The 72,089-nt window shown below is 36.7% G+C and overlaps 1 long non-coding RNA gene across 3 annotated transcripts; it reads right to left on the reverse strand.

Annotated features, from left to right (window-relative positions):
• Positions 1-17,819: 17,819 nt before the first annotated feature.
• On the reverse strand, positions 17,820-38,786 carry LOC131513533 (uncharacterized). Of its 3 annotated transcripts, XR_009262628.1 has the most exons (5): positions 38,736-38,786; positions 38,152-38,367; positions 33,660-33,716; positions 28,323-28,392; positions 26,512-26,610 (listed from the first exon to the last, which is right to left on the reverse strand). It is a non-coding gene; the product is annotated as an uncharacterized LOC131513533 (long non-coding RNA). The 3 variants fall into 3 exon arrangements; XR_009262629.1 differs by lacking the exons at positions 26,512-26,610; positions 28,323-28,392 and adding an exon at positions 17,820-17,999; XR_009262627.1 differs by lacking the exons at positions 26,512-26,610; positions 28,323-28,392 and adding an exon at positions 33,316-33,433.
• Positions 38,787-72,089: the final 33,303 nt, after the last annotated feature.

Genomic DNA, 72,089 nt, shown 5'->3' on the forward strand with positions numbered 1-72,089 from the left:
GGGAGAATTTATTTTGGTAATTCTACCCAGAGGGCTAAGGTTAAAGACTCAATTTATACTCAACAGGAAGAAAGCAGTGAATAAAGAAGGCAGAGTGACTTAGTTAGCAAGATATTTTTGTGGCATAAATACTCCATGCAAAATGGTCAAATTTGTTTGGAACCGCGACTGGAAAATACCAGCAGAAAACAGAACATTGGAAAAAATCATCCTGGTCCATTTTGCAGTTAAGAAAAGATAAACAGATCATCTTCAATATAGTATTCTAAGACATAAGCAAAATCTCTTGAGAACAAAGAAAATTGAACTCTCACCTAGGACAGATTGTAAAGAATCCATCAAAGAGTGTATGGTGATATTCTAGGTATGAAGATCAACAGGTTCAACATTATGGGGGTTGTAGAAGGTTCAGAAATGTGTTGGGAACAGGGAAAATTAAGATTTAGAAACATTTTATGGCATGCAATAAATGGTGATGATCTGGGAGATGAGTTCATGTGGTAAAGAGAGTGGACAGGGGATGAGGAGTTAATTCTATAGTGAGGAGACAGGGATGAAGGGTTGATTCCATAATGATTTCGTAGGAATGCCATGAAAAGAACTTTTGTAGACTAAATTAAGAAAGTTGGATGGAGAAGAATCAACAAATTTATCCAAAGTAGTAAAATGATCAAAATTTATATTATTGAACACTATAGCAACAAAGCAGAAAAAAGACTGGTGTTGGAAGAGAAAAAATTGCTGCCCTATATACAGGTCTATCTGGAGCTTATGCAAAAAATGAAAAATCATGGAGATATGTTAGAGAGAGAGATAAGTGATGGACATTTGAAGACTTTTTTTTTTAAAAGGACCAGAGAAGGAGAGAGGTGTGTGTATGGGGGGGGGGGGGGGAGGGTATTCTGAAATTATAGAACAAGTAGAGATTAAAGAAAGGGAAGTACAGAGTTGTGGTAAGTGGAAGAAGTATAATTATATAAGTCAGAAAAATCAGGATTAAATTAAAGTTATATCACAAAAGATTAACAAAGTTGTAATCCCAAGAATTTTGTCTCTGAAAAGAAGGAAGGAAGGAAGGAAGGAAGGAAGGAAGGAAGGAAGGAAGGAAGGAAAGAAGGAAGGAAGGAAGGAAAGAAGGAAGGAAGGAAGGTGGGGAGAGAGACAGAGAGAGAGGGAGAGAGAGGAAGGAGGGAGAGAGAGGAAGGAAGGAAGGGAGGAAGGAAGAAAAAGAAAGAAAGAAAGAAAGAAAGAAAGAAAGAAAGAAAGAAAGAAAGAAAGAAAGAAAGAAAGAAAGAAAGAAAGAAAGAAAGAGAAAGAAAGAAAGAAAAAGAAGGAAGGAAAGAAAGAAAGAGAAGGGAAGGAAGGAAGGAAGAAAAGAAGGAAGAAAGGAAGGAAGAAGTAAGGGGGGAAGGAAGGGAAGGAAGAAGAAGAAATGAATGATTAAACCACCACTGGAGAAATTTGGGAAATATAAAAATTTCTTTTTAGTCTTTTTATTTTATTTATTTATTTATTTATTTATTTATTTATTTATTTATTTATTTATTTATTTAAATCCAAGTTAGTTAACATATAGGGTAATAATGATTTCAGGAAAAGAATTTAGTGATTCATCACTTACATATAACACCCAGTGCTCATCCCAACAAGCATTAAGTTCTCCTTAATGCCCCTCACCCATTTAGCCCATCCCCCTACCCAACACCCCACAAGCAACCCCCTCAGTTCTCTGTATTTAAGAGTCTCTTATGGTTTGTCTCCCTCTCTATTTTTATGTTATTTTTACTTCCCTTCCATTATGCTCATCCGTTTTGTCTCTTAAAGTCCTCATATAAGTGAAATCATGTGATATTTCTTTCTCTGACTGACTTATTTCACTTAGCCTAATACACCCTAGTTCCATCCACGTTGTTGCAAATGGCAAGATTTCATTCTTTTTGATTGCCAAGTAATATTCCAATGTATATAACAAACATCTTCTTTATCCATTCATCAGTCAATGGACATTTGGCTATTGTTGATAGTGCTGCTATAAACATTGGGGTGCATGTGCCCCTTCGAATCTGAACTCCTGTACCCTTTGGATAAATGCCTAGTAGTGCGACATATTCCAGAGTGGCTGCACTAGTTTGCATTCCCAACAGCAGTGCAAAAGTGTTCTTCTTACTCCACATCCTTTCCAGCATCTGTCATTGTCTGAGTTGTTAATTTTAGCTGTTCTGACTGGTGTGAGGTGGTACCTCATTGTGGTTTTGATTTGTATTTCCCTGATGATGAGTGATGTTGAGCATCTTTTCATGTGTCTGTTAGACTGGATATCTTCTTTGGGGAAGAAAGTGTCTATTCATGTCTTTTGCCCGTTTCTTCACTGGATTATTTGTTTTGTGGGTGTTGAGTTTGATAAGTTCTTTATAGATTTTGGATACTAACCCTTTATCTGATATGTCATTTACAAATATCTTCTCCCATTCCATTGGTTGCCTTTTAGTTTTGCTGATTGTTTCCTTTGCTGTGTAGAAGCTTTTTATTTTGATGAGGTCCCAATAGTTCATTTTTGCTTTTGTCTCCCTTGCCTCCAGAGACACATCTAGTAAGAAGTTGCTGAGGTGAGGTCAAAGAGATTTTTGCCTGCTTTCTCCTCTAGAATTCTGATGGCTTCCTGTTTTACGTTTAGGTCTTTCATCCATTTTGAGTTTATTTTTGTGTATGGTGTAGGAAAATGGTCCAGGTTCATTCTTCTGCAGGTCGCTGTCCAGTTTTCCCAGCAGCACTTGCTGAAGAGACTGTCTTTATTCCATTGGATATTATTTCCTGCTTTGTCAAAGATTAGTTGACTGTATGATTGTGAGTCCATTTCTGGGTTCTTTATTCTGTTTCATTGATCTAAGAGTCTATTTTTGTGCCAGTACCATACTGTCTTGATGATTACAGCTTTGTAATACAGCTTGAAGTCTGGGATTGTGATGCCTCCTGCTTTGGTTTTCTTTTTCAAGATTGCTTTGGCTATTTGGGGTCCTTTCTGGTTCCATACAAATTTTAGGATTTTTTGTTCTAGCTCTGTGAAGAATGCTGGTGTTATTTTGGTACGGATTGCGCTGATTATGTAGACTGCTTTGGGTAGTATTGACATTTTAACAATATTTGTTGTTCCAGTCCAGGAGCATGGAATGCTTTTCCACTTTTTTGTGTCTTCTTCAATTTCTTTCATAAGCTTTCTATAGTTTTAAGTGTATAGTTTTTTCACCACTTTGGTTAGTTTTATTCCTAGGTATTTTATGGCTTTTCATGCAGTTGTAAATGGAATCAATTCCTTGATTTCTATATCTGTTGCTTCATTATTGGTGTATAGAAATGCAACTGATTTCTGTACATTGATTTTATATCCTGTGACTTTGCTGAATTCATGTGTCAGTTCTAGCACTTTTTTGGTGGGGTCTTTTGGGTTTTCCACTAAGGGTATCATGTCATCTGTGAAGAGTGAAAGTTTGACTTCCTTCTTGCTGATTGTATGCCTTTTATTTCTTTGTATGCTCTGATTGCTGAGGCTAGGACTTCCAGCACTATGTTGAAAGCTTGTTGTGTTCCTGACATTAGGGGGAAATCTCTCAGTTTTTCCCCATTAAGGATGATATTAGTGGTGGGTCTTTTGTATAAGGCCTTTATGACCTTGAGGTATGATCCTTCTATCCCTACTTTCTTGAGGGTTTTTATCAAGAAAGGATGCTGGATTTTGTCACTTTTGCTACATCTATTTAGAGGATCATGTGGTTCTAATCCTTTCTTTTATTAATGTGATGTATCACATTGATTGACTTGCAGATATTGAACCAGCTCTGCATCCCAGGAATAAAACCCACTTGATCGTGGTGAATAATTCTTTTAATGTATTGTTGGATTCTGTTGGCTAGTATCTTGTTGAGAATTTTTGCATCCATGTTCATCAGGGAAATTGGTCTGTAGTTTTCCTTTTAAGTGGGGTCTTTGTCTGGTTTTGGAATCAACATAATGCTGGCCTTGTAGAATGAGCTTGAAAGTTTTCCTCCATTTCTACTTTTTGGAACAGCTTTGAAAGAATATGTAACTGTTATTTAAATGTTTGCTAGAATTCCCCTGGAAAGCCTGGACTGTTTTTTGTTGCAAGCTTTTTGATTACTGATTCAATTTCTTTACTGGTTATGGGTCTGTTCAAATTTACTATTTCTTCCTGTTTCAGTTTTAATAGTTTATATGTTTCTAGGAATTGTCCATTTCTTCCAGATTGCCCAACTTGTTGGCATATAATTGCTCATAATATTCTTTTATTCTTGTTTGTATTTCTGCGGTGTTGGTTGTGATCTCTACTCTTTCATTTGTGGTTTCATTTATTTGGGTCCTTTCCTTTTCTTTTTGATCAATCTGGCAAGGGGCCTATCAGTTTTGTTAATTCTTTCAAAGAACCAGCTCCTTGTTTCATTGATCTGTTCTACTGTTTTGTTTTGTTTTATTTCGATATCATTGATTTCTACTCTAATCTTTATTATTTATTTATTAGTATTTCCCTTCTGCTGTTTGTGGGCTTTATTTCCAGCTCTTTCAGGTGAAAGGTTAGGTTGTGTATTTGAGACCTTTCTTCCTTCTTTATGAAGGCCTGGATTCCTATATACTTCCTGCTTATGACCACCTTTGCTGCATCCCAAAGGTTTTGGGCTGACATGTTTTCATTTTCACTGACTTCCATGTACTTTTTAATTTCTTCTTTAATTTCTTGGTTAGCCCATTCATTCTTTAGTAGGGTATTCTTTAATCTCCAAGTATTCATGGTCTTTCCAAATTTTTTCTTGTGTTTCATTTTGAGCCATAGCGTTGTGGTCTGAAAATATGCAAGGTATGATATAGATCAGTTTGTACTTGTTGAGAGTTTATTCGTGACTCAATATGTGATCAATTCTGGAGAATGTTCCATGTGCACTCGAGAAGAATGTGTATTCTGCTGCTTTAGGATGAAATGCTCTGAATGTATTCTTTTAAGTCCATCTGGTCCAGTGTGTCATTCGAAATCATTGTTTCCTTGTTGATTTTCTCTTTTGATGATCTGTCCATAGCTGTAAATGAGGTGTTGAAGTCCCCTACTATTATGCTATTATTATCAATGAGTTTCTTTATGTTTGTAATTAATCGATTTATATATTTGGGTGCCGCAACATTGGGGATATAAATATTTACAATTGTCAGATCTTCTTGATGGATAGGCCCTTTAATTATGAAATAATGCCCTTCTTCATCTCTTGTTAGTCTTTATTTTAAAATCTAGATTGTCTGATATAAGTATGTCTGCTCTGGATTTCTTTTGACGATCATTTGCATGATAGATGGTTCTCTGTCCTCTTACTTTCAATCTGAAGGTGACTTTAGGTCTAAAATGATTTTCTTGTAAGCAGCATATAGATGGGTCTTGTTTTCTTTCCATTCTTATATCTTATGTCTTTTTATTGGAGCATTAATTCCATTGATATTTAGAGTGAGTACTGAAAGATATGAATTTAGTGCAATTTTTGTGTTGCCTGTAGAAATGGTGTTTCTGGTGATGTTATCTGGTCATTTCTAGTCTTTTTTGCTTTTGGTCTTTTTTGTTTGGTTTAGTATTTTCTCCACAAAAAAAGTCCCTCTTAAAATTTCTTTCAGGGCTGGTTTAGTGGACAAGAACTCCTTTAGTTTTTGTTTGTTTGGGACACTTTATCTCTCCTATTTTGAACGACAGCCTTGCTAGATAAAGAATTCTTGGCTGTATATTTTTCTGATTCAGTATGTTGAATATGTCCTTCCACTCCTTTCTGGCCTGCCAAGTGTCTGTGGATAGGTATGCTGTGAACCTGTTCTTTTTTCCCTTATGGGTTAAGAAATTTTTTTCCCCTTGCTGCTTTCATAATTCATTCTTGTCTGTGTATTTTGTGAATTTGACTATGATATGCCTTGTTGATGGTCAGTTTTTGTTGAGTCTAATGGGAGTTCTGTGTGCTTTTTGGATTTTAATGTCTGTGTCCTTTCCCAGATTAGGAATATTTTCTGCTATAATTTGCTCATATAAACCTTCTACCCCTTTTTCTCTCTCTTCATCATGTGGGACTCCTATGATTCAGATGGTATTCCTCTTTAATTAGTCTTTGAATTCTCTAAGTCTTGTATCTGCTCTTTTGCCTTTGTTTCCCTTTTTTTTCTGCTTTATTATTCTCCATGATTTTATAGTCTATGTCCCTGATTCGCTGCTCTGCTTCTTCCATCCTTGCTGTCATGGAATCCATTGGAGATTGCATCTCAGTTATAGCATTTTTAATTTTGTCCTGATTAGATTTTACTTCTTTTATCTCCTCAGAAGGGATTCTATGCTTTTTCAACCCCAGCTAGTATTTTTTTTTTAACTTTTTTTAATGTTTATTTATTTTTGAGAGAGACAGAGACAGAGTGCGAGTGGGGGAGGGAAGAAAGAGAGGGAGACACAAAACCTGAAGCAGGCTCCAGCCTCTGATCTGTCAGCACAGAGCCCGATGCAGGGCTTGAACCCACAAACTGAGATCATGACCTGAGCTGAAGTTGGATGCTTAACCGCCTGAGCCACCCAGGTGCCCCCAGCTAGTATTCTTATTACCATGGTTCTAAATTATAGTTCAGTAGTTCAGACATCTTGCTTATATCTGTGTTGAATAAGCCTCTGTTTGTCATTTCTTCCTGTCCTTTTTGGGGGGTGAATTCCTTTATTTTGTCATTTTGGAGGAAGAAAAAATTATTAATAAAATAAAAAATTAAAATTAAAACAAAACAGACAATCAAATAAAGGAAGTTCAATTCTAGGTGTATTTGTTTAAAGGCCTACTTGTTTAAAGAAGCTTGATAAAATAGAGGAAAAAAGGGGAAAGAAAAGAAAAAATTTAAAATTAAAAATATTATATAATAGAATAAAATGAAAACAATTAAAAAGAGTAAAAAATTTAAAAACAAAATATAATGTAAAAGAAAGAAAACAAAAATAAAAGTTTGTCTTTCTGTGTCCAAGAAAGAGGAAATAAAGAAAATGCTTTAAGCAAAAACAGAAGCAAAGAAAACAAATAAATAAATGAACCAGCAAACAGAAAGAAACCTGAATGAAGTCACATCCAGTTTCCCCTAGAACTGAAACTATGGGGCCATCTATGGTCTATAAACTAAACAGGTGGAGGGACTTGTTGCTGGTCTTCTAGTGGGTGTGCTTGGAGAGTGCAGTTGGGCGGGGCATGATGTAATGGCTCCGTTCTCCATGAGATGGCACTGCTTTGCTCACTGGGGTGGATCAGTATGGCACACATGTGCGTGTGTGGGAGAGGTGGAAATGGCTTCACCTAGCTCCCTAGGTTCCTCTGACACAGGAACTTCAGGCTCTCACCCCCCCCAGGATCAAGTACCTTTCCTTTGTCTCAGGCCTCTGTCTACTCCCTACCTTACCCAGTCAGTGTCCAAGCTGTCTGACTTCCAAGTACACCTCTCTCCAGAGTTTTATCTCAGATGGAGTTATGCTTCAAAACCCCACACTTCAGACACCCCTGAAGCTTGGACCCCCACTCTCTGGGGGAGGGTCTTGCTGAGCAATGGCCAGGTGCAGGCTTGCCCCAAAAAACGTTTGTGCAATCCTACAGCAGCAGAGGTTCAGAGATTATGGCAAATCTCAACACCATGCTAGCACAGGTTTCATTGCACTATGGGGTCTTTGTTTCAATACCAGCAAATGGGGCTGGTCTCTTGGGTCTGCTGGGACCTCTGCCTGTGGGGGGTGCATATGGCCTCATTTTAATAAAACATACTCCTTAAAAATATAAGCTTAGTACTAAAATGAATTAATCATGGTTCCATAGGAATTTACATTCTCTTTCTCCCAGAACTCATACCCCAAACAGTCTCTAATACCACTAGGAGTGTTTTATGTTATTTGAATTGACAGTTCACTTGAAGAAAATTCCTAGGATCTATTCTTACTTGCTTTGGAAAATGAAACACAGTGTGGATCTTTTGAAATAGATCCCAAATAGGGGTAATCATGTCCTCAGTTCTACTACAGACCTGGATGCTGGAGACATTTTGTGTGTTTGTGCCATCTGGCTTAATTCAGGTAGATTCTGAATTTTAATTTGGCTCCAGTAACATTTAACATGATTTAAGATATACTAATGACGTTCTGACACTATATTTCTTTTTTAAAAAAATGTTCACTATAATCATATATCATGAGGCATAATAGAAAATTACTAACAAATAAGCATTTAACGGACATGTATTTGTTATTTATGTCATTATGGCTATTTACCAATAAGTTTATTCCCAATATACTGACTTTTAAAACTGCTTAATTCTTTCCATTCCCTACTCCCAACTAATCCATGGTTTTATAACTTGAGAACCATAACTATTTCATTGACCTACTTTAAAAGAACTCCTCTCTTTTTTCATTTCATATCACTTTTTCTTTAAATCACTTGTTACTATCTATAAATCTGAGCAGAAAGAACCCCTTAATATTTGTTTCCAATATGTTTTCACATTGTTTTTGCTCAATATGCTTGATAAATTGTTGATAAATTATTTATTTATTTTAATTTTAATTTTATTTATTTATTTAATGTTTTTATTTTATTTTTGAGAGAAAGAGTGTGAACAAGGAGGGGCAGAGAAAGAGGGAGACACAGAATATTAAGCAGCCTCCAGTCTCTGAGCTGTCAATACAGAGCCCAACATGGAGCTCAAACTCATAGAGTGTGAGATCATGATCTGACCTGAAGTCGGACACTTAACCAACTGAGCCACCCAGGCGCCCCATCTTTTTTTTTTTATTGGAGAGAGAGAGAACATGACCAGGGGAGAGGGACAGAGGGAAAGAGAGACAGAATTCCAAGCAGGCTCCATGCTCATTGCAGAGTCTGACATGGAACTTGATCCCACGACCCTGGGATCATGACCTGAGCTGAAGTCAAGAGTTGTATGCTTAACCAACTGACCCACCCAGGCACCCTGGTAAATAATTTTAAATGATTTTGTAGCAACTACACACTAAATGTCAACAGAGCTAAAATGCAGTAATTATTAAAGACAAGTTGAATCCAAGCTCTTTCATTACTGATATGGAGTTGCAAGGACACTACAGTAAAGTATTTTTTATTATAATTATATTTAACAAGGACAAGAGACAAAGTCATAGCAACATATCCCGTTCCAAACTTTTTACCATTTAAATCAGGAAAAAATATTTCTTGATCAGCAACACTGCCTAATTGAGAAGTATTGTAATGGGCCAATGCCTGGGGATATTTGATACAAAAACAGATTCCAAGGACTGAGAATTAAACTGAGAAATGCAACACGGTACTTTGGTGATTAATGATCATTTCCTTATTGTTATAGAGCAAATTATTCCTAGCAAATGGGCATTTGCTGAGCGAAGGGGGTGACATGAACTTTCTCGCTATTTTTCCAGCAAGAGATGGAGAGTCTTCAATCTACTGCACCTAGAGATTCAGACACTTGCCGTAGCATGTGCCGAGCATGCTTTGTGGAGGTAGACTCAAACTTGTTTAAGAAACTTAAAAGGGCATTTGTAACATCCAGAGAATTATGCTTTATGAAGCAATAGATTCGCCTGAGTCAAACACTTGATAGGAAGAACAGCAGAGCCATCAAGTAAACAGGTTTGGGGCTCGATAACAATGGTTCAGTTTCAGGACCCATTCCTTACTAGTTGTTTGACCTTGAACAAAATGTCCAACCCCTCAAGCTCTCATTTTCCTCACCTGTTCATGGGGCATTGACTCCTACCACATTAGGTGATAGAGAAAGTGAAGTGAAATAATATAAATAAAACTCTTATAGTACGTAGCACACAGCAAGTGCCTCCAAATGCCAGCCTCTATTTTTTCTACATGTTTTAAATATTTAAACAATGAGCAATGCAACATATTTTTTATCCTTACAAAACAAACTTACTTGCATTAGTTGAGAATCCCCTCACCTCCAAATCACAATATAAACAATGAAAATAAGAAATGTCTATTAGTGCTAATGATGTTAACTATTTCCTGATTTTTTTTAAATGAAAAGCATCTTGAAGACATGACATGAATCTAATAAGGACTCAGTTTTGCAGACATTTATTTTTGTTCCTGTTCTAGAACAGGACTAATAGAGACAAGCAAAATAATATTCCCAATTAAGTTAATTGTACTTAATCATTTAAGGTGCATCATAATCATTTAAGGTTAATCATAAGGTGCATAAATTTATCTCTGCACTGCATGCGTCATGGGAGATACTCACTGGAAATTACATATTTCTCATTCAAAATTAAGAAACTTGGGAGCAAAATACATCTGAGGTTTGCCTAGACACATTTTGCTTTGATTTGATTTACATAGAACAAGCCTGGCAAGAATAAGGCCAAAGGACTCTGTTAATGCAATAATTTCTAACAGTCAATAGGACCATTTTGAAATATTTCATTATCCTTATAAATTGGAAGGAGATGTGTGGGCCCTTCATGGAAATGCTGATGGCAGTGAGCTCACATCTTCATCGACCCATTGAACTTCATTCACAGTTTGGACTGCAAGGAACCACACTCTACTGTCAGTCTGGGTATCTTGGTTTCCATTTAGATTGGCATATTTATGCTATTTTTTAATGTTTGTTTATTTATTTATTTATTTATTTATTTATTTATTTATTTATTTTGAGAGAGGGTGTGAGTGAGGAAAGGGCAGAGACAGAGAAAGAGAGAGAGAGAGAGAGAGAGAGAATCCCAAGCAGGATCCACACCGTCAGCATGGAGGCTGATGCAGGGCTTGAACCTACGAACCGTGGAATCATGACCTGAATTGAAATCAAGAATTAGGCACTTAACTGACTGAGCCACCCAGGTGTCCTGGCACATTGTATTCTAGAGAGGCATAGCATGCTTTCTCTGGAATTTGATATTTCACCTGTTTGGTATTTTAAGCTTTTCCATAATGTAGTTTAGAGTACCATCTGTATCACAGAATAGTGTACGAATCTTGAGATAAATGTTTGCAGGGTTTTTCAAGAGGGTGAAAATAAAGTGAAATTATATAAATAAACCTCTCATAGCGATTGGCATATAGGAAGTCCCCCCCCCATGACAGTCACTATTATTTTAAGATATTTTGATTATTTAAATGGCAAACAATGCAACATATGTTATTCTTGCCAAACAAACAATCTCATATTTCATTGACACAAAGAATTCAGGTATAATCAATTTCAAAGATGCAGAAAAGGGGAACATTATAGGGAATTAAATTGACCATTACCTTTTTCTTAGGTATATTTGATGAAGAAATATGGGATTTTGTGTTTGGTTTGTTTCTTTTTGTTTGTTTGTTTGTTTCATTAGCTATACCCATAGTAAGGAATTCCATTAAATTCTTTTTAATGTTTACTCATTTTTGAGAGAGAGAGAGAGAGAGAGAGAGTGCACGTAGGGGCAGAGAGAGAGGGAGACACAGAATCTGAAGCAGGCACCAGCCTCCAAACTGCTGGCATAGAGCCCGAAGAGGGGCTTGAACCCGAGAACCATGAGATCATGACCTGAGCTGAAGTCAGATGCCTAACCAACTGAGCCACCCAGGAGTCCCCAGGGATTCCATTTTTGATAAGCCCCTGCCACACTGAAGTGTAATCCTCCATAAGATGAGATCAATTCAGAAAGGAAAAGCTTATGAACAGATGCAACATTTTTTGACTGAATTTACAAACCATTTTTTCTATACAATAATTTTTGTCAATAAATCACTATTTATTGAGTGCCTACAGCATGTTTGCTAGCAATATATTTAATTCCAATTCAGCTATACGCTGCTGGGGTATATACTAAGCAAAAGGAAATATTAATTAGGTTTGGGAGACACATTTTGGTCTTTCCCAGAATTCTTTAGATTCTTCCCATGTGAGCTGGACAAGGCATATTTTCTATAAGACAAATGTGTTGGCTCATTTGTGGCCCAAGTTTGATGAATCATTAACTTCCCTCCAGCTTTTATGTTGGTCTTTTCCAAAAGGAATAATTTATTATAAATGTGAATAATTCATTCCTAATTAACGTCATTAAATTACTAACATTTTAAGCAGAATTTAATAGATGCTTGAACTGGCATTTTAAAAAGTTCACTATTAGTTGATTTTAAGTTAATGAACTCTACTAAAGTAGTATAATGTTGCTGATTCAATTTAAATATTTATTAGTGATTAATACTCAGAAGGACTTGCCTAACTTCTCAGTTGCGTGACGTTGAACATGTTGTTTAGCCTTGGAAACCTCATATTTCTCTTAAAGCTTGTAAAAATAATAGTATTCCTAAAATGGTAATTTTGAGTATTAAACTAACAAAAATAATGTAAAGTGCCAAAATATATACTCAATATATTATTTGATCATGGCTAAAAAGTATCTTTACCTTAGTTCTTTAAAAAAAAGTTTTCAGGGGCACCTGGGTGGCTCAATTGGTTAAGCATCTTGCTCTTGATTTTGACTCAGGTCATGATCTCATGGTTGTGACATCTCACGGTCGGGCTCTGCACTGGGCCTGGAACCTGTTTAAGATTTTCTCTCTCCCTCTCCCTCCATCCATCCCCTGCACATGCATGTGCTCTCTCTTTCTAAAAAAAAATCCTTTAAAAATCTTTCAAGTAATTCTCTGAGATAAATCTTACACTGTTGCAAAAACAAGAAACGAATAAATATAGAAACACAAGGTGGGGAGGGAGGGTTCCCTTCAATCACCTCCATGCTCCTTATTACTGCCTAGGCTAAGGGGTAAGAGGTAGGGGGGGTGGAAATAGAGTTCCATCATGAGCTACATCGTGTTTGAAGTGAGTTCCCCTGCACATTCTTCACCTATTGAAAAGAAAATCTAAACAATAATGGTAAAAATAGATCACAATTTGGATTCTAATTACTATAGTGAAAAGAATATTGACATCAATGATTCAGACATGAAAGTTTCCATCAGTGAATCATCCTACTTTTTGGTTTAGTAAGGATTAATGTTGCAATTTTAGCATATCATTGCTATTTTTCTTCCCTAATACTTCTTAGTACAAGTAGACTTTCAAGCTCCAGTAAAGGTGGTTGAAGTTTCATTATTTCTATGTCTCATCAAATTATTTACCCTGCCAAGCACTTACAACCCATTTGTCTTCTGGAATTTCAACTCAAATTTGTTTTGAAGAACAAGTGTGTTGCCCTCACTGATGAGGAAAGAATGTTCGTAGGGAAACAGAAGAGAAAAACATGAAAAACTCATTAGAAGAAGAGCATTTGTTTTTGTAATGCCATTTAGGATGTGATGGATTTGATGGGAAAGCACTGATGAAATATACAGGCATGTAAATCCAATTTGTAGAAGGAGCAATGGCCATTTCCCCAAGGATTTTTAACTCTCATCTGCTGAATTATGGTACCACATTTGTCTTGCCTCTGCCAGGAAATTCACTTGCAAATATTTCAGACACATTGGTTTCAAGTGGTCCACTTTATTTGAGGTGAGGGAATGTCTTCTATTTTATTATATTTATTTTTGGTCTGTCACTTTGAAATGGATTGAGGATATGATTCACAGGCATAAATTAAGCATGAAACCCAAGTTCTCACGTTTCTTATTCCATTTTCTTCTCTCTGCCTCCCATTTCTGATTACCACCACCACAAGCCCAAAGGACATTTTAGGAAACAGTTTGAAATGGCTAATCTAGGGTGGTATGGTAGAGATATTTGGGAGGTTTTGAAATCATTGGTGTGATTTCACAGAATACTTTGATGTTATGATATTTAATATTTATATTGCATAATTCTTGTAATAATTTATAAGATTATTATTTATGCCAAACGGAATGCAAACTTGTGACAAAAATTACAGTGACTATATCTTCATGTGAATTCACTAAATTATAGCATATTCCAGATAACTTCTAACCATGGTAGTTTGAGGTTGTCAAGGGAGATGTGTGGGGTAGTGTCCAGAAGATGATCTCTGGATTCAGAGAGACCTGAGACAAATGTGCATTTCTTCACTTGGCAGCCTTGTTAAACGATTCTATGTGAAGTTCAGCTGACAACTCTATAAGATGTTGATTGATAATGACATTTATCACATAGGAATAAATAAGGCAGGGGTATAAATAAATCACTTTTCCTTTGAGAAAATGGCAAAATCCAGAGAATCACCTTCCTGGTTTTATCTGTGGTTTCTAGAGCACTGAGGACTAAATCATTGCTGGTGATATGACCATATGGGCATTAACTCCAGGCCACACTTGCTCCAACGGAAGCCCCAGCAAGGTTCTTTGCATTATAATCCAGGTTCTAGTTATCATTGATGAAAGGGATGTAAGTAACAGTGGGACTTAAAAACATGTGCAAATCTTTGCCTTATTCAAATATCTCAGTAAAATAAGAGCACAGGAAAAAGAAAAAAAAAGGAATGAATCACAAGTCTAAGAGCACAGGAGGAGGGACTCTAGCAAATGAGAAACATCAGTGAATGTTCAGAGGTTGGGAAACAGATGTATTAGCAGCAAGAGGCTTTGCAGAGTGGCAAAAGCCAAAATCCAGGGCCAGCAGAAGGCAAAGCCATTTCGAAAGAAGATAGCTACAGGGAAGAACCCTGAAAGGCTAAGGAGTTAGGTGCGGCAAGGAGTGAGATAAACTAGGACATTTGTCATGCATTTCCTTAAAAAGCCCATAGACTTCTTAAAAGTTTTTCTTCAGCTATGCTTATAGACAACTACCCTATCCCAGGATAGCAGCACATGTGTTCTCTGCATAATTAGAACCAAAGAGAATAAGGACACAGTGAAGTAGAGACTAACATAGCTTATTAAAAACAGAAATTAGATCGAAGCTTATATACTTTAGATGACTTTCACTGTTTCACTTCCTAAAGATATTGAAATATTCTCCTATGGGAGAACTGAATGTCTCAAAGAAAATATCTACAGAGATGGCTTTTTGGAAGAAGTCTAGTGAAACTTCTGGGTGCTTGCTCACTCTCCTTTGGTTAAGCCCACCAGTTGACAAGGTCTTTCTCCAATACTATAACTGACTTTTTCATTCCTGAGGAAAAGAGAAAAGAACTCTATAGAGACACTATTTATGGAAAGAAAAGCATATCTTCTGGGAGAAAAAAAAGAAAAAAGAAAATCTTGTATCCATAAGACAACTACTATATCCTCTGTTGTTGTTGTTGTTGTTTGAAAAGAGAAAAAAAGTTCTTAAATGTCACCCCCATTATGCATACAAATGTAGAAAAAAATAAAAGAGAGGAAATCTTTCAGAAAGAATAAGCAGAACAAGCAAAAGCCATGCAGAAAATATAGAAGAAAACTAAAGCATCATTCTAGGAAGGTCCAACATCTAAATAATAGGAATTCCAGAAAGAAAAAAAAACATTAGAATTTTCCTGGAGAGTATGTACCTCGTCTAGATATTCTATAGCCATCATCAGTGCTGAGTGGACTCCTATCTGTGCAGAGTAACAGGTGACTTCCTGAGAAGCTTTAATTTCATTATCAGGCTTCAGAGCAGCAACTGTGCACTTGTGTTTTGGGTTACCTCTCTCCTAACAGGTGTCAAAAGTAAACCCCAGCATACGGGAGGAAGCGTCTATTCCCTCTGGTGTGGGTCAACAGGGTTTCATACTGTGGGACCAAACCCACAATAAGATCTATAGATCTCACTGCCACCCATCAGCCGAAGTCAACAGGAGCCCTATAACCTACTCTTTCCTTTGTTTCCAAATCCAGAGCCTCCTTGCTATGATGTCTTTAACCCATAAGGATTTATAAGCATTATTACATCCTTTTTTCTTGTTTTATATTCATCACCCCTGTGCCATCCCTTAGCTCTTATACTAATCCCAATAAAGTTCTTCTATCCACTGTTCTGCTCCTTTCCCCCATCACTTCACAAATTCTGAAACCTTTTCCACTGTTCCCTTTGACTATTGTGGCTCATCATTGACAAAATCTCATGTACAGTCTTCCTTAACTTCTACATGCTAAATGCTCACCCTGTAAGATTCTTTCAGCTTCTTGTTCGAACAGAAATCTAGATCTTGTCTGATTATCTTGATTTTCTTACAGCCCTTTGAAGTGATGACTTTGTATTTTACCTATGGGCAATATTCTTAATTCCTTACGGTTGTTTTCAAACCATGATCCCTCCCTCCTACCTAAAATTCTCTACCTTTGAATATCATATCATCAACATATTTAGTGTCATCTAAGAGGCCCTTGTCTTATTCTTCTTTATTTTTGTTGACTGTCACTCTAACATTTCTCCCGACTTTCTTCCTACTGATTTAAAGATACATTGGGGCCCCTGGGTAGCTCAGTTGGTTGGGCCAATGACTTCGGCTCAGGTCATGATCTTGCAGTTTGTGAGTTTGAGCCCCGCGTCGTGCTCTGTGCTGACAGCTCAGAGCCTGGAGCCTACTTCAGATTCTATGTCTCCCCCTCTCTCTGCCCCTACCCTGCTCACGCTCTGTGTCTCTCTGTCTCTCAATAAAAAATGTTTAAAAAAAAATAAAGATACATTGAGATAATACTTTCAGCCACTTTGCTTCTTACTTTCTATGACTTGTTTCCTTCAATAATCTTGCCCATCAGTCTACTCTAACTCTAGTGGTCAAACCCTAGAGCCTGTCATTGCCAGTAACTGCAATCTCTTCATAATTACGTATGCCTCATGCTCACTACCACCACCTATCATTTCATCTGACTTCATCCAGTGCTCCAACAATCCTGCAAGCCAACCAGGATTTCTAATTCATTAATACTCCCTCATTTTCATTCCTTGGCATTCTCTCCTCTTTACTCACTTTAAACTCCATGATCCACCATTACAATCATTCCTATAAGCTTACTCCCTTGTCCCCATCCTGCTCTCTGAATCTTTCCTGATAAATCTTATACACAACTGTATTATAGGCTTTTTATACACCGTGCCTGGACCCATGCATACAATTGGAGATAAATTCACCTTATTGTTTGTTTGTTTATTTATTTTATTTATTTTAAGTTTGTTTTTAATGTACATTTTTGAGAGAGAGAGAGACAGACAGAATGCAAATGGGGGAGGGGCAGAGAGAGAGGGAGACACAGAATCCAAAGCAGGCTCCAAGCTCTGGGCTGTCAGCACAGAGCCCAATGTGGGGCTTGAACCCATGAATCGTGAGATCATGGCCTGAGCTGAAGTTGGATGCTTAACCGACTGAGTCACCCAGGTGCCCCTATTTATTTGTTTTTAAAAGTTTATTTATTTATTTTGAGAGACAGAGAATGCAGAGGATTGGTGGGGATGGTGGAGGGGAGAGAACCCCAAACAGCTCTGCACTGTCAGTGTGGAGCCCAATGTGGGGCTCAAACCCAGGAACCAAACCGGGAGATCATGACTTGTGTCAGACGCTTAACCGAGTGAGCCACCCAAGTGCCCCAAGATTCAGAGTATTCTCAAAACTGGTCAGCAATCAAACCATGTTACTGCAGTACAGTTCATTCATTCTCACATCTCCTAGGAACATTTTACAACTTCTCTGCCCTCTGTACTTCTCTAACACCTCCTCGCTCATCTTCATTCTCAGATGATCACATTGCTGCAAACTTTTCTTGGAAAAATTGAAGCAACGAATACTACAGAATTTCTACAGATTACTATCTCTACATTCTTCCACCTCTTGTGTTCACTGATCCTATATTTTGTTCCTAATCCATTCAACAGATTTATTAGGTATCTCTTAATAAGGGAGGTCTTGGGGATACAAACATGAACAGGCATGGTTCTTGCCTTCATAGAGTTCACAGCCTCGCCATTGGATTCAGCAGTCTTCTTGAGAATGACTCGTCATTCTATCAGAGAATGGATAACTTCATCACCTCTGTCTCTGTCATTTGCTCAAGAGTTAGAACTAGCAAACTCCCTCTTCAGCTTTTATCCACCTGACACAGAAAGAAGAATGAAGTGGAACATAATTATTCAAATTATAAAGTATGGAGATCATCTTATAATTACAAAGAAAAAAAAGTGTGGCACTGTTAATTACTGCAAATGATTAAGATTGTTGATTGAGAGGTGATGAGTACCTGCACTTAAGGGCTGGCCGGTCCCATGACGATGGCATAGTGCCATCTGGTGGATGCCAATTCTGGCTCACAATGTGATCTACCAGAAAAGAAGTTTCAAGAGGTGTTTAATTGTATGAACAGTTCTGCTTTCTAAATCATTTCTGAGTTCAAAAGTACTCAAATATTTAACCTTGTCCAAATCAGTAGAGATTCAATCTGAGAGAAGTAACCCAGTGTCTCAAAATGAATGATTTTGAGAGCTGGAAGGGATATGGGCCAATCTTTTTGGCCATTTTACAGATGACAAAACTGAGGCCCAGACACCTTATATGACTTTTAAAGGTAATATCATGAGAGCTGGATGGAACTGGATCTAGGAATCTTAATCAGTTATCTTTCTTCTACATCTATATTTTATTCCTTATTTTACAGTTAGCTGGCTGATTATATAGTAGGCAATATTATTACATAGTACTATAGTATATAAATTATATTTTTATAACTTTTTAGGGATAGAGATGAGAGGTATTCTAATGCAATTTTCTTTTTCATTTCACTGATGATAATTAGCTAAGAACACATTCATGTTTCCTGACTCAGAGTGCAGTCCTCTTTCCTTAAATGCCGTCTAAAAGATGATCTCAAATGTAAAAATGGCTGGTTAATAATGATCCTAAATAAACAAACAAAAACTTTGAGCTTATAATTAAATTGGTATCTTGAGGGGCGCCTGGGCGGCTCAGTCGGGTAAGTTTCCAACTCTTGATCACAGCTTGGGTCATGATCTTACAGTTTGAGTTCGAGCCCCCCATCGGGCTCTGTGTTGATGGTGGGGAGCCTGTTTGGAATTGTCTCTCTTTCTTTCTGCCCCTCCCCCTACTGGTACTCTCTCTGTCTCTCTCTCTGTCTCTCTCTCTCTCTCTCTCCCAACATAAATAAATAAACGGAAACAATTTTTTAATTGCTATTTTGAATTTCTGACAGTTTACAATAGTATTATTTTTAGTTTTTAAAATAACCAATTATTATATTTCTGAAGAGCAGTGTTTTCTTACAAAAGCTAGAGTAAGTTTAGTTTTCCATTAATTCCTGGAAAAATTACTTCTTCCTATTGTCAAATAGTAACATTAAAGAACAAACAGATGCTTCTGTATTTTGTTGTTAGGGACCAAAATAATGAGATGGGTATACTTGGAAATTTGAAAATATGCAGTCATGCATATGTTAACTAACTTGAATTTAAATAATAATAAAAAAAAGGAGAGTGGGGGAGAGGGGCCTGGGGTTGGAAGGAGGGAGGGAGACACAGGGAATTTTGATTCTGGGGAGAATGGTGAAAGGGCATCCATCCAATTCTGTTTATAGTTATTACTTACATGATGAGAATCTGCAGCAAAAAAAAAAAAAAACCAAAACTTGTAAAGGAGAACATTAAGAATGACACAAGAGGGGCACCTAGGTAGCTCGGTCAAAAACAAAAACAAAAAAACAAAGAAAGAGAAAAGGTGGAAACAACGTAAATGTCTATCATATGATTTGTGGATAAATCAGATGTGGTGTGTTTTTTATGAGAGGATATTATTCAGCAAAAATAATAATGAAGTGCTTGTACATGATGACCTAAATGAGCTTCAAAAATAAAATGCTAAGTGAGAGAAACCAGTCACAGGGGACTTCATGTTGTATTGTCCCATTTACATGAAATGTCCAGAGTGGGGAAATGTATAAAAATGGAGTAGATCGGTGGTTGCCTAAGGCTCAGAAGGGTAATGAGGGAGACTGAAGGAGAAAATGGCTAAGGAGTGCATTCCCCTTTATGGGGTAATGAAAGTGTCCTAAAATTGATTGCCATGATGGAGGCGCAAAGTTGTGCATTAGTAAAAGCTGCCAGTTTTACAACTTACGTGGGTGAACGGTATGGTCTATAAATTATATCTCAATAAAACTGTTTCTTCAGAAAGCAAAAAAAAAAAAAATAATTAAATGATTCTTTAAAGTTGGTCGTCATAATGTCACCTGTTAACTACTGCATTGGAGACATAGCAGTTAGAAAGTCAAAGCTGATTAAAAAGGGGAGGTGGAATAAAAATCGAAGGATAAGGTAAACAATCATACTTAAATACACACAAGACCACTTTTAAACCACAAAAATATCGAAATAGTAATTTCCTAGGTAGACTTTTATATTTTGTTTTTATTGCTAAGTCAATTTAAGATTCTAATAGAAGGTCTCTTGCAATAGAGATTAATATGCAAACCTAATACTTCACTCCCCAGTGAGAAGATGATGATTGAAATCGATGGTGGCTGCAAAAATCAGAGTTGGTTAATGTCACTAAAGAGAACGATCAGAGGTTCTGTGAAATTGTGTGTTTGTGAAGCAGACTGCTTAAAATGTCCTCTGACAGTGTTTATACTATTGAACTGATCAACTAATAAAGGATTTCTTAGATTAAATACAGAGAATTCTTCAGTATAAGAGGCAGTGGAGTATAGTAGCTAAAAGCACAGTGTTTTGAGCAAAATTTCTAGATTTGGGGTGTGAGCTTTTACAATTTCTAACCATGTAACCTGAACTGTTCTGTACCTCAGTTTCTCCGTCAGTAAAATTTCAGGAATAATGCTGCATGCTTCACGGTGTTCTTGTGAAGATGAAGAGCTGATTTACAAGAGTCACTTACACCAGTGCCTAGTATAGGATTACTGAGGGAGGAGACATAAATGAGGTGAAGCCTATGATTATCTCGATTGACCACCCAGTTTACTGACTACAGAGCAGGAAGGCAAACCAAGGTGGAGCCCACTGAGAGAGCAAGAATCTATAGATCTGCCCAGGGCTGAGTACTTCTTTGCTGAGTACTGATTAGCACGTGTGTGGAGGCAAGAGGAGGAAATACTGAAAAGAAGCAAAAGCGTTGATTCTTGGTCTCATACAGAGCCAGCACGAATTTGTTTTCCTACCCAAGAGGGAAAACATACTTCATAGGGTTCTGGGTGGAACACACAGAAAGTTCTTGCCTCAAGAATGGGGAAAAATTAGCCCTCTACTAAAGGCTTCCCTGGTCCCATCTAGCGTTATAAATAAGACGTGAAGGGATCAGACACATTCCAAGTCACTTAACTGCATTTTAGAACCCAGCTAAAAAATATTTGTAGTAATACAAAAACATCCATCATTCAGGAGTTAAAATTCAAAATATATGGCATCCAATAAAAATTACCAAGCATGCAAAGACACAGGAAAGGTGCCAAAGCAATTCAATGGGGGGAGAGGAAATTTTTTTCAACAAATGGTGTTGAAACAATTTTACAGCCATATGTTAAAATGTTAACCTCAACCCTGACCTCAGACTTTGTATAAAAATTAACCCAAAATGGGTTGTTGCCCTAAAAATAATAGCTAAAAACTATAAAATCTGTAGACAAACCCAGAAGGATATAGCGATTCTAGGTTCGACAAAGATTTCTTAAATATGATGTAAATTGATGGAAAAGACTATATATTGGACTTCATCAAAATTAAATACTTTTATTCTTTAAGGGATCTTTGCAAATGGAAAGGCAAAGCTATCACGTGGGGGAAAATATTTCCAAAATATTTAGCCAACAAAGGAATTTTATCTATAATATGTAGTGAACTATGATAATTCAATAAGACAAAAAATCCAATGAAAATGGGCAAAAGATTTGGACTATTTGACTAGTGTGTGTGCGTGTCTGTGTGTGTGTCTGTGTACACACAGATGATGTTGAACATTTTTTCAGGTATATCTATTTCTTAATGGCAAATAAACACCTAGAAAATGCTCAACATCATTAATAATTAGGGAAAGACAAATTAAAACCACAACAATATACGACTATACTCTCAGTAGAATGGCTACAATGAAGAGGTTTACCAACACCAAGTCTTGGTGAAGATGTTTACCAAGTGGTTCTCATACACTGCTGGGCATAACGTGAGATGATACAACCACATTGGAAAATAGTTCGGCAGCTTCATAAAAAGTTAAATTTTCACTTAGCATTTGCCCCCTAGGCATTCCACCTCTATGTATTTACTTAAGGGGAAAGAAAGCCTGCCTTTCTACGAAAATGTGGATATGCATGTCCACAGTAGTTTTATTTGTAATAGCCAAGAACTGGAAACAACCCAATGTCCATCAGTGAGAGAATGAATAAAAAAGCTGTGATATATCCATGCCGTGTAACACCACTCAGCAAAAAAAGGAATGGATCGTGGATAAATGCAACAGAATAGATGCACCTCACAATCCTTATGTTGAGTTAAAGAAGCAAGACCAAAAGAGTACAAACTGTACGATTCCATTTATATAAAATTATAGGGAGTAAACACTAACCCATGGTGTCAGAAATCCTGTCAGTGACTGCCTGGGGCTGGGGTAGGGGCAGGAGATGAAATTGCAAAAGGGCGGGTGAAAACTATTGAGGTTGATTGATGTGTTAATTATCTGGATCGTGGCAATCCTTTCCATGAGGTATTCATGTCAAAACTCCTCAAATTTCCACTTGTGTATCTGTGGCTTATTGTATTTCCCCCTAGGTTCCCTCCTTGGGGCCAATGCACCCATCCCTGAGCCACTGAGAATACTGGTTTCTTAAAAGTCACCACTGTATTCTTCTCAGGGAACGGCTCTCAGAAACAGAGAAATGCACCACCCGAAGTTTTAACCCCTGGCAGAGGATCCAGAAGGATAATAAGTGGTTGGTACAGAAGTAAAATGTTTGAGCCATCTTGCTTCAACTTGGGACTACTTTGGAGGGTCAAACAGAGCTCCGGAGCTTCCCATAGGATCAACTAAGGTTTCATTTACAACCCCACTGAGGGCCAGGTCTTTCCGGGGTCCCATCCTTCCTTCTTCACTTTTTATAGTCTCTATTTTAAGACCACTCCTGAACACTTCATACCTCTGGGTCTATCACCATGGAAACTATGCCAAGGTATTTGGTCTCGGGATTGGTATAGGAAACAGACATTACATAGAATTTTAGTGTTGGGTCTTTTATCAGCTGTCTGGCAATTATTGGTGGAAAATAGGATTACGGGTAGCTCTGGCATGTTGTTAAAATATTCACCAGTGGTAACATGGAATGTGTAATTGGAGGGCATTCACTGGCTGATGCTCAGTGTCTCCAGTACTTGAGAAGTATGATGGAAAGGATTAACTATATAAGGACTATGAATTGGGAAGCAGTTGCTGAGTGTGTTTGATTCATGTATTTAGAACAATGATGGTTCACTGATGATCCAAGGCAAAATTTAAAAGGCATAGTCTTTTTGCCATACTTAAAGAAAACTTGCTGTACCAGGAGTGTGTGCCTCAATTTGGGACAACTTTGAAGGGCCATCCCATTTCAATAGCTCCTGGTAGGATCGGCCACAGCATTGTCAATCAGCTTCTGTTTCTGCTCATTGAGGCCATGTTCATTTCCTTCCAGCTGTATCTCCCAAGAGCATTCCCCAGTGAGATATCTGCATGTGACTTCTTGCAGTTTTCCTGAAAAACGCAATTCAAGGCCTGTCCCTGCCATTTGCAGCTAAGCTGTCCCTTTTCCATATACACAGAGTTCACCTTCTGTGTCCTTCAGTGCAGTTGGGCCATTGGGAAAACAGGACACAGGCTTATATAACAGAAACAAAACTGGTACAACCCAACTCTGTACAGCAACCAGGGACTTCATTCATAAATGTGATTAATACTCAGAGATTTCTAGACTTTTGAAGGGGAGCAAGAGCTCAAAAAGAAAGATGCAGATGAATCAAAGGACAATTATCCCTTGAGGAAAGAGAGCTAACTGGGCAAGAGAAGAGGGGGAGGCTAAACATCCAGTTGGTATTTTTGACCTAGCAGTGATCTGTGTTTTCATCAGTCTTTCCTCTGATTACCTCTGAGATTGAACAACTTTTTATATTCTTAGAGTCCGTTTGTGTGTTCTCTTCTGTGACTCTCTGGTATATAGTGTTTGGTAATGTGTTGGCTGCACTACACGTATCTAAATACCCCAGAGAAAAAAGATTTTGCTTGTTTGATACCGTTCTTGTTTTTTTCTTACTTACCTTTAGAGTTCTCTTGGTTTCTTTCTCTCTCTTTCTGCTTTGTCTTGAACCAATATTCTTTTTTTCTAAGGATAATGTTCTTTTCTAAGGATGTGTTCTTTATGTTATCATAATACAGGAATCACTTTTGATGAGAAGTTTTGGTGGGAAGAGTGCCTTTTTTATTGGAGTCTCAACTAAAAGCAGATTCCCAATGGGCAGAAACAATAATTCAGGAGTCGCTGACATTTAATTCTATTAAATGTCCTCCCTTGGCCGTTCTGTTTGAGGTCCTTTGTACATAACCAAATCATAATCAATTATCAATAATCAATTAGTGCATATGCTACATATACCATAAGATGTTCTTCACTAGATACACCCTAGTCCATCAGTGGTGTTTAAAAAAGAGAGAGGGAGGGAGAAACAGACACAGAGAGGAATTTGTGTAGAGTGCATAGGCTCAGGATTGCGAGACAATTTAGAAGTAGTCATTTGGGTACAAAGAATGTGCAAAATAATGATGATTATTAAATATTTCAGATCTAGTCCCAAGCTAAGTATGAAGAGAAAAATTCAATATCTCTGGAAAGGATGGATGGTCCCCTACAATTCACTTAATCTTTATTCTTCATTCAATATCACTGGGGAGGCCGTTCATATAATGAAATGATTAAGGCATCAGTCTCTGTGGAGCTTTGGCCTGTATTTGAATCCCAGCTGTGTGTTTTTTAGGCAAATCACTTCACTTCTCAGAACCTCAGCTTCTTTGTCTTGGAAAGGGGAATAGCAGTAATACCTGCTTTCTGGGGTAGCTGTTTGGATTAAATTTAGGAGAACAATACATAGAGCATAGCAACACTGTGTGGATAAGATATTGTGATCATTTTTAAGATTGCTACTAGATAAATATAGTAATATTCAGATATCAATTTTAAAAAAACATTTGGAACAATGTTTAATTTTGGTGTAAATGAAAGGGGGCCTTAAAATGAGTAATAGTAAGTTTCATAGAAATCTCATTTGGTTTTATTTATTCCATGACTTGGAAAAATTTAGTGTAAGTCTAACTCACTTGCTGAAAATTAGCTTTTAAATCTTTAAACTTGTAAACTGCATCATCCAATTATTTTAGATAGATAAGCACATTTAACTAATATGCTTTCTACCAAGATTCTCTCGTGTAGACATTACATTAAACTGGGTAAGATATTGTCTAGAGTTTTATTATAGATTAGCACAACAGAGCTAAATGTGGTCTATGCTTAATCGTTCATGATTTAAGCAAGTTCTAAATATGACTCAATGCTTCTGTTAGGTTAGCTTTAAAACCAGGTCTAGATTTCAAGATATATATACTGTATCTATATATCATATATATGTATATATATTTTAATTTGTAATGTGTATATGTTTTAATTTTGTTTATTTATTTATTTATTTATTTATTGATTGATTTATTGATTTAGTGCTGATGTGGGGCTTGATCCAATGAACTGTGAGATCATGACCTGAGCTGTAATCAAGAGTCAGACGTTCAACTGACTGAGCCACTGGCACCCCAAAACATATTTTTCAAAATACTACCTAGTACCTAGTATTACCTAGTAAATTTTGTTTTTCTAAATTCTTTATTTTACTTGTTAGAATTGATTGAAATGCTACTTTGAATATGCTGTATGCTTTATATTATACACCTTTTATTGTATTTGGTGTCTAGATATCTTATGGTGTCATTTATATCAAAGAATGTAGTTGGAACAGATTTTTTGCTTTAGTTTCAAATGGGAACATCTATTTGGGAGGACAGTTCTTTGATTTGGGGTTAACATCCTCTTTGCCTCACATAACGTCAATTGATTCTCTGAATTCCTTTAGTTTGTGGTTTGTATGAAACTTTTGTTTATGGTTTCTGCTTTTCCGTATGCCATGTAGATTTCTTTGTTGCTCTTCAGCTTTCTAAAATATACTTTTAATTTAATTTTTTTATTTCACCTAATTTTCTTTGGCAGCTCGTATAATTTTGGAACACTATAAAATGACTACTTGGAACATTCATCTCCATGCCCCTTTTATGAGGTTTTGTTGAAACAAAATTCAGGGGTGGTAAACCAGCTGTTCCAGATAGCTGCCTTCACCAAAAATTTGAAAATAATTAGAGAGGAAAAAAAACCAGCCTTTGTAATAAATCTACCCTTATTCTCCTCTTGTTTCTGTCTTTGCTCTACTTTTCAGTAAGCCCTTCCCATCAGGAGTTCCCTTGGAAACAAAACTTACTGACCTTCTACTTATTGAGTTATTTCCCATGTATCCTTACCTCAAAGACCACCTTGGCCACACTTTCTTTCCATATTCACTATTCGTTCTTGAATCTTAGATCCAAATCACCGTTAGCTGGTTCATTGAGGAGACAAAGATGTTTGTTGACTTTAAGTGGAAGGAAGAAGCAAGGGATGAAAGAAATCTCTGAACACAAACCATGAACTTCTTGATTATATGTATTTACATTGGGAATAAAATTTTAAGAGAAGCAGGTGATATTATTATTACAGGCTTAATTTCATTGATAAAGCCTTGGATAACAGCATAAACTGAGAAATCTTTGCTATGATAACAACCTGAGCCTAAGGGCTCAGAGAATGGAAAAAAGGACAAGTTGTTTTCCTGGACAATTTTGTATTATGCAGTTTTTCTATGGGGATTAGTGTCTCTGTTTGCCATTAGGGCCACATACTTCATTGTTTTTCCTTCTGTCCTCTCATTCATGAAAAATTCTAGTCTTTGACACAGAACTTCACAATATTGCTCATGTGACATATTCTAGTGTTTCATACATTGAGAGATCAGTGTAGAAGGATCAGTGTAGTTCTTTGTTTATCATACCTAGTTAGCAAGTCAGCTGAAGTGGCCTGGCTTTTAGGTAGATTGGCCAATGAATCCTTTCTCTTTCCTTCTCTCTTGACTTTTAAAATTCTGAACGGCCAGCCAGAGGCTGTTAATAATTTCCAAGGATTATATGTGGGCTTTAGTGGGAAGAAAGTCCCCAGTTAAGCTGCTGGTTCAAAATGCACACCAAAACTGTAGTTCTAGATATTATCTCGGCTAATTATATATCTGTGCTTTGATTTCTATTTATGTTAATTGAATATAAATTTCTCAGTAAATCTATCAGGATGATTGGTAATAAGCAGACCCAAAGTTGGAAGTTCCTATGTCTATGGCCTTCTTAACTAATACTTAAACAAACAAACAAACAAACAAAACTTTTTATTTCTAAGACTTTATGCAAATTGTCAAATATTAAAACGTCTCTTTTAAGTGTATAAAAAGTTTTGGTTTGTATATGCTATATATTGTTATTTTTTTCTTTTAAGCTCCTGTAATGTTTAAATATATGCTTGGTTGGAGATTGTGTTATTTTTTGAGTCCAGAAATGTTCATTAGCAACTTTGCAGGGAGTAAACGTAACTCTGCTATATGCATGTATTTAGTTTCAACTGGAGAGGAAAAGAACATTTTCAGTAGACAAAATTATTCTCTACGCCTTTCAGAAAATCTGTGAGGGTAATTATGAAAAGAGCATAATTATGCAAGCCACTAAATGCATTTCCAAAATAGCAGGACACTTATCATTTATTTATTTTAAATATTATGATGGATTAATAAAGGCAATAAGTAGCAGTGAAAGATGCAAGTGATACTTCTCAGTGTGCTCAGTCTTATTATTTAATTTTTTTCTGGATTCTGGGGTAAAATGTATGATATTTATTGGTCCTTCCTAACATCCTTCCAAAATGGCTTTTTTAAGAATTTTCACCGTGAAGGGAAGAAAAGGGGAAAATAGAGTGATAGTGACCTAGTGAAGGATGTGTTGATTACTGTATTAAATATAAACACCTAGAATGAATACATTGGAGATCCAGAAAAAGAGTTGTCTAGGGATAGGAAAAATGTTAATCCAATCTCCAAAGGAGATTGAACAGTACTTATCTCTTCTAAAAGATTGTAAAATACCCTACCTTCCCTTTGCTGGGGACAAAACCTTTCCTTCCCTCTACCCTTCAAGATTTTTTGGCTGGTCTAAGAATTAAATTGACATGAGAGAGATTAACAGGAGAAAATCAAATTTAATTATGTACATACGGCAGTTCTGTAAAATTCTGAGGCCTCCGGGCAGTCAGGCATTTGAGGCTTACATGCCATCTAGAGCTAAGGAGAAGGGGTTAAGGGTTAAGGGTCTGAGACTGCAAAGAGGAGGAAGACAATTCACAGGAAGATGATAAAGACTACATGTTTGGTAAACAGTTTTTGCAAGACCACTTGACAACAATGGGAGGTAGAGAGAAATTTTAACAGATTTTGCTAGGTTGCTCCCTGTTTACCATACCTAGTTCATATTATACCAGTGGTTACCTATGTGATAGCTCTCTTCCTGGAGCGGTTCCACTATCTAAATTCTTTTAGATAGGTTGGAGGAAGGTCAAGTGTTCTTCCCAAGCCTTCTGCTTCTGAGAAATGATTGGCTTAAACAAATTCATGCCAAAGACATTTTGAGGGGGCAAATTTTGCTCCCCTATACTTTCATTTCATATTCTGGATTTATTGAGATGATTTGGGCTATTAAAGAATGATAATATCATCTCATCATCATTATTTAATCAGCATGGCTTACCTTATTGTTTTTTTTTTTTTTTTTTTTTTTTTTTTTTTAATGTTTATTTATTTTTGAGACAGACAGAGACAGAGCATGAACGGGGGAGGGTCAGAGAGAGGGAGACACAGAATCTGAAACAGGCTCCAGGCTCTGAGCTGTCAACACAGAGCCCGACGCGGGGCTTGAACTCACTGATCGTGAGATCATGACCTGAGCCAAAGTCGGCCGCTCAACCGACTGAGCCACCCAGGCGCCCCATGGCTTACCTTATTGCTGAGTATGTGCCATTCATAGCTCTAAGCACTTCGCAAGTACTAAAAAATTTAATCCTCACAAATAACCCTGTGAGATAGCTGTGACACAGGTCAATGTTAGTATTAATTTATTTTTATATAGTTAATTTATTTTTCATTAATTTTTATAGAAGTCCTTCATGATGTACATTAATATTTGAATTGAGCTTTATACCATTTTAAAATATACTTATCAGACTTTAGTTCACTTTTACTGATTTCATAGACCACTGTTTTTAAATTTCATACTTTCATTTTTGTTTAGATCATAATTTTTATTAATTTCTGTTTTCTGTGGAATATTTCATTGACAGGTTTTTATTTACGAGAAAACATGGGAAAGTTTTGCATCATTGGCAATGTCTAAGAATGTCCTTAGGCATGAATAAAAGCTAGATTAAAAGTTGAATTTTTACAATAAATATTGCCCACTTGAAATGTGTTCTACTATTTGTTATAGTGGAAGACTCATCAGATGGCCAATTCAGTTTTTAATTTTTCTTTGTCAATAAGTTATTTGTTACTAGCTGGATGGTTGTAAAATTTTTTCTTAATTCCATAAATTTAAAAACAAAATAAACATATTTTGACATGGATATCTGGATATCCTGTCATTAGTGTTGCTTGGTGCTCAGCTGAGTTCTGCCCTGAAGTTGCAAGCCTTTCTTCTGGCTTTAATGTTGGTATCTTCCTCTATTTTATGAAGCCCTGCATAAAAATTAATGTTTATTCTTTTATTGTCCTATTTTTAGTTCCTTGCAGAGTACCTGACATATTTGTTAAAGTCTTTGAATTCTTGAATGAATCGTTCTAGCAGCTGAGAGAATAATATTTAGAGCTTTCAACTGGTAATGCAGGGTCTAAAGAACCATCAAGAGACTGAGATAAAAAAATCTATGTAAGAAGTTTATCTCTCCAGTGAAATGTATGAACACCAGATTCGAGTTATTTCTGTCAGAAATGGTAATGTCAATACATTGTAGTATTATCAATAGTCAAAGCTTCAACAGTCATCAATCAATAGATTATAACCTCATCAGGAAGCCTGTGGGGCATTCATTTAGATGCTGCCAGAATTCTGACAATTGTGTTTTTATTTAAAATTCTGGACATCTTTGTTACAACTTCATTTGGAAAAACGGTGTCAAGCCTGCAAAAGTCTAAGCTAGCTTGTTTATTCACAGCCATACATTTTCATAAATGATAAAGAGATACTAGAAGGAGTTTATCATTTTATTGGTCTCTGACCCAGGTCAAGAAGTTAGTAGTTTCACAAAGGGAATTTGTAATGTTGCCAGATGATGAAATTGACAACTGGGTGCTTTGGTAGGACCTTTGAGTTGGTGTAGCTCATCTGTCTATTTGATGGTGATGCTCTATCCGGTTATCTTCTGCTATTGCTATTATTTACTGATATTAAGTAAACATATGTCTTTTGCTTGTGACTCTTGAAACAAGAGGGTTTTTGTTATTTTTGTTTTTTTGTTGTTGTTGTTAAACAATCATCTTGGCTCTTGTGACATCTGCTCAGATTGGAGGAGAAAAGTGAGCAGTGGGCATAGATGGGAAAGAAGGGGAGAGAGAAAACTAGTGTAAAATGGAAATCATTGGTGAAGTTTGAGGGATGGGGGCACAAGACGTTGAGAACATTGAGTGAGTGAATAAATAGCCAAAGAGAAGATAAATGTTTGTTTTGTATGGTAGATGCCCTAAGTACAAATAACACTTCAAGGAAGAAAAAAAATCTTCAGACAATTACTAAATAAAATTGTTTCAATAAAATACTGCTCTTATTGTCAAAATAAAAACCATTCCTGCTGACCCGCATATAACATTTTGGGTCTAAGAAATATATCTTCAGATGAAAGAACTATTAATGTATCTTACTTTCCCCATGACACTCATATTATACAGGGGAAGTAATCACATGGTCAGTCTGTTCTGGGGAAGCTCAGTCAATCATCACGTGTTCTCTAACCTCTGCCTTACAAGTAAAATGATAGCAGTGCAAGAAAAGTAACATGCCAGAGATTTAGCATGCAGGGATGGAGTCTGGTAACATGGATCAGTTTCATTCCCTTTTAAACAAGCTCATTTTATGTATGAATGCAGTGTGAAATACTCCCATGGTTGGCCTGAGGAAGGGAGGTATTCATGACCATAACACTATTGCTGATATTAAAATTTAAATAAAAGAAAATTACATAAATCAATTCATCTTTTATAATCAGAAGGGTTTTTAACCTTTTAAAAATAGTATGTTTATCATTGAATTTGGTCTTTAATTTTAAAATAATCATGTATTTATATGTGTTAGGTCATTGATAATGGCATAATTACTTTTATCAAAAATGGCAGAAAATGAAATGCACTTTGATTTTTAGGAAAGAGCACATGAGAGTATCATGGCAATATATATCAAACGAGAGACCTGGAAATCCTAGAATTTGGGGAAGAGTTACTTGCCTTGTAAGTTCCTCAAATGTTGAGATCTACATCTCATTGGGAGATAAGGGGAGGTGTAACAATGTAATCATGAGCATATGAAAAGAGAGCGGGTGTTGCTGGCATTAAAGGCCCTTCATTGAAAGAGATAAAGAGACCTGTAATAACTGTACTTTCTGATGGAAGCTGGTTCAATGAAGGGGTATGAATGGATGTGGAGGAATAACACCACCATATCACACTGTTGACTGAATGCAGCTATAATGAGTAGAATCCTCCTACTCCTGGAACTGGTCAACTATGGACAATTACCAAAATGGGGAATACTGAAGCAACTTGTTGGTGGTCCGGTAGAAGAGTCAATTTTGGTTATGCTAAATTCTTGAGATCGTGTATTAGACAGGCAGGTGGTGATATCAAAAGGATATTTAAATGGAAGGACCTGGAATTCAGGGGGGAGAGGATAAAAATATGTGAGTTGTTAGAATATAGGTAGAATTTAGTAAGTCTGGGACAAGAGGTGAATAAGGCATTCATTTCCAGTGCAGAATTTAAGGGAAGGGCACCAAAACCCTAGTAATCAACATAAAGAATCTTTTAACTCAACATTTTAAAAATAAAAATAATGTAAAAGTCCATGAGGAAAATATCAAAATTTTACATGTCTTAATGGGACTGGTTGTGATTTACTTAAAGAATGAGTTTAGATAGAGAAGAAAGTTAATCCAAGGACTAAACTCTGAAGCATTTAAATGTTTTGGCACTGGAGAGATGAGAAGGAACCAAGAAACAAAGAAAGAATGGCCAGAGAACCAATTGGGTGTGTTTCTGAATGCAAGGAGGTGAAAGCCCAGGAAGGAGGTAGTGTTTGGCTGTGTCATTAGATCACAGAGGTTGAGTGGATAAAGTCTAGATTACAAATAAATTAAGAGATCTTTCGTGATCTTGGTGAGAACTGTTTCAGTTGTATGTTGGGGACAAAAGCTTGACTGGGGTAAAAGCAAGAGAGAGCACAGGAGAGCAGTCAGGACAACACTTTTGAGTTGTGTTTTTATTTTTCAGTTTGCACAATGTGATTTTTTAGTGTAAAATGTGATTTCACAGATGTATAGACTGAAATGATGATCACAATCAAGCTAATGTAACACATATATCGCCTCACTAGTTATCATTGTGTGTGTGTGTGTGTGTGTGTGTGTGTGTGTGTGTGGTGAGAACATTCTAGGTCTACTCCCTTAGCAAATTTCAAGTGTGCAATACAGTGTTAGTAACTGAAATCCCCATGCCGTACACTAGGTCTCCAGAACTTATTCATCTTATAACTGTTAAGTTTATACCCTTTGACCAACATCTCCCCATCCTCTTCCTACCCTCCTGAAGTCTCTAGAAACTGCTGTCCAATTCTCTGGTCCTATGGTTTGCCTTTTTTCAGATTCTACACATAAGCTTTGCTCTAAGGGATAGCAGGGAAGGAGTGACAAGGAAAAGAGGATTTGAGGTAAAGGGAGAGACTTCCTTCGAAGATAGAGGTAACATATTCTGTTGGTGACACAGGAATGTGACAGTAAATGTGGGGAATTGATAATGTGAGGGTATGGAATATAACGACAGGAGGAATAGCCTTGAGTAGGTGATAGGAGCTAAGGGACCTACTGTGTGGAAGACCTGGCTTTATGAAGGCGCGTGGACAGTTCACTCATTGCAATAATAGGGAAGACAAAGAGGACACCAGAAAGGAAGTTACCAGAAATCCTTCTGTATAATTATTTACAAAATTGAATATTTTAAGTCAACTTTTTTTCAAAGGATGCATCCACCTGTCCTCCATACTCCATTTGATACGGTCCATTACCCCATTCTATATTAAAAAAGGAAAAAAACAGAATCCATCAAATGTGAACTCTCCATAACTTTTAATCTCTGACCAAACTTAGCTGCAATAACACTAATCCTTCTTTCCCCCTAAGAGAATCCCCAGTGAAAGTTGACTTTCCTCCTGAGATCCATTTCTTCCTGTGCTATGGATTCTATCCCCTTTCGTCAGTACACACACACCTTGCTCCCTCCATTATTCCACTTCTTACCTGTATCTTTATCTTCCCCATGTTTTCAAGTCCCTCCCTTGCTCAGTTCACTCCCGCCTAAAAGAAAATAAATGCCTTCTTTAATCCTATATTACTTTAAAAAATCCCTACATAATTCCCTTTTCCTTTGTAGCCATTTCCTTTGTAGCCATTTCTCTTTGTAGCTATTTTACTTTTTAATCCAATTTTTAAAAATTGAGGTACAATTGACTTCTAATATTATATGAGTTTCAGGCGTACAACGTAATGGTTCAGTATTTGTATATATTGCAAAGTTATCACCACATGAAGTCTAGTTAACATCCATCACCATACATAGTTACAAATTTTTTCTTGTGATGAGTTACAATGTTACAGTATTTTTCTTGTGACTAGGACTCTTAACATCTACTCTCTTAGCAATTTCCAAATATGGAATTGTGTATTCTTCACTGTGCTCACCATAATCTACATTCCATCCCCATGACTTATATACTTTATAACTGGAAGTTTGTGCCTTTTCATATTGTACCACTGTACCATTCGCACTGTAAACATTACCAGAGCAATTATTCTAATCACCAGTTAATAATTTCATGGGTTATTTTTATTAATTAATAATAACATTATTAGCAGAAGTATGAACTACTTCAAATATGCAGAAAGGTATAAATAAATGAGATGAAGTTAACCCATAAAAGAATAACCAAAAGGTATAAATAAATAAGATTAAGTTAACCCATAAAAGAATAACCAAACATGAGAAATTCAACAAATCGAATCATAATGCCCTTTGTATACCTCTTCACCTGTGTTTCTTTCTACTAACCCCGAGAGAACAGGCAACTCTTGAATTCATTTATCCACCTCATAGGTATTTTTCTCTGTCTTTTAAGGCAAATCTATGTATGCCCAGAAAATATGATTTTTCTTTGCATGTCTCAACATTTTATATTAATTTTATCATACTGTGTGCATCCTGCCACTTTTTCTCTTCCATTAAGTTTATTTGTGAGATTTGTCCATGCAGGTACGTGGATCTCTAGGTGTTCATTTTAATGGTCAAGTGATATTTATTACATGAATACCACTAGAGGTACATTGCATTCCAAATGAATGGATACTGGTGTTGTTTTCAGTTTTCTTTCATTCAAAAATCTTGTGATGAATATGTTTGAAGGTTTCCTTATAAACAGGTTGGGTGTTTCTCGAGTGCAATAGTGCTCAAAGTGTGGTTTGGGGCCTGTGAGGCCAGTTATTAATTATGAAACAATAATTATAGTTTTCACGCTCATTGTCTCATGACTGCAGAATGGAGATTTCCAGAGGTAACATGGCACGTGCTATGACTACAAATACGATGTGGAAGTGGGTAGGAGAACTCCAGTTGTCTTCTATTAACAGGCAGTAAAAAGATTTGAAAAACTGTAAAACCATGCCTTTCAATCGTTTTGTTTTTAAAAATGTAGTCATTTTACGAAAAATGTATTATGTGTCAGTGTGATTGGTTTGTTGTTTTGATTTTTAAAAATTAAACCGTGTTTGTGAATTTTCTGTTTTAATTTCTAATATGTTAAATATTTTTTTCTTTCTGTGATATTCCTGTACAGTCACCCTCTTCACCCCACAATCTCTGGCAAGCATTGTTCTGCCCTTAAATCTCTATAGTTCATCCTTTCAAGAATGTCCCATAATGGGAATCACATAGTATCTAATACATTAAATATTGATGAATATAATCCTTATAAATGAATATTCTGCATGTCCATCATCCTCAATACATTTTAAGGCTATAAAAGGTTCAAATATAAAAGTAGTCTAACTTCTGCTATGGTGTATACATTTAAGATTTGAATTGCTTTGCTTGTGGCAATGCGTTATCACATTTCCTAGATATTGTCTATATGCTCTCGAAATCAATATCATATGAGAATTAGTGCTGTTTTTGCGCCTTGGCAATGTTTGGTATTGGCACAGATGTACAATTGTTGCCATTCATTGAGAGCACACCGGTGTTTCCTTGTGGTTTAACTTTGCATTTCTGTCCTTACGAGTATGATAGAGCATTCTGTCCCATTCTTTTTGACCACTGGCTTTCCTCTTCTGAGAACTGAATATATGTTAGGTATCACAGGATATTAAGTGACATGCTATAAAATTAATTCTCTGATGTACAATTACCAGAACATAGGATAATTCCATCACATTTTGCTTCTCTCACCATGCATGGATAGTCACTTTGCATGCTTTTTGGAACCACCTGGAAGCTGAATGCACCTTTTCCCAGGGTCCTTGCAGGAGTTTAAATCCTATGGGGGAGAATGCCCCCATAGTGATAAACTCTCATTTATCTAAATCTATGATTTGTGCATCTTGGTCTCGTACATTTAGAATCCAGTCTCAGGCTTATTCTCTGGACTCCTGAATGTACACATTGGATAATTCCTGAACTTCCTTCCAAGTACAGTCCCATTTCTCCCTTAGGAGAAGCAGGAAAGCTGACTGGTGAGGGCGAGTCATGGCACTGTTTATTGACTTCGTGATCAAGAGGAGATGTAGAAGGCAGAAGCTTGGGGTGGGAGAGTGCATGCTTTTTTGCAAGCGTGAGAACCTTCATCCCCTTCAAGCAAGAGGGGAGTGCTAAACTTCAACAAGTGGTGCTTGTTTCTGCTGGCACCGCGCATTAAGGGGAATCCTGGAATTCAACAGTTTTCAGTGCATCAAACTAAGTAATCCCATTCCAAGTGTCAGGGCTCCTTCCTTTTTCAGCCAGGACTCTGACCTTGGCATATAGGCAAGTGTTTGAGATTGTTGAAGTTCTTCTATTCTAATATTAAGTGCTATATCTACCCTTCACCTTGCTTTGCTGTCAGGTGTAGGAGGGGACAATGTCTTTAGGAGCTAAAAGGAGAATTCTGAATTTCGCTCTTTGTTTTGCCTACGATGCATGCTCAGTGATTAGTTACACGTTTTCCTCAAAATCATCATTGGCACTTATCAATAATTCCAATTCCATTGTTTTATGGTCGCAATTGACTCCATATTTGTCCTTTGCCAGGTATATTATAGCTGCTAATGCAGTATCTCAAGCTGGAATAGTATCCAAGTTCACTGCCCATGAAAATTTCAACACTCTCATTGCTACTTTTTGCCAGGGACCGTGTGTTGCAGCTGCCAGTGATGGAGTCTTCTTTGCCTTCTGGATGACAAGGATCCTAAGCCTAAGTTCCATATTTACCATCTACTTCCTCAAGTTACTTCTAAAACCAACTGCCACAAATTAATTTCCCTGGGCAACATGTGGGAAACTTATTAGGGAATACCTTTAAGATTATCTCTTGGGGAAGGGAAGAAGGTAGGAGTGGAGAAGAGGAAGAAATTCAGTACCAATGTAGTTCCAGTGAAGACCCCCTTTGCCTCCAGCTTAAGCGGGAACTCTCCTTCAGAACTGAGTGAGGGGGCCAGGCCTTTATAACAATGTCAGTCAGTCATTGGATGCGGGATACCCTGGGAAGGTGGAATGCCCCAGGACCTGTCAGCTGTTATGCCCAAAGCTGAGGGCTATCTATCCTCAGTTCTCCCAGCAGGTGGATTAACATGTCTTTCATTCCAAAAGGAGGGTCTAATCCATGGCACATCGTGTGTCCACCATGCCAAGCTTTCAGCTATTTCTGTTCTGTTAAGTCACCACTTTTCTGTACCACTTCTTTACTCTGGGTTTCTAACACTTTGTCTACCCACATCTCCTCTACAGTCATCTTTGTTTTTGTGAGTTTATTCCTTAAAAGAATACCACTTAAATGTAATTTCAGGAGGGTGTCGGTAGTAAACAGAAGTAAACACATGTGTTTCATACACTCTAAAAAACCCCAAATCTGATTGGGTTAAGCATGAAAGACACTGTTCCTATTTCTAACATGTGTTGTCCCAGCTTTTATTTCTTTGGTTTTAGATCTAGGTGCTTATCCAGCATCACCTTGGGCATATGAACGGGATAGGAGCTGCACTGGCCAGAATCCTAGTATTGATTATCTTTTCTAGTTTCTAAGGTTGTCAAATGACCTTATCACAGCAGAGAAATGTATCTCATTCTGCAACATAGGGGATGAGGCCATGACACACACAATACCCTGAAAAACCTTTCTCCCTTAACCATGTGGTCCACCTGTCATTAACTCCTCTCTCTTTCTCGGGAGAGGAATGGATTCACAGCAACAGACACAGAGAAACACCGTTCTGCTACTTAATTGCATTCTGACTCTATACTACTTATTCTGGTATCCTGGGGAAATATTTATTGCATCCATATTCAATTTAAGAATGAAGAAGCCCCAAGGAATTACACACTAATATTTTAGAAAGCAGGTCCTTACCATTTCTAATATTCCCTTAAAACAATACAGTTAGTATGAGCCACAAAATTTAGAGCTTGGCCTGCAGCCTGTTATGAGAAAATTCCACTCAGCTTTAGGCTGCAGTGTATCATTTTGTCAAAAATGCAGCTCATACTTACCATCTTCTGTGTTGTATGCCTTCATTTCAGGCAGAGCTCTTATCCAATCCCAATTTAGCTGCACCCACTTCTCTATACCACTGACAAACTCAGTGGGGATGGTTTCCCCAGGATTTTTTTTTTTTTTCAATTGAAGTACCATCTAGAAATGAAGGAACACTCTGTTAACTCCACACAGTTGGAGTTGATTCAGAATGAAGCTACTTGATTTCCACCCTGGAGGGAAAGAACAAATAATGATGAAATTGTCACTCAAAAATAAAGTGTTACAATTTTTCAATCCCCTTTATTCAACGAGAGGTAATTAGATTTAGTAGTGAATTGGTTATTTTACTGGTAAGGATTTTCAGGTAAACCAAAACCAGTGGAGGTTAAATTGTGTGCCTAAAGTCACACAATTTTCCAGTGAGTGACAGAGTTGGGAGGAGAGCCCCAGTGTCATGGTGCCTAGAATTGCTGTCTTTCTAATAACAATTAAGAGATGACCGTCTGATTATTTGCTTCTTGTGTTAGATAGTGACTGGTCACATTCTAGTCACTCTAACTTTTCCTTACTAATTTTTTTTCTTGTCTATTGCACTCACTTGCCCATTGTAAGTTTCCACAAGTGTTGAAATGAGGAGACTTACTCTCTTGCATTGCTACTATGACAACCTATCTAGTCTATTATGACCTTTTAGAACCTTTATGAACATTGTTTTTGCTCATTAGCTTCTGTTCTTTACCTGTATGCCATCTATTGGTAATGAAACATGACTCTGATCTTTCAACACATTATACTGTCAGTTCAGGTCTTTCTATTACACAAGTTCATGGTTCCGTATGTCGTGTATAACTTTTAGAACCGTATTTTCTTATTCAACAACATTTATCTCAAGTGATAATTATGTTTTATATTAATTATTTGATTTATTTTCTTCATGTCTTCTTTCTTCATAAGCCTCCATGAAGGCAGGTTTAGATCTGTTTTTTTTTTAATTTTTTTGTTAATGTTTATTTATTTTGAAAGAGAGAGAGAGCACGAGCAGGGGAGGGGTGCATAGACAGGGAGACAGAGGATCTGAAGCAGGCTCTGTGCCGAACAGAGAGCCCTACATGGGGCTTGAACCCATGAACTGTGAGATCATGACCTGAGCTGAAGTCAGACACTTAGGCTACTGAGCCACCAAGCCACCCCAAAGAAGTAAGTCTTAAATGGACACAGGAGAACATCCCCATTGCTATGCAACTGGGTTTAGCACAGGTGGAACAAGCAACAACATCCATCACCCTGTTTCTCCCTGGAAGAGACCTAACCTCATACTTTCTCAGCTGCAACCTAAGGGTCCAGCTTCTAATCCACTTACATGAAGGTTTTGACTGCAATCCTCCCTTTTGGGACACTGATGGGTCTTGGCACGTCCTCAGCTACTGAAAGCCACTAAGAATAAAGATGGTGGCTTGGACAGTCAATAAGGTTTGAGAGGCAAACAGGAGCTCCAGCTGGGCTGATTGATGAGATTCATCTCCTACATGAAACCACTTTTTCAAAACCATAATGAGAAATCCTCTCACATGAGTTAGGATGTCTATTATCAAAAAATAAGAGCTAAATTCTGATGAGGATGTGGAGAAAAGGGAACACTTGTACACTGTGGGAGGGAATACCAACTGGTATAACCACTATGGAAAGCAGTATGAAGGTTCCTCAAGAAATTAAAGATAGAACTACATATGATCTAGCAATCTCATTTCTGGGTATACATCTAAATCAAATGAATTCACTGTCTCAAAGAGATACCTGCACTCCCACATTCATTGCAGCAATACTCACAATATTCAATATTCAGGGCAGCCATGATATGGAAACATCTACGTGTTCATTGACTGATAATACATGGATAAAGAAAATGTGAAACAGAGAGTGGCTGGTAAAAGGGTACCAACTTTCAGTTATAAAGTGAACAGGTCTGAGGATCTAATGTATAAGACAGTGACTAAATTTGGTAGTTCTGCATTGTATCATTGAAATCGCTAAGAGAGGAGAACTTAAGTGTTCTCACCAAAAAGAAAAGAGCAGATGGATGTGTTAATCAAATCAATGGTAGGAATCCCTTTGCAATATATACATAAATCAAATCATCACACTGCATACTTTAAATGTATTTTGACTTTATTTGACAATAATACCTCAATACAGATGAAAAAAATAAACATAGGCAAAAAAATAAGTGAAAAAAGCCTTTATTTCTGGTGCAGATAACAGCCCATGGTACGCGAAAGGTGCTCAATAAACTTTTGTTGTGTAAGTGAATGAGCCAGTTGTCTTTGTTTTCTCTTATATATATTACATTTTTAGAATTCAGGCTCCAAGATTTTTATGTTCTTCATTCTTTATTATTATTATTTGTTCTTTATTATTCATGACTGTAATTACTGCTTTCTTTCCTTTTTTTTAAAAGTTTATTTATTTATTTTGAGAGAGAGCGAGTGGGAGGGGCAGGGAAAGAGGGTGAGAGAGAGAATCCCAAGCAGGTTCTGCACTGTCAGCACAGAACCCGATGTGGGACTTGAACCCCCAAACCGCAAAATCACTACCTGAGCCCAAACCAAAAGTTGGCCACTTAACCAACTGAGCCTCCCAGGCACCCCGGTAATTACTGCTTTCTTAAAAAGCACTATATCTAACATTCTATTTCCTCCATTTCTTTGAGAATGTTGTTCAATGATCAGGAGAAGACGCACTCTAAGAAACATGATATGGATTAAATTAATGTCATAGCAATTCTTTGCTAACAGCTCAGATTCTGTGCTTTGGGGTTGGAGGTGGTAAGAAGGCAGGAACAAAGTGTGTGTTGTTAGAAGCTGTCATAGCTGCATCAAAACAATGACAGTCATAATCACAACAGTATATTTGTATGCTGTCTGTGCCAGGAATTGTATTATTAGCATATCTTCGTTATTGTAATTAAGCAATAATCACTGAGCTTGATATTTTCACCCACTTTTTACAAATGACATGATTTGCCTAAGTCCACACCACTAAGAGCCATGCAAGTCCTCAGATCCTGGTCTATCTCATACCAAAGTTTTGGTGATTCAACATCTCACTAAACATTTTGAAACAACTTCTTAAAGTAATATTTAAGATAAAACTATAAATATATAATGAGTAAATTCAATAGAAGTAGTCAGAAGTAATCATAGTCTGCAGTATATATAAAGCAAATATTTTCCTTCTGTATGTTTTGTTTTATTTTTCCTCACTCCTATTTCTTCCAGCTTCCTCAAGACTGTGGAATATATGGCTTGATTAGAAAAATGAGGTTTAATGTGAGTTTACTTGCAAGTTTCTTCATGTCTTGGCTTTATAAATCATTCTCTGTGAAAGCTTTCTCTCAAGGGAGACTGAGATTATAGACTTATTTTTCAGTATTTCTACTAAAAATGTCTTCTACAAAACTAAATAAAAGAGTGAACTTTTACTTCGTCAATGGCTTTACTGCCACTCAAAAGAAATACCTTTTGATGAAAAACATTGCATTTGTATGGATCATGGTTACTTAATATCTTTGACTAGAGTTGAAGAGTCTTTTCAGGAGACGGATGAAAAATGAAATGAACAATAGGAATAAAATTATGAGATTAAACTCTTCTTTGAAATTTTGGACTCTGTATATATACGTAATTGAAATTTCTCAGTCCTTCTTTCGGTCATTCGTTCAACAAGTATTTGTTGTCCACTCTGTGGTAGACACTGTCCAAGGTGATGGGTATGCGATGGCAGATAAGACACAAACAGTCCCTGCCCTCAAGAAGCTTCTGTTCTTCAAATTTTGTGTCTCCCTCTCTCTCTGACCCTCCCCCATTCATGCTCTTGTCTCTCTCTGTCTCAAAAATAAATAAAATGTTAAAAAAATTTTTTTAAGAAGCTTCTGTTCAATTATGAAAGTGAAACAATAAAAACATGTATATATAAACACTTATATGTTGTGATTATAACCATTAAAAAATAAAGTGCCTGGTGACAAAGAATTATAGAGAAGGACTACTTGATTTAAGGTAGAAAGAGAATGAAGTTTTAGCGGAGACAACATTTAAACCCGGAGATTAGGAATGAGAAACCAGTGAGGGCAAGGTCTGGAGAACACAGTATCTGAGATTTCACAGGTACAAACGACTTATAGTGGAGAGTGTCACATTTTAGGAAAAGGGAGTGTGATTCGTGCCTGGTGATAAAGAAGAACAGGGACATATGTTGAGGCTGTAGACATTGACATGGTTCCAATAATATAAAGCTTAGGAACTCAGGATAAAGATTGGATTTTACTCAAGTGCTCTGTGAAGACACCAAAGTGTTTGAGGCAAGTAACGATATGACCTGACTTATATTTTATAAAAATTACTCTTACAAGGAAAATGCAGTGAAAGAGAAAAGATAGAAAAGCAAATGGGTAAGGAGCAGAACTTTCCAGAGAAAAGTTGACAGATGGTGGCCCTGAAGGGTGAAAGAAATGGATAAATTTGAGTCAGGGGGAGAACAGTTTTATTAAAACAATGGACCAGATTTAGAACTACGGAATTTTAGGCTTGGTAGCACCCGATTAAGTGGCATTTTGGTAGAGAGATGTTCTAGTGCCTTTTAGAAAACACAAAATAGGCTATTACTTCTGTTCTCAATTGTTGTTCTAGTGCTAATTACCCCGTTAATGGCCTATATAGTCTCTTTCTCTCTGTCCACACTTTTGGTCTGTGCCCTGTGGCAGTCGACACCTGGGATTAAAAAGAAACAATAATTTCAATCACTAATTTTTGTTCTGCTTTCTACATGGGTGAGGAATTAAAGACAGTGATATGTCCACAGATAAAACCTTAATGGATTCCAATTACTCATCCTATTTCTGATTTCTACATTTAAAAAGAAAGAAAGAAAGAAAATGAGGAAAACACAAGAGCTGGCAGTTGTCCTTCTTGTTGTAGTGGCAGGTAATGAGACAGCAGGGCTCTTTGTACTGGGGCCCTGAAAAAGGAATTTGAATGCATTTAAGCCTTTTTTCTTCACTTACAATACTTTAGAACTCAAGAAAATTTGTTGCATTCAGTCGAATTTAATTTTTCTTTTATTTTCATTTTGACTGAAGTAGAAATGTTTTTAAATAAAATGCAAGTCATCAACATGTAATTTGTTCTTCTAAAAACTGTAGTTGTTTTCATAAATTTTATTTCTACTTAAGAGGCAAAGTTGGTATTTCTGGAGGCCCTTCTCACATAAGACAGGTTTAGTCTTCAATTTCTGTGATTCCATTGGCATGACCATGTGTGACCTCCGAGTAGAGTGTGAGTATAAACACATTTGGCTTTTGTGTCAAAGGGTGACATTTTCCCTTTAAAAATAAGTTTTGTGTTTTTTACCTGGGCCTAACTTGATAGCTGTGTGTTAAATATTGTGAGACTGCTTCTGGCACATGAAAGAAAAACCTCAATAGGGTATGAGACTTTTCTCAACTATTTGCTTAAAAATGTACTTAAAAATCTCAAAGATGGGAAAACTTACTCATAACTGATTGAATTGTGTGATGAAATATAGTATCAGATCCTAGATCTGGGTTAGCAGTACAACTGATGATTATTGGGCCTGAGTGGTTTTTTTTGACTTGTTACCATTATTTGGCCATTATTTTTTATCACTCACAATTGCAAAATGACAAAAATTCATAATTTGCTATATGTGCCTTTGGGGTCATATTGAATTAAAAAACACTGTTCTGTAAACATTTGTCAATGAGTATCTTGCCATAGATGATGAAATTGGTGGGATGTGAAACATGATATAAACTTTTTTGATCCCCAGTTAAAATTCAAATACAACATTGCCTAGAAATGGAATTTTATCAAATGTGGGTTTTTTGTACCATGACATGATCATATACACATAACATATAATTAGTTTATTAATATGATGAATAAATAAGTTTTCAAATGACGGGTCAACTTTGCATCCTTGGAATAAATTGAACTTGGTAATGATACATTAATCTGAATACATTGTTAGATTTTATTTTCTAATATCACACATTCCTTAATAGTTTTGCATATTAATGAAATGAAAATGGATATTAATTATAATTTCTAGCACTTTTTGTCTGGCTTTGGTATATAAATATTATCACATAAGTCTGGCCCTTTTCTGCTCCCTAGAAGATTTATATGAGAATTAATGTCTTTTTCTAAATGTCAGTATATCCACCTATACAATTCTGGTAGGTTTAAACTCTCCAGCATCTCCAGGACTATTATCGTCATTCGATTTCCTCTTAGTTCATCGGTATCACTTGCCTGCCACACATTCATCCTGTGAGTCTATCCATCAGGGTAAAGTTTATGGAGGCAGCTAAACATCAAGAGAACACAAGCAAGGGGCTTGTTAACCCCAAAGAACGTAGTGAAGACAATGAAATGCCAGAAGATGAAAAAGACATGGGATGGAAAAGTGGATGCCATCCTTCAGAAGAAAGGCAGAAGGGGCCACAATTCCAGGGGGAAGTGGTATTTTCTCAGAAATAAAGGGCTACTCCTGCCACTCCTTTAGGGGATGCACCTGTCACCCTGGGCAAAAGGTAGAATCCACATTTGGCAAGGAGACCAGTCATCTAGCCGAAATCATGTTTTCTCTAATCCCTTTTAATCTTTTTTTGTTTCATTTTTTTTTTCCACATCTGTCCTTTTTCTGTTTTTGTTTTTTGTTTTTTTGTTTTTTTGTCCCTTATTACGCCTTCTTGTGGTGGCTATACCCACTGGTGTTCCTTGTAACTTAGCTTTCATTTATGAAAACTTTTTGTCTTTTTCTTCAGTTTTTTCCTGAAATCTGTGAGTTCCCTGTGTAGTTTCTCATTGTTGCGCTGTAACCCCAAGTTTTCTTGACATTTTCTGTTTGTTTTCTTAATTTTGCTTTGTGATGTTTCTTCGCTGATGCAATTGTTCTGTTTGAGTTTCTTTTAAGTTCAGGTTGAAATATTTCATCACAACTTTCTGTTGGTGATGACTTTTTTTTCTGGTGAGTTTGGTTTGGGTTCTAAGAGGCTCTGCTAAATGTATTTCTTTTATCTTGAAATGTCTTTGTATGAGTGGTACTGTCTTATTTTTATGTCGTCAATATTTGAATAAATTGGATTTTCTCCACTGGCTTTTAGGAGAAGGCTTTCTGAAAGATAAGAAGTTAGCGTACTTAACTGGTTGCTTAGCCCAAAGGATACCTTTTTGCGGATAAAATGATGAATGATTTCTTTGATATTTGTTGTTTTTTTGTGGCCAGAAAAAAATCTGCTCCTGTGATGCTGTATTATTTCTGTAGGGCTTCTACCGATAAACATTTCTTTCCTTCTCTTTACCTTGACTCTTACAGATATTGCCCCCCAGAGCCCAAGATAGTCCCTTCTGTTTTAGATCTCGTGTTGACTTTGCTCTGCCTCCTTTGTCCTCTGCATACCTTCCATGCTTTGTTTTCTTCAACATCACAAGGCTTCTTCCCTATCCTGATTGTTTTTAGATCGTTTTTTAAATTTTTAATTTTTTTATTTTTTTATATGAAATTTATTGTCAAATTGGTTTCCATACGACACCCAGTGCTCATCCCCACAGGTGCCCTCCTCAATGCCCATCACCCACCCTCCCCTCCCTCCCACCTGCCATCAATCCTCAGTTTATTCTCAGTTTTTAAGAGTCTCTTATGGTTTGCCTCCTTCCCTCTCTGTAACTTTTTTTTCCCCTTCCCCTCTCCCATGGTCTTCTGTTAAGTTTCTCAAGATCCACATATGAGTGAAAACATATGGTATCTGTCTCTCTCTGCCTGACTTATTTCACTTAGCCTAACACTCTCCAGTTCCATCCACGTGGCTACAAAAGGCCAGGTTTCATTCTTTCTCTTTGCCACGTAGTATTCCATTGTGTATATAGACCACAATTTCTTAATCCATTCATCAGTTAATGGACATTTAGGCTCTTTAAATCTTAAAAGTAGTGGGATGCTTTTTTCACTTGAAGGGACTTTTGGCTGGTATTTCTTGGCTCTGCCTATCAGTAGGATGTCTCAACAACCCCCGCCCCCCCCCTTTTTTTTTTTTTTTCTTTCAATGTTTTTTATTTATTTTTGGGACAGAGAGAGACAGAGCATGAACGGGGGAGGGGCAGAGAGAGAGGGAGACACAGAATCGGAAACAGGCTCCAGGCTCCGAGCCATCAGCCCAGAGCCTGATGCGGGGCTCGAACTCACAGACCGCGAGATCGTGACCTGGCTGAAGTCGGACGCTTAACCGACTGCGCCACCCAGGCGCCCCCCCCCCCCCCTTTTTTTAGTTGAGCTTGCTCACCTGCTTCCCCACTGTGCTTTCCTATGCCAGTTTTGCTGATCTTATTGTTTCCCTTCAATCTGAATATATTTCTTTCTTTGGCATTGAGTTTCACTCAATTTATATGTAATTGAGTGTTTACTAATCTTCCATATTTTTCTGGGCAGACTGGCACTCTTTTCTGTTTTCTAGTTTTTGCTTTGAAGCAGTTAGTGGCCTGTTGTTCTATTGTCTTTTCTTCTGCCACTCCTAAATATGACTTGGTGATCTAAATGTCTCTAGTTTTGTTTTTTTTATCTTCTATCTATTATTCTGTCTGTCATCTCCCTATCTATCTATCATCTGTCATTTTGGGGAAGGATTGATTGAGCTCCTCGTATCGAAGAATTTATGTCTTTTATCCTTCTCGAAAGTTCTCAGCCATTATTTCTTCAGAGTATATTAGAGGGAAAAGCCTAGGATTATCACAAAATGGAACCTATACCTCTTCTTTCTTTTACTCAAACTTTGATTAAGCATTAGACTTTCTTATTTTCTTGTGTTTCTTAAATTTTGTCTCTCTGTAATCCATTCTTCGATATCCCTTCAGATTGATTTTCTAGTTTACTAATTCTTTCCTTGGTGCCTTTGAATTTGCTACTAAGCACCTTTATTGAGTAAATCTCAATTGTTTTATATTGTATTTAACAAAATTCTATATGACTTTTTCAAATGTTCCCAGTAAAACTGTATAGTTTTTTATATATTTCTTATTTGTTAATTTTCCATTTTAATACTTTAACATGTTAAATTTTATGACTTCATATTATTTATCTGATAATGCCAAAACTTGCTCTATTTCTGGGTTAGAATATATTATTTGTTATTTCTTCTGACTCTTTGTCTAGTCCATTGTCTATTCCATTACGAGCTCTTGTATATTTAAATGTAATCTTTCAAAATTTTCTTTGGGTGCACATTTTTCCTAGGGTTGTTGTTCTTGTTTGTCTTTTGGTATTTAGCCATGAAGCTACTAAGAATACTTGTTCTTAATTTAAATAGAATTTGGCTTGTGTTAGAGAGTTTTTTCGGGGAAAATAATTTTTAACTATCATCCAGAGTCAATGCTGATGATAATATTCTTACAGTCTTTTACTAGACAGTAGATTTTCCCTAATTTATCCACTCAGTTTGCTACCATTATTGGTTCTTTCCATTTACGGGGGTTCAGATACAAAAGGTTCTACTTCATGTTACCTTTGGCTTTTCTTCTGATCTCTTTAAATGGACCACTGAAGCAAAACTCTAAGCAAATATGACTGTTTAGATGTCCCAGTCAAGAATACGGAAGGGTAAACAGCATCTTTTCTAAATCCATTTTTCTTTCCTTCCTTCTTTCTTTCCTCCCTTCCTTTTCCAAGTTGTTTAGTATTTCTCATGCTATTACACTTAAACCAGTCTTACATTTTGGAAGATTTTTAAAATGTGGAAGTGTTTCTTTGGGTAGAAATTTTACTTTAGTCTTGGAAACTGAAACTCTATATTTACATCCTATCATTTTACTTTTTGATCCTTCACTAAACTTATTTTTCAATGAAATGGAGGAAGCATAAAATATATAAAACAGTATTTCCTATGGCATGCTCCCGCACTTACAGTTTATATATTATCTTTTAGGAAAATTTGTAATACATAACGACAAGTAGTAGGGCAGGTATGATACCTCCATTATAAATAAGAATACTAGAACACTAAGAAATAAAGCAACAAGAGTGCAGACCCATAGCAAGTCACATGCTGGCAGTTATTTAATAGATTTTTTTCTCTTTCCACACTGAGTTTGGTGCCCTTTTATTATCCCTTTCTGGTCAGTTTTAAGGCCTTTTTATTCTGGGTGGATTTTGTATCCGACATTTTTTTTTTCTGTGTCTAACATTGCAGCAAAACTCAAAACCGTCGACATAAGCTAGTTTATAAACTTCTAGGACATCTGTTATTTTAGAGACCTAGCGCTGAGTGAGAATAGAGTCTTACAAAGTCTGGGGTGAAAATAAGAAATCTCAGTAATTGCTTTTCTCAGCCTTTTCACTTCTCATCTTGGAAATTGAAGAGTACTGAATTATGCTCTAATTGACACTGAAATATAAAAAAGCAAATAAAAAATTCATTATGACCTTTAAGAATATGGCAGATAGAACGTGGCAAACATGTAGCCTTCGTTTCCAATCCAAATTAAAGGGTCATAGTGCATTGAAAATTGCTAATTCGCACAGGGCTGGAAATTACGACTTTTCAAAGAAAACACACATCAAAGTCAGCTTTTAATGCTTTTTTAAGAATCCTGGTCTAAGAACTATTATTAACATTAAATGGCAAATCATTGTAGGTCACAACAAAGTATGGAACTATAGAACCTCAAGCATGGGTTGCATGTTTTTATAGTATTTGACAGAATTACTTTATGGGTTGGTGTTTCAAGCAGCTTTTAAGCTGACATAGATTCAAGGAGCTTCCCTGAAGAGCATATATGACTCTGACATTCTAAGCGAGCATACATCAAAGACCTAGGGATTCCTGAAGCTTCTCGTCACAGGGCACATAGTGAGCACGCATAAAAGGGCTTTCCTTGTCTCCATCCAAAAAACTAAGCTAATTTTTAAATGTAACTTAAAGGCGGGTTGTAAGGCTAATAACACATCAGAAGTTACTCAAATTTTGTCTGCTTGTCCTGTTCTCCTTCTCCTCGGAAAATGTAAAGATAACGTCAGATTAATTTCTTGTTGTACTTTGTTTATTTGTGATACCTTTCCTTACATTTTGGAGATCTTGTGTCTATACAGGTCTTAGCAAGATTCTCCACATCATTTTTATGCCACTGGATTTCGGGGTGGCTTTGGTTGCTGTCTGTTTCACGCCCTAGACCTTGTTATGTTTTGTTAATCTTTGATACTTAGTAAAGAGAGAAATGGGACTGTTATCCTACAATATTCTCCTCATGTTTCTCTCCTCCCCCAGTCTTGCCCCACTTGAAACCAGTCTCCATTGCGACACACTCATAACTGTAGATTTCACACATTCCTTACTGTGGATTTCATTACATCATTCATTTCCTGTTAAAAACAGACAGAAATAACTCTATTGCCATCACCGTAAGTTAAAATGATCACTCATTTCTTTAGTGACTGAAGCCTTGCATGATCTGATTTCAACAGAACAATTTCTAGTGCCATCTCTTTCCCCTTCTCATACCCTTATCTCCTTATTATACTGACTTTGAGCTTCTTAGTATTCCTGAAGTATAGAGGTATTGTTGTAAAGCTGTGCTATTCCATTCATCTGGTATACCTTTACTTAACTCCCTCTTTGCTTGGAAACCCTCACTCTGCGTTCATATAGTTTTATTGTGAGAACTCTTTTGATTCTCCAGTATGAGTATTTGTGTGGCACGCTGTCTTTGCCTACAACATTTTGTTTAAGACATCATAATTCATCACATCCTGCTTTTGTGTTACATATGACCTATTACTTGGTCTGTCTCTCTTGCTGTCTTAAAAATGACCTATGACAGGGCGTATTGCACATTAATTACACACTGTGGCACTTTCCAGCACACAGTAGAAGACATAGTACACGTCTGATGACTGGATTGTCATCATTGATGACTTTATCCCAAGAAATGAGGACGTTAGGGTTGGTTTAACAATTACCGTGTATAAATATACGTGAAGATATGTATGTATTTATGAGTGGTACAACACAGAATAACCGGTGTCATAGATCTACTCACTGCGAGGTTCTGTTATTAAATAATAGTCATTTTTAACAATCAATTGGAAAGGCTTTTATCTGAGCAGAACTAAAAGAAATTTTACTGTTTTAACTCTCATCTATATTTGGCTTAGTCAATTTAGTCATTTGGTAAATGTTAGGTTCTTTGTTTAAATGTTGATATTTTCTAAGTGTTAAGAGACAGTTGAGAATTGTGCAGTCCTCCACCACAACCTTGTTACCAAGTGATAAATTATAATAAGAGCAAGCCCTAAACCAAATTCTGCCAAACCTAAACAATGTGTTCATACACTGAAGTATAGGAGAGTCTGTCTGTATGGTCAAGCACTCCAACTAACTCCTTAAACAGAAAACTCATGAAGGCAGCACAATGATATTCTAATGGCAGAACTGGCCAGACTTACGATCAAATCTGATGGCAGGACCTCTATAAAGTGGAGGAATGCAGGAACTCTAGACATTAAGGCCAAGGGCAATCGGTTGATAAGTTTTCCATGCTTGTTAGATTCTTTTATTCCATTCCATGGGTGAATACTAACGATGCTTGATGATGTTAATCAAAATTAAGCAAATTTTATGCTATTTAACCCCCATCCCCATAATTTCTGATTGGGTTTCTTTGAAAATTAACTAACATTTGTACACAAACATCAAACCACTTATACAGAATTATCTTTAAAATAAACTATTGCACAAGCAATAACAAGATATTCTCTTTCGTTATCACTATTTTAACCCTGGATCTTTCCCTTACCATTTCTATTCCATGAATTTCCACTTAAATCCATGAACAACAAAAAGAGTCTCTTGCTTCATGGCTGATATTAAAATTAGAAAGATAGCTTCTCTGTCTTTGCCTTCATGTTGCTTACAGAATGCTCAAGATTTGGGTTATCTTTTGACAAACTGGCATTTTGCAGGTTATATGAAATCTGATTTATTGAGGACCGAGAGTATAAGTACATTTTACAAATATCTTTGTCAAATCTGCAGACCAACTGCTGTAGCTGTCCTGAATATTCTCTCTTCTGTTACTGCACTAAGTGGTGAAAGGAAGGTTTCGTCTCCTTGATGATTGCTACCCATCAGTAGATGATATTTTCAGTCCACCTAGAAAGCATCTTCTACCATTACAAGGAAGCACTCTACACTTTGTAAAATAGACTATTACATAAATTATTAAAATAAACTACTATGCAAACAATGTAAGGATACTCTTTACTGCATTGTCCAGTTCCCAGTTTGGAATTAGTGGCTGGAAGCTTAAAAGTTGCTCACTCCCTCTCTTCCTGGCATTGCTATTACCATTATTTGCCATTAAATATGGCCCTTTTATATAAATAGTGTAAAAACAGAATGCGCCTATTTGTAAAACTAAGTATTTGCTTTTCATTCATTTGGCAAGTATTTACAAACATGTGATATATGAAAGAAAGACCTAAAAGTATAATTGTGTTTTAAAGAGATAATTTTTACACTAATAACAGCAGCAACAAAAGCTTTTATTGGAGGTTTTCTGGAGAAAATGAAGAATTGAGTTTTAAACACATCTGTTTTTGAGTGTGGAAATGACTAAATCCTTCTTTGAAAAAGGAAAACATGGAATCATAAATGTTAGTCAGTTTTTAATTAGGGAAACAGGTTTCATTAAAAGGAAAATTTGAAACAAACCTCACAAACCTAAAATATTTTTGTTTTTTTAATGACACTATATTGTGAATTATTTATATTAAAACTAACAAACAATCATAGATTAAATACATTGCTAAGCAGAGTACATCTGTTAAATAGAAGTGTTGACATGATCTGTTAAGGGTTAAATTTAACTCTGATGGATTAAATAATAGGTTGTTTATATTGGAAATTCAATGCTTAAAAAGTTGAAAGCATTCTCTCGCTGTCAAATTGCTTTATTTCTGATATACAAGTTTAACCTTTAGAGTTGTAATATTTCCAAAGTGTGTTTGCTTTGTTTGGAAAATAAATTATATTGAGCCATAACATGATTTTCATAAAGTTTAAATAAGACCTTGAAAAAGTAAAGTTGAAAGTTTGTACCAGACATGACCTCAAATTTTATTTATGCTTTGACAGGTGCCTGCAGGATACCAAGTCTAATTATCTAACAGGTAGTTGGTACAGGGTATTTGATGCTTCAAAAGTAAGCTGTGGTTAGGCACAGAGATTCTGAAGTTAATTTCATGGAATTAATAACAGTAAATAAGTGACTGAATTTGAAGAGGCAAAAAGTATAGAAGAGGAGGGTGTATGAGCAAATAGAAAATTTCCATTGTTATGTCTCCCTTTTCAGATATTATAGAGTCACATTATCTTACATATTTAAACATATTTAATTAACCAAGTAGATACTCTGTCTCTTCAAATGAAGTTTGGAGCTAATGCAAACTACCTATGATGATGTAGATTATATAAGTATACAGAAGTGTTGCAAAGACTTCAAACTTGAAGGCAGTTCTAAGTGAGACAATGATGTGGACTAAATATATTCACTTGGATTTATGGTTTTGCTTTATGAAATTCAATGAAAATCACTTACATGCCCATTTTTTATTTATTTAGAAAAAAAACAATTGAGGTAAAGTTTCAGGTGAGTTTTAAAGGAATAATCTTATTTTATATATGCATTTTAAATGACATGATGATACTTATGACTACCACCTGCCCCCCCCCCCAATTATAAAGCTAGAAACATTCAGAAGAGAATTTCAAGTTGTGAAAGTATATATGTGATGTGTATGTTTAAGTTAAGGTAAAGGGTTGACTTTGATTATGAAGACTTTGGAAAACTACCAAAATTACCTAAACTCAGTTTCTTGATGCATGAAGTGTATTAGTTACTGATTGATGTATAACAAAGCATCTAAGCTGCAGTGGCTTAAACACTAAATATGTATTATTGCTTATGGGTCTATTGGTCAGATGGAGACTTCTGTCTTGGTTGGGCTCAGTTGTACGTCTGTAAATGGCTACAAAGGCAGTTGATAGGTAGCTGGTCTTGGGTGCCCTAAATTGAGACAACTTGGACCGTGAGGTCTTTCCATGTGGTTTTTCATTCTCCAGCAGGCTAGCTGCAATTGTTCTCATGGTGGTGGTCGCAGGGTTTTCCAAGAGAGTGAGCAAAAGTGCCCAGATCCCTTTATTACCTAGGCTTGAAACTGGTACACTGCCACTTTTGTGGAATTTGATTAACCAAAGCAAGTCAAATTCAAATGATGGGGAAATAAATTCTACCTATTGATGGGAGGAACTACAAAGTCACATTTCAGAAAGCATGGATATAAATAGGGATGAAAAATCTGGCCATTTTCACAACCTACATGAAGATTTTAAAGAATAACAAAGTGAGAAAGATATGAAAAACACACTGATTAATGTTTCTCAGACTTTAATGGGGAAAAGAACTGTCTTAGATATTCATTAAATTGCAAATCCCTTGGCCATATCCCCCAAGATTATGATTCTAAGTTTGTGATGTAGTCTAGAAATCCTCAATTAAATAGAGTAACTCACTCCCCAGTGATGCTCCTAGAGATGGTCTGACCATGAGAAAAAGTTAAATGAGGGAGGGAGAACTTTGATCCCACAATAATGAAGGTTGAATTATAACAGAAGAAAATGATGAAGCAGGTGAAAACTGCTCAAAGATTATTCTTACTATTCTTTTCATTTGATACTTTATTAGTTTTTAGTGTTCAAAGGGCTTCTACATATATTATCTAAGACCTGATAAGCCTGTGAATCAGGTAGGAATGATATATATGGGATATAATTTGTTATATGACATTTACAAGACTTAAACATCAGTCTTCTATCATAATAAAACAGTTTTCTAATCATGATTTTAGTCTTGTGATTCAGGTGACAAAGATGATGAAACTAAAAAAGAATCTATTTTGCATTTATTCAAATTTTGACCCGATGCATGAGCACTTGAAATGGGAAAGATTGTGCTTATTGAAAATTAATTTAGAGAAATCGATTGACTTGGAGGAAAAGGATTTTTTTAACTCAAAAATGAAGGAAAAAGGTGAACGGCTGGCAATGACTCACATTCTGCTTTTAAGAAAAATGGGTAGATAGTGATATTGGCAAGCTATAATATTTTTAAAGTATAAGTATTATTATATTAAGTTCATTATCAAGTTTTTGTCCAGTTTTTATGACATGAAACTGTACTTTAGTTTTCATTTAGCACACAAAATAATTGAATTGAGTATTGCATCACGTGGAGCTAAAGTCAAGAACGGCATTATGAAATATTGAGGCAAATTTCACATAATTTGTAAAAGCAGAGGTCACGAAAGCTACTCAAGGAATCTTTTTTTAAAAAGTAACATAAACAAAACTACACTGTAAAAATTCCAAATATAATTTGAAGTTGAAATATTGGCAAATTACCAAAGAATTTGGACTATTTTACTTAATGGTCAGGAGTTGAGTTCACTTGGTAAAAGTCTAAGAGCACACAAATTTAAGCTAATCATTGTGTTAAAAGTAAATGAAAAGTTTCCAATGCTAAAGAGAAGGACTGTCTTTTCCAAAGTTAGCAAGCTACTAGTTTCAGTTGAATCAGGAGAAAAAAACTAGCAAACCTTAATGAAGATGTTACATAAAAGCCAGAGTATTTGAATGGCTAAGTGAAAAAAAAAATTACAATGATATTGATCTTCCAATTGCCAAGGAGACAGAACTTGGAGATTTAACAAGGGATTCACACTCCTGATCATGGGCTAAAAAAGAACAACTGAAAATTAAGATGAATAATGAGGGAAATATGCAAAGAGGGAAGTCTTGTTGGGAGAGGAATTGTCAGAGACAGATAGCTTATTTTCTTTTTTTTTTAATTTTTTTTTTTCAACGGTTTTTATTTATTTTTGGGACAGAGAGAGACAGAGCATGAACGGGGGAGGGGCAGAGAGAGAGGGAGACACAGAATCGGAAACAGGCTCCAGGCTCCGAGCCATCAGCCCAGAGCCTGACGCGGGGCTCGAACTCATGGACCGCGAGATCGTGACCTGGCTGAAGTCGGACGCTTAACCGACTGCGCCACCCAGGCGCCCCAGATAGCTTATTTTCTTAAGGGAACAACAGAGATTGTCTAAGGACATACAGGCTATTTTCAAGTAAAATTGTATGCTTATTCAGGTACAGTTTTGCTCAAGTAACTGTAAGTCTTGACAAGTTCTCTGAACCCTCTGCATCTCTGTTTTACTCTACAAAGAGGACACGGGAACCTCCAGCTTGAGAATCCAGAGACTCCATTTTGATCAGAATTGTGTAAACTACCTTCTGCAGGGAAAACCTAATCGATAATTTAGTGACAAACTTAGGATTTGATGCATATTTCTCTGATATCGGTTCAGTGACCATTTTTTAACACTCTTGTTGAATTTTTCAGTCCCTGTATTGTTCTAATGGGCCAAGCTAATCCTGTCTTGGGATGTCGTATTAGTTTGCAAGGGCTGCCCTAACAAAATACCACTGACTGTGTGGCTTAAACAGAAACTGATTTTCTGCAGGGTAAGATATTCAGGATCAAGGTGTCTGTGGGGTTGGTTTCTCCTGTGGTCTCTCTCCTTGGCTTGCAGATGATGCTTTCTTGCTGTGTCCTCACGTGTTACTTCCTCTGCACATGCACATCCCTGGTCTCTCTGTGTGTCCTGAGCTCTTTTTATAAGGACACCAGTCCGATTTGATTAGGGCCCACTCTACTGACCTCATAGTATCTTAATCATCTCTTTAAAGTCCTGTCCACAGGGGCGCCTGGGTGGCTCAGTTGATTAGGCGTCCGACTTCAGCTCAGGTCATGATCTCTCCATTCGTGAGTTGGAGCCCTGCATAGAACTCTGTGCCACCAGCTCTGTGCTGGCAGCTCAGAGCCTGGAGCCTGCTTCAGATTCTGTGTCTCCCCCTCTCTCTCTGCCCTTTTTCCAGTCATGCTCTATCTCTCTCTTAAGAATAAATTGACATTAAAAATTAAAAAAAAAATTAAAGTCCTATCTACAAAAACTGTTGCATCTGAGCTACTGGGGGTTATGGCTTCAACACAGAAATTCTGGGGGAACACAGTTAAGCCCATTTGGGCTGCTGCTATAACCCAAATGCAATAGACTAGGTTGCTTAAACAACAAGCATTTATTTGTCACAGTTATGGAGACTGGGAGGCTCATGATTGTCATGATTATGTTACCACAGATTCTACGTCTGGAGAAAGACTGCTTCCTAGTTCACAGACACCTGCCTTCTCTTGGCTAAACACCTAAGAGGCACATTTCTGGGTCTTATGGTAAGTGAATGCTTAAGTTTATGAGTAACTACCACATTGCTTCTCAAAGTGGTTGTACCAATTCACATTTCCCTCCTTTGTGTAAAAAGGGTCCCAATTACTTCACATCTTCATCAACATGTGGTATGCGCAGTCTTTCAATTTTAGACATTCTGATGTGTATATGGTGATACGTCATTGTAGTTTTAATATGGATATTTTTTAGTGCCCTTATTTGCCGAATACATATATTTTTTGGTTAAGTGCCTATTCAAAATTTCTGCCCACATTTAATTGGGTATGTTTTTTCTTTTCTTTTTTTCTTGTTACTGAGTTTTGAGAATTTTTCATGTTTATTGTATATAAGGCTGTTCCCCAGATATGTGTTTTGCAAACATTTTTACCATTTTGCATCTCCTAATAATATCTTTCATAGAGCCAAGGTTTTTAATTTTGATGGAGTCTAATTTATCATATTTTTAATTTCATAGCCACTGATTTTAATGTCTTATCTAAGAAATATTTGCTTAACCCAGGGCCACAAGATCACATCTGAATCTATCTTCCACGATCATATGAACTTTTCTAATTTAGACTTGATACGGTAAAATAGATTGATTGATTTTCAAATATGGAGCAAACCCTGTTCCCTGGGATAAAAGCATATAAATGAAATTCCTCTGCTAACAAAAAGTTGTTTGAGTAAAATATAATTACATCTGTCCATGGAACTGAAGGCAGAGTCAAGGCAGAGAACAAACACGGCTGAACTGTCATTTATGTATTAAATTATTAAAACTTGCAAAATGTGTCTCAATGTTTAAAGAAAAAAAATCACTTAAATCACACTGCAGATGAACTGATATTTTTGGACAGGAACTCAGCACATAAACTTAATTGCAGCTCATATAGTGTGCCTACCATCGTGGAGAGTTTTCTTACAGATCTTGATTATTTTTTTCTACTGTCTGTCACTGAATTAGAAAAGAGAACTCAGTACATCAGGATCCCTGTACATAAATATATTTTTATTCCATTTATGTTCCCCAGAGACTGCAATAATATGTGTACAATAAATAGATAAATTTTTCTTATCTTTGAGTTATTTAATTTCTCCTGAAAGACCTCATTAATTAATTAACAGTTAATTATAATTGATTTAGGCATCTAAGAAAATAGACTTAATTGAAAGTGTTGGCATATTGCACACACAAAAAGGTTTGATGTAATTTATGTAGTTATTATAAAAATGAGTCAGAATTTTAAAAATGCCAATGACCCGTGTGATGATAAAATGTGAATTTGGAAAAAAAATTGGGTTTCAGAGAAAATTGATACACATTATTTAATAAAATATCATTTTCTTGGGAAAATATTTCCATATGCCTTATTGAGCAGCTGAGTTAGGAAAATGATTACTGCCTTGCAGTGCATAAAGTTGGGTGGTCTTGACCCAGTGTTTGACGGGGTGGGGCAGATAATTTGAAGAATTCTCAGAACCAGAGCCTTGCCTCCGGAGAAGAGGTTATCAAGAAAATAAAAAAGGACAGACCCACCACCCTGCCAGTTGTTTGGTTTGAGACGGGCAACGACTCTCTCCAATGCAGCGTCTGGAGACCTAACAGAGTCTTGACATTGGGTACAGACTGACAAACAAGTATGCAAACTAGCTATTTGGTAATGGCACTCAGCATGGCAGAGAAATCTTGCAATGCCATACCTCTCTCATTTCCTCAAACTTCTCTCCAGCCTTCCACACACAATGTTATCTGAAGACCTTGCCTCATGCTTCCCTGAACAAAATAGGTAAAACTAAACAGCAAATTCCATGTTTTCTCATCTCCCAAATCTCCACATCCTTCCCTACCTCTATTATTTATTACTTTCCATTCTGATTTTCCTCTTATTTACATAGATAGGTATGTACTTTTTCTGGAAGAGACCAATCCCCTCCCTTATTGTCTATCATTCTCTTTCACATTATAAAAGGCTTCATATCTTTATTATACCCACTTGCTCCTGTGTCTTCAATGTCTCTCTCTCTGAAAGTCATTCCCATAAATATTTAATATTCAAGAATTCTTGGTCATATTTCCCATTTGCTAACTCCCATTACTTCTCAAAACCACAGATAAGCTTCTGAGTTGACTTGCTTAAAATGCCATATTAATTGTCTCTCTCCATTCACTCCTATTTTACCAGTGAAATATATTTCACGCGTAAAAATATACAGAGGTATATAATAAGATGTTAACATACACGTTGATAAGTAGGGCCTCACGGCTAACTGGTTTTCAACTACACTCCCACACATGCACTACCTCCTTCTGTTATTTTGAGTTTATTCCCCCAAATCAAATAATTTCGTTTGTATATTTTTGTGCCTCTCTAAAAGATTAAGACTATTTTAAAAACATAACCACAATATCACTTTCAGATTCAGATTCCTTATATGAAACTGTGGCATCACGCAGGAAAGAGAGGTATGCCAACGGTGGAAATGGGGCTGTTGGAAGGGTTAAAATGACTTACAGAACCCTAAACCCCAAAGCTTCTGTAATACCTCATTGAGCTTCCTTTACCTGAGGCTGAGACTCCTTTATATCTCATTCTGTATTAATCTCACACTGGACAGAGCTTTTTTATACAAGACCAATCATCCCAACCTGTTATACCAATAGGCCAGATGTTAGCACTCCCTGGGAATTAAACAGAATTAGAATAAAGAAGAAAAATTGATATACCCAGAGATTTGGTCATTAATATTAGACTATATCTCAGAATATTTATGGGAATGGGTTTTAGGGTGGCTCACCCAAAGGAATCTGAACATATTTTAGATGAGGGTAAATTTATTGATAATTAGTGCTCCAACCAGAGAGGCTACAGTCAATGTACTCAAATGGGCATGAATTCTAACAGTTTTCTGGGTTATTGTACAAAATTAAATCTATCATTGGCTCACATAAAAGAAGATTGTCAACCAGAAATCACTGGTATAAAGTAGAAGCAGGAATTCAAAAACTTGAGGGGATGGGAATACTGAAGCATGGCATGATTCTCCTAATAATTTCCACTGAGAAGGCCCAAAAGAAATTCCTCTTGCCAACAATTTAAGAAATACTTTGCTATTTGGTAAAGGAAACTTAGTCTTTTTCTGACGGAAATGCAGGTGGGAGATAATGCTATTTTTGAAAAGCTCTCTGGTCCCAAAGAGAACGGGACCCTTCTGAGTAGTCTGCTAAATGTCCTGTGAATTGTGAAGTTTTCCTTCTGGCTGGTGGGAAGGGGAACCAATCTGAATACTGTTGCCTCAAATCCTTTTGGCTCTTTCTTTTCCACAGCCTCAGGTAGCCTCCTCATACACATATGCTAAGCAGGATTCCACTGATCTCAAGACCAACCATCTGCAGGTGGAGACAGTTGTTTCCCTGTTTGCCTCTTTCCTCTCTTGTCATCTGTCCTGTGAACTCCAGCTGTCTTGATCTCCCTGAACTCCACAAAGGCGCCAGCTCCCAGACTCAGCGTCCCAGGGGTTCTGACTGGCTTCTGCCTCCCTACACTTTGGCCTGGAAATTCTCTCAAAGCAAAAACTAGGGCACATGAAGAGCTTGCCTCATTTGTTTCCCATTTCTGAGAAATCACATTCTTTTGTTGTCTGATGTCAATGTCTTAAAACCTGTTTTACATATTTCATCAAGTTTCGTTGTTGCTTCAGGGAAGAGGGTAAATTAGTCCTTGCTACTCCATTTCAGAGGCAGAAGTTTCTATGGTTTTAAAGTGTGTTGAGGGGCACCTGGGTGGCTCAGTTGGTTAAGCGTCTGACTTTGGCTCAGGTCATGATCTCATGGTTCATGGGTTTGAGTCCCGTGTTGGGCTCTGTGCTGACAGCTCGGAGCCTGGAGCCTGCTCCAGATTCTGTGTCTCCCTCTCTCTCTCTTCCCCTCCCTGACTTGTGCTCTGGCTCTCTGTGTCTCTCAAAAAGAAATAAATGTTAAAAACAACAACAACAACAACAACAACAACAACAAAAGTGTGTTGAATGGGGTGCCTGAGTGGCTCAGTCGGTTGAATGTCTGACTCTTGATTTTGGCTCAGGTCATAATCTCATGTTCGTGAGTTTGAGCCCCACCTCGGGCCTGGCGCTGCTTGGGATTCTCTGTCTCCCTCTCTCTGTGCTCCTTGCTCACTCCCTCTGTCTCCAAAGAAATGAATAAAAAAAATAAATAAAAGTGCGGGGATTGCCAAATATATGGAATTTCCCAGATGTCTTTCTGTTATTACCTTCTAGTTTAATTACCTTTTTATCTTTGAACACTTCTTGTTATTTCATTTATTTTACATTCTTATGCTTTGTTTTGTGGCCCCAAATGTGGAATATGATCTATGTTGGTGAATGTTCCATGTTCACTGGAAATAATGTATATTCGGCTGCTGTTGGCTGAAGTGTTCTATAAACCTCAGTGTATGAGAGTTCTCCATAAAAATAGAGCTATATATATGTCAAGAGAGATATAAAATATAGAGACATATAAAAATAGATACACACACACACACACATATATATATATATATATATATATATATATATATACGTTGAGAGACAGATGGATGATAGATGATAGAGAGAAAGATAGATAGATAGATAGATAGATAGATAGACAGACAGATAGATGATAGACATATGATATATACCAGCAGAAAGAGTCTGCATGGGGTTTACTTTGGAAGCAGAGACTTAGTCGGTGTCACAGGTAGTTATCCAGAGGTTATATAGTTGCATCAGGAAACCATGAATCTTTGGAGGTGATTATGTGGTGGGGATATCTCCTACTATGCAACAGTTGGTCACCTTACACCAAATGGTAGAGAGAACCCAAACTACAGGTTGCAATCAATTCTTCATCTCTCATTCTCTTTGTCTACTAACCTCAGGAGAGTCACAAACACCAAAATTATTAAGAGAGAAGTAATAGAGTATCAATGGAGAGAAATAACAACATTATCCTTGCCCTCTACTCAAGATTTGTTTGTGGTAAGCTTTGAGCTGAACAAGAGATTTGATGTAGATCAGACTGGACTTGCTAATGTCTGAAAATGGGATTGTCATCAATATCTGACAGTGACCTGGAAGCTTTGAAATCTACTTGTGTTATCATCTAGGTGCAGGGAAAGCAAATCTGACAGACTGGATCTGAAGACAAACTAAGACAAAAAATTGCTTGCATCCTACTCAATCCAATAGAGCCAATAAACCTAGAAATTCTCTGTATTTTTCCATTATATATTTAATAAATTTGCTATACCTTTATAATTTGATAGTGTTGTTATCTTCTCACTATTTTCAGGTTTTCAAAATCTTTTTTGCTTATCATTGGAACGAAATAGAGAATAGCTAACAATCTCTGTTATAGTTACTATATTCCCATTGAAATACCAACCAAGGCCCAAGAAAATACATACATTAATAAAAACAAGACTATACAAATGAAGGCTTAATAACAGTGCCCAAACAAAGACTGGCCACCAAATTTTTGCCAAAATCTGAGAAAACAGCCATGGAGATAGACATAGATATATAATGAATGAATGGACCATGAGCTCTTTTCCTTCTGTCCCAGAGCAGTCCTCACAGTGAGAATAAGTCAGGGGACAGCTGGGTTTTTCTTCCACTGTTTATCTAATGGCTTAGAGAATCAGAGGACTTGGATGTCCACCTGCAGTGTTGCTTTATGAAGTGGCCAGAAGCTGATTCTCCACTTCTCAATCAGACCGCTAATCAATACCTCATTCTTGGCATGAAGTAAGTGATTGTAACTCCAGTAGGAACTCAAGAGATTGGTTCACTAAATCTTGAAAATTGGGCCCCCAAGGAAAGCTATTTAAGTGAAAAAGATACAGAAAGAGGTCCATGGAAGTATTTTCTAAGACATGTGTGGGACTTTGTCAGAGGCCCTTCCTAGAATTGCTACACAGATGCCAGTCTAAAGGAGATCATGCTTTTCTCCCTTTCTGCACCATTTTCTATTTACTATTTATTACCAAGTATTATTATATGATATGCCTTTTTAAAAACTATTTTAGGAAGAAGCAGTCTGTTTTTATCACCACACCTAGAAACTAACAACTTTAGAGGGCTCGAGACTTAAAATATTTGATAACACTGGTGGATGTAGATTTCAAACTATGGTACAACTTATCAATTGTATCACATAATATTTTCAAAAAGTATTAAAGGGGTGTATTTATACCAGTATAGCTATTTTCTTTCCCTTTATTGGTTCTTATATTAAAAGCTCATATACTAACTCCAAGTAATAAATGAATTCTCGTGCTACTAAAAAGCCCTTCAGTTTCCATAACTAAGGGAGGTTAGGACATACTTCAATTTTATATATTTATTTTACTTTGTTGCAAGATCTAAATATTTTCCTTATTATATTTGCTACTCAAATTCATATGTTGAACTAAATACTAAAGTAGATATAGAATATGTTTATTTTATCTAAAATAAATAAGGTACTTTTTAACATATTGCCTTAACTATATCACTACACATTTTAAGATTTTACTTCCCAATATTAATGATCTCTGAATGAAATGAGGCATCCTCTGTCAGTTAATAGCTGTTTGCATTTGATGATATAAGTTAGGGTAAGACACGAAAGTAAAAGTAGGTTTATTTATGGGGCACCTGGGTGGCTCAGTCGGTTAAGCAGCCGACTTCGGCTCAGGTCATGATCTCGCGGTCCGTGAGTTCGAGCCCCGCGTCGGGCTCTGTGCTGACAGCTCAGAGCCTGGAGCCTATTTCAGATTCTGTGTCTCCCTCTCTCTGACCCTCCCCTGTTCATGCTCTGTCTCTCCCTGTCTCAAAAATAAATAAAACGTTAAAAAAAAAAGTAGGTTTATTTAAAATGGTTACTGATGTATTAGTGATGACTTGGGTAATTAAATGACAGAGTAACCACCAGTGGCTTATTAAAATCCATTTGCAAATCCTCTAATGTTAGGATAAATTCACAGTGAGAGAGAGGGGATATTACTCCATGAAGTCTATGCCCTGTTTTGAGAATAATATTTTTTATGCATATCTACCCGACCCCCCCCCAACTCCAAAAGAAAGAATGAAAAAGAGAAAAATAAATGAGAGAACAAAAGTTGATATTTGCAAAGAATTATCTAGAAGCATCAATCGAAGGAGGAGAATGGAGGTGAATAGAGCAATGGAAAGACTATTATAATAGAGATGATGAGTCATTGACAAGCAGAGGGTAGCATCCGCACCCAATGCAAACAGGAAGGAAAAGTTTGCCTGATAATTGCATTTAGGGATCAAAGACTACTCCAAAATGGTGACTCTAGATGATTTGTGGAATGATAAAGCCACTACTTGTTTTGAAAGATGAAGGCTATGTAAAAAACATTTTTAATGTATTCTCTTGGCCACATTTTAATGTGCATCATAATCACCTGGGAGGGTTGTCAAGAATGTGGATTCCCTGATTCAACAGCTAGAGAGCTTATGCTATTAGGTCTTACCTCATCCATGGCAATCCACATCTTTAATCAGCAACCCAAGAAATTTAACACAAACGGTCCACAAACTCCACTTAGAGAAGTAATGCATGTTGTGATGTAGTTTAAGGAAAGTCAAATGATCTGTTATTTAAAATTAGAAAGAGTTCATTTTGAGACTGGGTGTGGGAGGGTAGCTAAGCAAATAATTTCCTGTTTCTCTCTTATTCATATGTATGTTTCCACAAGTCATTTTTGATCATTAATAAGTAATTTTAACTCAGACATTCAACTGTATTAATGTAGATATGCAAGTATTCTCTCATTTTTCTTTTTTCTTTTTTATTATTCTCTCATTTTTCTACCCTTTATATTTATAACCAGTTTTCCTCCATTAGTCCTAAATTTGTGACTGTGTACTTTTCTTCTTTTTATCCAATGCTAGGTAGTGGTTTAATAATTTTAATGATTCTTTATGGGGAATAAGCTTAGGAATTCCCTGAGCTTGCACCGATGGATTAACAAGACATAAAGAAATAGAAAGCCATAGGATGCACACACCCAAGTCTGGGTAAACAATACTAGGTAAATAAGATTATGTAAATGGGACAAAGGCCCCCAGTATAGGACAAAGGTATAGGAATAGGGAATCTCAGGATGAAAACATCCAAGATTAGGTTAACAAGATTAGGTAATCAAGATGGAAATGTCCCCCAACTTAGTACAATAGCAGAAAGCTACTTTCACAGGAAGGAAGGACCAAATTAGGTAAACAGGTAAACAGGGCTATGGACCACAGAGGGGCAAAGTTGCCCAGAGTGGAGCTAATTGGCAAAAGAAAGATGCCTTGTTGACCCTGAGGTAGCATGTTCTCTCTTTCTTGTCCCCTAGGCCAGTTTAGGAAAACAGAGGTGGGCCTCATGTCACCTATAAACAACCTTCCACCCAGAACCAGAATCTTGCTTTGTATTGACCCAAACCCCTAACACTGCATATTTCCAAAACCCCCTTTTCCCCACACCCATGAGTTAATGTTCACGATTTCATTGTCTCTCTGTGCATGCCTGTCACACTTATAAGCCTTCTGATCCTAATAAAAACGAAGGAAAGACTATTACTTGGGGCTCTTGTCACCTTCCAGACATTAGCCTCTCTTGCGTTTGTAGTCCTGCATCCTGCTTTCTTGCTGGACAAGAGAGAATTGCAGACCCAGAGTCTACTACAATTCTTTTTAAAAAAAACCAGCTCTGCAATACATTTATCTTTTCTTTAAGTACATCAGTATTTCAGATATATTTTCTTCAAATATTTCAGGGATCCAGTTAAAGATCATGCTATATTCTTGTTTTTTAAGCTGCATATAATGAGAAAACCTAAAGAAGGAAAATTTTGAATTAAATATTCACTATCCCAATTCATCTCTAACATAGGTGGCTTGTACCAATGAAGTGTATTAAAATATTGACAAAATACTTCAATGTTGGAACCTAAACATATAGCTGAAAAATTTTCAAAAAGAACTGTTTTTCTGTTACTAGGCTCAAGTCAAACAGTGGTATATTTAATTTTTCCTCCATGGCAGTAAAAGCATAATCTCTAAGGTACAAAATTCCATTACCTTTCCTTATCTATTTCAGACTATTATCCAGTATTTCATTTTGAAGTGATGGAGATTAATTTATTTTTAACAAACTGTATTTTCCACTTTATAGTTAGCAAGAGTTCAAAAAAAATTTTAATTTGCCATAATTTTATCTCAATTGTTAGCATTTGGACTTATTAAATTTAGTCTAGGCTGCTTTAGGTATTAACAAAGGAAACTTTTGACAAAATCTTAAAGTTGAAAAATACACATGGGAGACATGAGCCAGAATACAACTGGTTATCAACTGCAATAAAAACCACCTCTCACATTAAATAACCAGGAATAGATGAATAGCTTCCTACATTCAGAGAGCTCCGAAGTCTATTATCATGTGGGAGGAAGAAAGGTAAGTGAAGAGTCAGGGAGGGGGCAGGGTTTCTAGTTTCTGACAATTTGTGACTTGTAGCTGAGGTAAGGCTGGTATTACACTATTAAGGAAACTTTATAAAGTTCTTGCTTCACTTAATTACCGTGAAGACTTCTCAAAAGATGCATAAAAGACAATTAAAAATTTTTTAATGTTTACTTTGAAGGAGGGGGGAGGGGCAGAGAGAGGGAGACACAGAATCGGAAGCAGCCTCCAGGCTCTGAGCTGTCACACTGAGACTAACATGGGGCTCAAACCCATGAACCGCGAGATCATGACCTAAGCCAAAGTCGGACGCTTAACCAACTGAGCCACCCAGACGCCCATAAGAGACAATTTTGTGTGTATTAAACTACCTTCATTCAAAAACGATTTGTTGATTATCTGCAGGCACATGTTTGTACATCTTCTAGAAACTGGAGATGTATCAGCGAGCAAAAAAGAAAAAAACACACCCTTGTGTAGACTGCATTCTAATGGAACTTAAAATTTATTGTGGACCCTAATATACCTAAAATTCTTTCTGGGGCGCCTGGGTGGCGCAGTCGGTTAAGCGTCCGACTTCAGCCAGGTCACGATCTCGCGGTCCGTGAGTTCGAGCCCCGCGTCAGGCTCTGGGCTGATGGCTCGGAGCCTGGAGCCTGTTTCCGATTCTGTGTCTCCCTCTCTCTCTGCCCCTCCCCCGTTCATGCTCTGTCTCTCTCTGTCCCAAAAAAATAAATAAATAAAAAAAAAAAAAAAAAAAAATGTTGAAAAAAAAATTCTTTCTGCATCGTATGTTGTGCCTCCCACTTTCTACGGTTCTTCTTTGCTGCTTTTCATCCCTTCTGCTGGATTATAAGGTTTTCTTGTCTTCCTTCACTTTCTCTTTACTGACTTTAAATATTTCTCTTGTTCTTTCAGTGATTGTCCATATCTGAGTGTGACCCTCTGTGTGCTGCATTGCACTGCTTCCTCTTTACTACCGCGATTTTGTTTCTGGGCCTTGCCTTAATTTGCTGCACGCTCCTTCTTCAACTTGACAAAGTTTCCCCTTTCCCCCCAAAATTTAAGTAAAGATGTTCAGTAGAGTTAGCATGCACAGTGCAGGTACCATGGTACCTGAAGAAGTTGAACAGATAAGCAGTGAAATGATTAGCAAGAAGTTTACAATATTTGTTAAGGAAATTGCACATTCTTTGGGAGATCATTAGTACAGGAGTCATTTGATCATATTCCTGTTATTTAAAAAAATGGCTTTGGCTGCAATGTCAAAAATTTATGTGAATAACGCAGTGTTAGAGAAATACAAACCAAGTTGCAGTAATGTCTTTTGCACAGATGTTAAGCATGCCGATGCCAGTGACTTGGTCTGGTTTGGTCCTTGTTGTGTCCCCAGCACCTAGAGTGATGTCTGAACAACAGAAAATGGTCAGATTTTTGGATGAATGTTAACTACCATAAATCATAGATCATATTGGCTTTTACTATGAGTGTAGCAGTTAGGATGGGCAGAAGAGGATGGGATTGAAAGAAAATTAAGTATAAAAATGATAAGTCTTCACAATCGGTTGGGTATGGATGTTTTTCAAGAGAAAAGAGTTTAACAGTAATTTCTTAATTCTTGCTTTGGGCAATTTGCTAAATATGCCAGTAAGTGTCAGAGAAAATGCTAAAGGGTGGGAGACAAGAAGAAATCAGCTTACTACAGTTTGTTGTAGTTGTTGTCAAGGTGCCTGAAAGATATTCAGTGGAGAGAAACATCAAGAACAAATGGTAAATAAAAATAATCAGAGAAGTAGGAGGGGCGCCTGGGTGGCTCAGTGGGTTAAGCATCCAACTCTGGATTCCAGCTGATCTCACAGTTTGAGTTTGAGCTTTGCACTGTCAGCACAGAGCCTGCTTAAGATTCTCTCCCTCTCTCTCTCTGTCATTTCCCAGCTCGCATTCTCTCTTTCTCTCTAAAAATAAATAACAAAATAAAAAAAAAATAATAACCATAGATGTAGAAAAATCCAGGAATATGTGGTGTCATGGAAAGGACTGTCCCTTCAGAAAGAAGAAATGATCAACTATTTCAAGTGCCGTTAAGGGAATGAATGATAAATAAAACAATTTTCTCCTTTAGATTTCCTAATCTATATGGAATTGCTTGGTGAGAGCATTTTAATCCTGAGAACATTTTAGAGACTAGTAGCCGTGTTTGTGGCAGGTTGAGGAGTTAGTGAAAGGTGAGGAAGTGGAGATAGTGAGTATGTATGTGTGTTTCACACACACACACACGCGTGCACACACACGTTTTCACGTGAAAGGAGGAGAAGAGGTGAAAGAGATCAGAAGTGAATTGGTCTTCTGTTAGAAAGCAATGGAGATACGGCATTATATGTGAGAGGACATAGTTTGGATAACAATGAAGAAAGTGAATTATATTCCAAAACAAAAGATGAGATAAGCCGTAAGTAATAGGAAGGTCACCAAATTCTTTAGAACAGGAAAAAAAATGGAGGTCTATAAACGCAAGTGGGGCTATTCCTTTCTAATGCCTTCCTGTTTCCGGTGAAGCAGAGAAAGGCTTATGTAATATTATGTTTCGTGGTTAAATTGCTTATACTCTGTATCCTTCACCCCCGAGGATAAATATTAATGAGCGTCTCGAGTGCCAGGAAGCATATCTGATACGGTAGAAACAAATATTTTCCTGAATGAATACTTGTGAGTGTATTGGCAGGGAGTCAGAAATTTGAGAAGAGTAGTTTCTGAATCGTAGAAGAATAAAGGTACCTAAGAATACATGGAACTTTTCAAACTGTAGTTGGAGGCTGGAGAAACAAGAAACCACATTACAGAGTTCTGTGATTTTCTCACACCGTTTAAATTGCCTTATGTGCAAATAATAACACCTTAACCAAAAAACTGATTTCTCTTTGAGGATTTCTGCTCCCACTACAATTTCCCAAATTAAAGGATGCAATTGCAATAACAAATTTGGCTCTAATATTCTAATAAAATGATGCTTCACTAGGTTTTTAATGTAGGTCGGTGAAGTTCACCTCTTCCCTACCTTTTTAAAGAAAGTTTTATATAATGAAATTCCATGAGACTCTTCTGGCAAAACATGAATAATGGAGATGCAAGGTAATTTTTAGAGTTGCTTACTATTCATGAAGCAATCATGAACTTTCCAGTCCTGTGTACAATTCTCAAGGATTAGAATGTTCGGGCTTACGTGCATTTTGATGATATTCTTTTTTATCATACACACGCCATTTTAGGCAACAAAAGTACATTCTGTGTTACATAATACATACAGGTTAAAAATTATGCCAGAAACTCAGGGTTGTCTTCTTATTCCTTCCAGTGGCTCACTCAGTTTTATTAGCTGTGAAATATGAATGTTTTCCAGTGAAATATTAATGACAGCATGTAGTGGAGCAGCACGGTCTTTTTCAACATCCCAAATTTGCGTGTACACATTTAAAGTATACTTCTTTGCAGCTCAAATTAATGTAATGCCTCTGGCACCAAAAGCTGTTCCACCTTAGGAATATAAAGCATATTCTGACTCTGTTACTCTCATTTGCAAAATACAATTAATTGTAGAACTATCTGTCTCATTGTCTCCTACTACTGATGTCAGGATGATAGAAGTGGTACATTGTCTTCAGCAAACACGTATTAGGTCCTATACAAGAGCTGCATTAAAAAATAACTGATTTGATACTCACAAATTCTATAGTACTAAAATTATCACCCCATTTTACAGACGAGAAAGGTAAAGGCATGAAAATAGAGCAATGTGCACAAGGCCTTGCGGATCACAAATTGAGTTAACCCAAATGTGAATCTATCACCAGAGTCTAGCTTTACATTACGTTACATTTTCCACCAGCTCTGACCTTGGGCTCTGTAATGTGGACACAACCTTCAAAATTGAGAACCTTGTTTGTGGCTGCTTAAACTATCTTTTGAGTAAGGAAAATAAGGGAGAGTTATCTTGGATTTTGAGAAAGATAAGTGGTAATAAAATCATATCAGAAGATTTGAAGAACTCAGTAATGATACATCATATCTATTTTTCTTATTAGTTTTATTCATAAATAGAACCTTTTTCATGTTGGAATATACTGGCTTAACTGGCAGTAAGACAGCAGTGCCAGCAGCATAATTTGAAATCATCTGAATTATCTCTGTTCTAAAACGAGACAATTAAAACAGCAAGGAAACAAAAAACTACAAACTGAACATCTATAACACTACAAAGTAATAACGTACTCTAAAAAAACCCAGAAAGTCAAAACAGCAGCAACAGCAACGAAAGAAAATAGTCAGGCGGTACAGTTTTTATTACAAATATATCTATAATCATTTAAAAAGCAAATATTCTAAATACACCAGTAAAAAGATAGAGATTATCAGATCAGATATAAAAGCAGGATCCGGGGGCACTTAGTTGAGCACCCAACTCTTGGTTTTGGCTCAAGACATGATGCCCCAGTACATGGGTTGCTCAGGTCATGATCTCATTGTTCGTGGGTTCAAGCTCCACATTAGGCTCTGTACTGACAGTACAGAGCCTGCTCAGGCTCTCCACTCTCTCTCTGACCCAACCATGCTTGTGCCATGCGTGCACTCTCTCTCTCAAAATAAAGAAGTAAGTGGGGTGCCTGGGTGGCTCAGTAGGTTAAGTGTCTGACTTTAGCTCAGGTTATGATCTCATCATTCTTGAGCTTAAGCCCCATGTCAGGCTCTGTGATGATAGCTCAGAGCCTGGAGCCTGCTTCAGATTCTGTCTGTCTTTCTGTCTCTCTCTGCCTCTCCCCTGCTCACCCTCTGTCTCTGTCTCTCTCTTTCAGAAATAAATAAATATTTAAAAAATAAAGAAATAAACTTAAAAAAAGCAGGATCCAATTGCATGCTGTTTACAAAAACCCACTTAAAAATATTTAGTTACATTTGAAGTAAAAGCACGGGGAAAGATACGCCATACAAGCATTCACCAAAAGAAAGACGGAGCAGATGATTTTGAATAAAGTAGACCCCAAAACATCCCTAACTGAGATAAATGAGTTTCTGACCTATATCATAATCATTCTGCCTAAATAAATTTCCTGCACCTAACAGAATATTTATGAATCTCAGGTATCAGCATGCTAAACGGTAAGAGATTGAATACTTTCCTAATAAGATGTGGAACAAGACAAAGGTATTTTTTCTCATCCCTTCTATTCAAAATTGCATTGGAGATCTTTGCTAGTGCAATGAGGCCAAAATCAATCAATCAATCAATCAATCAATCAATCAATCAATCGCATTGGATTGAAAAGAAATATTGTATGTCAACTACACATCAATAACAAGAAATAAAACTATCTTTATTAACAGACAACATAGATTCTACATGCACCCACACAAACCCACACACACACACACACACACACACACACACACTTTTAGAATTAGCAAGTGAGTTTAGTAGGATCCCAAGATACAAAGTCGACATTAAAAAGTCAATTATTTGTATTTCTATATATTAGCAATGAACACCTGAAATCTAAAATTTAAAAATCAATATTATTTGCAGTAGCACAAAGAATGAAGTAGTTAACTGTAAATTCAATGGATTATGCACTGGAGAGATATAAAGGGTTACAGAGTGGAAGACTATATATTGTTAAGATCCCATTTTCCCCTGATATTATCTATAAATTCAATGTAATCTTTGTGGTAGATACTGACAGGGTGATTTTAAGTATACTGGAAAGACAAAAGAAATAGAAGAACCATAATAATTCTGAGCTCCCATGCGCTGATCTCAGCACTCAAGCAGAACTCACGTCACTTGATTTAGAACTTATTATAAAACTACACTAATTGGGACAGTGTGGTATTGGAGAACTTGGAGTTGATATCTATACATATATCAGTAGATCAGAATACAGAGATAAAAAATAGACTCCCAAGTATAGTCAACTTGTTTCTGACAAAGATGCAAGGACAATTCAAGGGAGACAGCATAGGTTTTCAAGGGGTGCTGAGACAATTAGACATCCATAT

Source organism: Neofelis nebulosa, chromosome 6, assembly GCF_028018385.1.
Source record: "Neofelis nebulosa isolate mNeoNeb1 chromosome 6, mNeoNeb1.pri, whole genome shotgun sequence".
In the NCBI taxonomy this organism is placed as follows: Eukaryota; Metazoa; Chordata; class Mammalia; order Carnivora; family Felidae; genus Neofelis; species Neofelis nebulosa.